Source organism: Myxine glutinosa, chromosome 2 (genome assembly GCF_964187855.1).
Source record: "Myxine glutinosa chromosome 2, kmMyxGlut1.1, whole genome shotgun sequence".
Taxonomy (NCBI): Eukaryota; Metazoa; Chordata; class Myxini; order Myxiniformes; family Myxinidae; genus Myxine; species Myxine glutinosa.
In genome coordinates, this window is record NC_136262.1 from 133,320,410 (window position 1) to 133,371,374 (window position 50,965).

At 42.5% G+C, this 50,965-nt stretch overlaps 1 protein-coding gene across 3 annotated transcripts; it reads left to right on the plus strand.

The window, feature by feature from the left end:
* The first annotated feature begins 1,217 nt into the window (after positions 1 to 1,217).
* Positions 1,218 to 34,627, plus strand: LOC137421235 (uncharacterized). 3 transcript variants are annotated; one of them, XM_068107092.2, is made up of 6 exons: positions 1,229 to 1,466; positions 10,498 to 10,560; positions 10,839 to 10,892; positions 16,414 to 16,557; positions 19,524 to 19,703; positions 33,701 to 34,627. In XM_068107092.2, exons 1-6 carry the CDS (start codon positions 1,316 to 1,318, stop codon positions 33,712 to 33,714), a joined length of 606 nt encoding a protein of 201 aa, XP_067963193.1. In that variant the 5' UTR covers positions 1,229 to 1,315; the 3' UTR covers positions 33,715 to 34,627. The 3 variants fall into 3 exon arrangements, with proteins under 3 accessions (XP_067963192.2, XP_067963193.1, XP_067963195.1); XM_068107091.2 differs by lacking the exon at positions 33,701 to 34,627 and having other exon boundaries at positions 1,218 to 1,466; positions 19,524 to 20,881; XM_068107094.2 differs by lacking the exons at positions 19,524 to 19,703; positions 33,701 to 34,627 and adding an exon at positions 17,951 to 18,065.
* The last annotated feature ends 16,338 nt before the right edge of the window (positions 34,628 to 50,965 follow it).

Consider the following 50,965-nt stretch of genomic DNA (forward strand, 5'->3'; position numbering starts at 1 on the left):
GTCGCCTGGCCGAGCAAAATTTATCGGCCTCCTTGGCCAGGGCGCGAGGGTCCGTGATGGGTGAATTAGCCAAAGCTAACCGTACCTGCCCGGGTAGCCGCTGGAGGAACAGCTCGCGGAAGAGGAAGTCCAGGCTGTGGTCACCGAGAAGAGCAAGCATGTGGTCCATGCTTTCCGACGGACGGGCCTCGCCCAGCTCCGTGCAGGATGCAGTCGCCTTTGACCCAAGGTGTAGTAGTTGTCGTGCGCGTTCAGTCTCCGCGAGTCCAAACGCACCGAGGAGTAGGTCTTTGAGCGCGCTGTATTTGCCGGCGTCCGGCGGGTGCTGTAGGAAGCTCAGAACCCGGGAAGCGGAGGAGGCGTTGAGCGCAGAGACCACGTGGTGGTAGCGCGTCGTGTCCTCCGTAATGTTCCGCAGGGCGAATTGAGAACCCGCTTGAGCAAACCAAACGGCCGCGTGAGATTCCCAAAAGCCCGGGAGCTTCAAAGCTACAGCTGACTCCATCGCCGTGTTCGTAGAAAGGGGTCACCAATTGTGGGAGCTGTGCTCGCACGATAAAATCGGACAAAATGGACGACGCCAGGAATTAGGTTTCTCTGAGCTATTTATTCCCAGCTCACTCAAACGAACTCCAAAGCAGTAAAGCACTGAATCAGCCCATCGAACGGGCGGCAATATATATCAGAAACTCAACACACAAAAGCCACGCGTCTCAGGCAGTCAGGCGGGGCGTGGTATGCAAATAGATAAGCCACGCCTCTCAACGGGGCGTGGTATGCAAGGCAAGCGTTCGCCCAGTAAAGGCAAGTCTCAACACGCCCGGGCGAGTCCGGACACGTGACCGCTCGCCGGTTGCGTCATCGGCCGGTGCAGGGTGAATGTGTCATGCTACCGGTAACCGCTACATGTGTACATTTCCCTCGTTAATCTTTAACACGTGACAACACCACTCACGTGACAACACCACCCACGTGACAACACCACCCACGTGACAACACCACCCACGTGACAACAACACCCCCACACCATATGCAAGAAATGATGTGCAAACAAAATTACTTTTTCATTTTAAACATTTTAAATTCTACCTGTGTCAGCCACAACCCTGCAACGACCTCTAATACACATCATTGGACGTTACCTGAGCTTCATTTCATCGCGCGCATTGGTAGTTGTGGGCTTGTGTGTTGTGGCGAATCTGCTTCTCTGAATGGGAAATCTATGTACAAGGATCGAGGGATAAGGACGAGGCCGATAACTTCACGGGAGTGCTTGGCGCATTCGGCACGAATAGAACGGACAGGATCATGTACGATGGACCGAGACATCTCCGGTAAAGATCTCACAGTGGATACCGCGGGGACCACGTGCGGCTCCACTGGAGGGAACACGCTGGATCCACGAGGTTGTCGTGCGGAGTGTGGGTCTAGGGGTGGTGAACACGAGGACAAGGACAAAGTACCCGGTACGTGCTAAACTGCTATGTAAGTTACAAACCGTGCAGGTCTAGTTCCCGTGCGGGGTTGGTGCTGTATGTACACCATGTAAGTTACAAACCGTGCAGGTCTGGTTCCCGTGCGGGGTTGGTGCTGTACACCATGTAAGTTACAAACCGTGCAGGTCTGGTTCCCGTGCGGGGTTCGTGCTGTACACCGTGCACGTCTGGTTCCCATGCGGGGTTGGTGCTGTATGTACACCATGTAAGTTACAAACCGTGCAGGTCTGGTTCCCGTGCGGGGTTGGTGCTGTACACAATGTAAGTTACAAACCGCGCAGGTCTGGTTCCCGTGCGGGGTTCGTGCTGTACACCATGTAAGTTACACACCGTGCAGGTCTGGTTCCCGTGCGGGGTTCGTGCTGTACACCATGTAAGTTACACACCGTGCAGGTCTGGTTCCCGTGCGGGGTTCGTGGTGTACGCCACCTAAGTTACAAACCGTGCAGGTCTGGTTCCCGTGCGGGGTTCGTGCTGTATGTTCACCATGTAGGTTACAAACCGTGCAGGTCTGGTTCCCGTGCGGGGTTGGTGCTGTATGTACACCATGTAGGTTACAAACCGTGCAGGTCTGGTTCTCGTGCGGGGTTCGTGCTGTATGTACACCATGTAGGTTACAAACCGTGCAGGTCTGGTTCTCGTGCGGGGTTCGTGCTGTATGTACACCATGTAGGTTACAAACCGTGCAGGTCTGGTTCTCGTGCGGGGTTCGTGCTGTATGTACACCATGTAGGTTACAAACCGTGCAGGTCTGGTTCTCGTGCGGGGTTCGTGCTGTATGTACACCATGTAGGTTACAAACCGTGCAGGTCTGGTTCCCGTGCGGGGTTCGTGCTGTATGTACACCATGTAGGTTACAAACCGTGCAGGTCTGGTTCCCGTGCGGGGTTCGTGCTGTATGTACACCATGTAGGTTACAAACCGTGCAGGTCTGGTTCCCGTGCGGGGTTCGTGCTGTATGTACACCATGTAGGTTACAAACCGTGCAGGTCTGGTTCCCGTGCGGGGTTCGTGCTGTATGTACACCATGTAGGTTACAAACCGTGCAGGTCTGGTTCCCGTGCGGGGTTCGTGCTGTATGTACACCATGTAGGTTACAAACCTTGCAGGTCTAGTTCCCGTGTGGGGTTGGTGCTGTACGCCATGTAAGTTACAAACCGCGCAGGTCTGGTTCCCGTACGGGGTTCGTGCTGTATGTACACCATGTAGGTTACAAACCGTGCAGGTCTGGTTCCCGTGCGGGGTTCGTGCTGTATGTACACCATGTAGGTTACAAACCGTGCAGGTCTGGTTCCCGTGCGGGGTTCGTGCTGTATGTACACCATGTAGGTTACAAACCGTGCAGGTCTGGTTCTCGTGCGGGGTTCGTGCTGTATGTACACCATGTAGGTTACAAACCGTGCAGGTCTGGTTCTCGTGCGGGGTTCGTGCTGTACGCCATGTAAGTTACAAACCGTGCAGGTCTGGTTCCCGTGCGGGGTTCGTGCTGTATGTACACCATGTAGGTTACAAACCGTGCAGGTCTGGTTCTCGTGCGGGGTTAGTGCTGTATGTACACCATGTAGGTTACAAACCGTGCAGGTCTGGTTCTCGTGCGGGGTTCGTGCTGTATGTACACCATGTAGGTTACAAACCGTGCAGGTCTGGTTCTCGTGCGGGGTTCGTGCTGTACGCCATGTAAGTTACAAACCGTGCAGGTCTGGTTCTCGTGCGGGGTTCGTGCTGTATGTACACCATGTAGGTTACAAACCGTGCAGGTCTGGTTCCCGTGCGGGGTTCGTGCTGTATGTACACCATGTAGGTTACAAACCGTGCAGGTCTGGTTCCCGTGCGGGGTTCGTGCTGTATGTACACCATGTAGGTTACAAACCGTGCAGGTCTGGTTCCCGTGCGGGGTTCGTGCTGTATGTACACCATGTAGGTTACAAACCGTGCAGGTCTGGTTCCCGTGCGGGGTTCGTGCTGTATGTACACCATGTAGGTTACAAACCGTGCAGGTCTGGTTCCCGTGCGGGGTTCGTGCTGTATGTACACCATGTAGGTTACAAACCTTGCAGGTCTAGTTCCCGTGTGGGGTTGGTGCTGTACGCCATGTAAGTTACAAACCGCGCAGGTCTGGTTCCCGTACGGGGTTCGTGCTGTATGTACACCATGTAGGTTACAAACCGTGCAGGTCTGGTTCCCGTGCGGGGTTCGTGCTGTATGTACACCATGTAGGTTACAAACCGTGCAGGTCTGGTTCCCGTGCGGGGTTCGTGCTGTATGTACACCATGTAGGTTACAAACCGTGCAGGTCTGGTTCTCGTGCGGGGTTCGTGCTGTATGTACACCATGTAGGTTACAAACCGTGCAGGTCTGGTTCTCGTGCGGGGTTCGTGCTGTATGTACACCATGTAGGTTACAAACCGTGCAGGTCTGGTTGTCGTGCGGGGTTCGTGCTGTACGCCATGTAAGTTGCAAACCGTGCAGATCTGGTTCCCGTGCGGGGTTCGTGCTGTATGTACACCATGTAAATTACACACCGTGCAGGTCTGGTTCCCGTGCGGGGTTCGTGCTGTACACCATGTAAATTACACACCGTGCAGGTCTGGTTCCCGTGCGGGGTTCGTGCTGTATGTACACCATGTAGGTTACAAACCGTGCAGGTCTGGTTCTCGTGCGGGGTTCGTGCTGTATGTACACCATGTAGGTTACAAACCGTGCAGGTCTGGTTGTCGTGCGGGGTTCGTGCTGTACGCCATGTAAGTTACAAACCGTGCAGATCTGGTTCCCGTGCGGGGTTCGTGCTGTATGTACACCATGTAAGTTACAAACCGTGCAGGTCTGGTTCCCGTGCGGGGTTCGTGCTGTACACCATGTAAATTACACACCGTGCAGGTCTGGTTCTCGTGCGGGGTTCGTGCTGTACACCATGTAAATTACACACCGTGCAGGTCTGGTTCCCGTGCGGGGTTCGTGCTGTATGTACACCATGTAAGTTACAAACCGTGCAGGTCTGGTTCCCGTGCGGGGTTCGTGCTGTACACCATGTAAATTACACACCGTGCAGGTCTGGTTCTCGTGCGGGGTTCGTGCTGTACACCATGTAAATTACACACCGTGCAGGTCTGGTTCCCGTGCGGGGTTCGTGCTGTATGTACACCATGTAAGTTACACACCGTGCGGTGCGGGGTTCGTGCTGTGCTCTATTGCAGGAACTCGATAACATGGGTAATGTCACAAAGCTTTCTGAGCGAGCAAGGGAAGTGATTCCGTTCGTTTGAATCGCAGGTGTGTTGGTGCTGCCATTTCATGAGAGCAGATTCGTCAAGAGCCTTGTTTTGCCAGAAGACTCATCTCGCATTCACACCTCTTCTTCCGCTTCTTCTTCAAATTTTCTTCCACAATATCTTCTTAGACTCATGATGGTAAAGCAGGTGCAAGACTATATTCAATGTCCCACAAAATCTGCTGCTGCCGAACGTGCTCATTGGTCACATTTAGAACATTCGGGTCTCACCTCCGTAGGTACTCGTGCAGTTGTAAAGGTGTTCCTCGAAAATGTTGTCAGCGATGCAGTCGCCTTTGACCCTTAACAAAGCGGGGCTTCCCAAGTCCAAGACTGAGATTGTCATGTCTCCATTAGCAGGTTTAAATAGTTTGGGACAAGCTGCAGTCTTGAAGGTGCTGTCCTCGGTACCTGGGTTGCATCACATTTTTTTTGCAGCCTCGAGGCCAAACTGATGTCATCACAATCTTCCTGTGATTGGGGTGTACACATCCGTAGGATTGACGGTTTGAGGCCATTTGGCCCATCATGGCTCTGCTTTCTCCACATAGTCCAATGGATAAGCAGATTTCTTGTTCATTTCTTGAAGAAACCACCAAGTTTTGCATCGTGATCAGATTCAGGAAAGTCGAGAGCCATTCATAGATTGAGCAAAAGATTGGCAGATGTTCAAAATGAAGATGTAGTTTAACATGACGATGTAGTTTAACATGAAGATGTAGTTTAACATGACGATGTAGTTTAACATGAAGATGTAGTTTAACATGAAGATGTAGTTTAACATGACGATGTAGTTTAAAATAAAGATGTAGCTTAACATGACGATGTAGTTTGGCATGAAGATGTAGATTAACATGACGATGTATTTAGCATGAAGACGTAGTTTAAAATAAAGATGTAGCTTAACATGACGATGTAGTTTAACATGAAGACGTAGTTTAAAATAAAGATGTAGTTTAACATGACGATGTAGTTTAACATGACGATGTAGCTTAACATGACGATGTAGTTTAACATGAAGATGTAGTTTAACATGAAGATGTAGTTTAACATGAAGATGTAGTTTAACATGAAGACGTAGTTTAAAATAAAGATGTAGCTTAACATGACGATGTAGTTTAACATGAAGATGTAGTTTAACATGAAGATGTAGTTTAACATGACGATGTAGTTTAACATGAAGATGTAGTTTAACATGACGATGTAGTTTAACATGAAGACGTAGTTTAAAATAAAGATGTAGTTTAACATGAAGATGTAGTTGAACATGACGATGTAGTTTAACATGAAGATGTAGTTTAACATGACGATGTAGTTTAAAATAAAGATGTAGCTTAACATGACGATGTAGTTTAACATGACGATGTAGTTTAACATGACGATGTAGTTTAACATGACGATGTAGTTTAACATGACGATGTAGTTTAACATGACGATGTAGTTTAACATGAAGATGTAGTTCAACATGACGATGTAGTTCAACATGAAGACGTAGTTTAAAATAAAGATGTAGTTTAACATGAAGATGTAGTTGAACATGACGATGTAGTTTAACATGAAGACGTAGTTTAAAATAAAGACGTAGTTTAACATGACTATGTAGTTTAACATGACGATGTAGTTTAACATGAAGACGTAGTTTAAAATAAAGACGTAGTTTAACATGACTATGGAGTTTAACATGACGATGTAGTTTAACATGAAGACGTAGTTTAAAATACAGATGTAGTTTAACATGAAGACATAGTTTAACATGACGATGTAGTTTAACATGACGATGTAGTTTAACATGAAGACGTAGTTTAAAATAAAGATGTAGTTTAACATGAAGATGTAGTTTAACATGAAGATGTAGTTTAACATGACGATGTAGTTTAACATGAAGATGTAGTTTAACATGAAGATGTAGTTTAACATGACGATGTAGTTTAAAATTAAGATGTAGTTTAACATGAAGATGTAGTTTAACATGACGATGTAGTTTAACATGAAGATGTAGTTTAACATGACGATGTAGTTTAACATGAAGACGTAGTTTAAAATAAAGATGTAGTTTAACATGACATGACGATGTAGTTTAACATGAAGGCGTAGTTTAAAATAAAGATGTAGTTTAACATGACGATGCAGTTTAACATGAAGACGTAGTTTAACATATAGATGTAGTTTAACATGAAGACGTAGTTTAACATGACGATGTAGTTTAACATGACGATGTAGTTTAACATGAAGACGTAGTTTAAAATAAAGATTTAGTTTAACATAAAGATGTAGTTCAACATGAAGACGTAGTTTACCATGAAGATGTAGTTTAACATGACGATGTAGTTTAACATGACCATGTAGTTTAACATGAAGACGTAGTTTAACATATAGATGTAGTTTAACATGAAGATGTAGTTTAACATGAAGATGTAGTTTAACATGACGATGTAGTTTAACATGAAGACGTAGTTTAAAATAAAGATGTAGATTAACATAAACATGTAGTTTACCATAGAGATGTAGTTTAACATGAAGACGTAGTTTAACATGAAGACGTAGTTTACCATAGAGATGTAGTTTAACATGACGATGTAGTTTAACATAAAGATGTAGTTTAAAATAAAGATGTAGTTTAACATAAAGATGTAGTTTACCATAGAGATGTAGTTTAACATGAAGACGTAGTTTAACATGAAGACGTAGTTTACCATAGAGATGTAGTTTAACATGACGATGTAGTTTAACATGAAGACATCGTTTAACATATAGATGTAGCTTAACATGAAGACGTAGTTTACCATAGAGATGTAGTTTAACATGACGATGTAGTTTAATATGAAGACATAGTTTAACATATAGATGTAGTTTAACATGAAGATGTCGTTTAACATAGAGATGTAGTTTAACATATAGATGTAGTTTAACATGAAGACGTAGTTTACCATAGAGATGTAGTTTAACATGAAGACGTAGTTTAACATGAAGACGTAGTTTACCATAGAGATGTAGTTTAACATGACGATGTAGTTTAACATGAAGACATCGTTTAACATATAGATGTAGCTTAACATGAAGACGTAGTTTACCATAGAGATGTAGTTTAACATGACGATGTAGTTTAACATGAAGACGTAGTTTACCATAGAGATGTAGTTTAACATGACGATGTAGTTTAACATGAAGACATAGTTTAACATATAGATGTAGTTTAACATGAAGATGTCGTTTAACATAGAGATGTAGTTTAACATATAGATGTAGTTTAACATGAAGACGTAGTTTAACATATAGATGTAGTTTAACATGAAGACGTAGTTTACCATCGAGATGTAGTTTAACATGACGATGTAGTTTAACATGAAGACGTAGTTTAACATATAGATGTCGTTTAACATGAAGATGTAGTTTAACATATAGATGTAGTTTAACATGACGACGTAGTTTAACATGAAGACGTAGTTTAACATAGAGATGTAGTTTAACATAGAGATGTAGTTTAACATGAAGATGTAGTTTAACATGACGATGTAGTTTAACATGACGACGTAGTTTAACATATAGATGTAGTTTAACATGAAGACGTAGTTTAACATGAAGACGTAGTTTAACATGAAGACGTAGTTTAACATGAAGACGTAGTTTAACATGAAGACATAGTTTGTCATGAAGACGTAGTTTAACATGAAGATGTAGTTTAACATGAAAACGTAGTTCAACATAAAGAAATGGAAGGTGCTGGATATGGGTTGGAATAATAAAAGTAGAGATTTCATGATGCAAGGGGCAATCTTGAAAGGTGTGACATGGGAGTAGGATCTGGGGGTGGTAATAGATATGGTGAAGGTAAAGGTAAAGGTAAAGCTAACTGGGTTTTAGGTTGTATTCATAGATGGATAAATTAACAATCAAGAGAGGTAATGTCAATACTGAATACAGTCATTATTGGGTCCCGTTGGATGTTATCTGCATATGCTGGTTTTAGGAGGTGGGAGGAAGTTTTTCAGAACTCAAAATCTCCACCTCCTTTTTCAGTAAAGGATCATTATTTATGAACCAGATTGTGAAACTTCATTCTCATATCTTCGTTTCAAGGGCTTTTTAAAGAATCCTCAATGAACCTCTGACAGCCTCGACTTTTATCTCATTTGTAGTGATGTTCCCCGGAATGCTTATTCAGTGCTCATTCAGTGTTTTCCTGATCATCCCTTTTGCTCTGACTATCACTGGTACAGTGGTACAATTTCAGCTTTCTTCCATTTCCAAGACCTCTTGACCTCATTTTTCAGATCCTGGTATTGGAGCATTTTCTTGGTTTCTGAAGCATTTAGTCCAAAGTCATTGGGAACCGAAACCTCAATCACCAATGCCGTCTTTTCCTTTTTGTGTTTGAGCACGATGTCCAGACGCAATGCTCCGCCTGCAATGTCCACACTTGATGGGATCATCTTGTCATGGATTAGCACTAGGTGTTCATTTGCAAGGATTGAATTTGGTTTGCGTTTCCATGATTGTTCTGGGACCGGAATGTTGAAATGCTTACATATGTGCCAGTGGATTATTCTACAGATGCTGTGATGTCTCTCTGTGTTTTAGATGGAGGAGTGGCGACGCCCGTCTATACCACACACTTACCCATTTGTACCAGCCATAGAAAGGCAATGCCATCATTGCCCGAGGAGACTCGACATCATCTTTCTGTGTACAACTGCTCTGACATGAGTTTTTTACATCCCGAAAGGAGGTGGCTGGTACTTTCTGTTTCTACTCGACAAAACCTGCATTTGTCCGATTGGCTAAATCACACCATTTGAATGTAAATATGACTGCCATGACCCACAAGGGTACACAACAAGCTTGGTTGCAGGAGGAGGCCATTTGGCACATCATGCCTGTGCTGTACCACCCCCTTATGCAGTTTTCTCTCCTTTACCTCATGTGGTGTAATATTTGTGGATGCAGTCGATGCGGAAGGATAAGGAATATGTGCGGAAGACCAAATGGATGACAGAATTCCAACAAAGTGGACTCAAAGTACCTGATGACGATTTTTGTTAACGTCATGACATAGGGCACTGTCGATGTCACAGAGTACTGTGCCCGGCACTGAAAAGTACCACAGCCAGATCCGGGCATGATTTTTGTGACCGGGCCAAGTTCCAACCGCAAATTATGGTCAAAGGATATGCAACCCAGGCTGTTCCGAACACCTGGGGACAGTATGCTGATCAACAGACATGAGACCTAACTGTTCATCATTGTGGTAATGCTTTGAAGCATCATGGTCGTTTCCCTCCATCGTGTCAGAGGCGAAACATTTCCATTCACAGCCGTATTGTTTGTACTGAAGCAGCAACACAACAACGATGTGGTTTTGTTTGTCTTTCTCTTTTGGCACGTTGCTGTTTGTGAACGTTACTTCTCTTCTTACGATAACAGGTCATTGTCGACATCTTACATCACAAAACGTCTTTAAAAAATCCTTCGATTCTAATTTTCCTCCTCCCACTTAAACCATCTGGAAGATGAAAGACTTGAACCAGGTAAGGTCTGCTCGACCCCATCAGCCGTCCGTGCTCGTATTTAAAAGATCTCCGTTCCAGGTGTGTTGCACACTGCAACCAGGTAAGGTTGTCCATGACTATTTCAGAGTGAAAATAGTAACATTTTTTTTGGAAATGGATTGTTGTTTTTCCTCGTTAGAAATGCCTCATCGTGGACATCACATTGTATGGACTCATTTGTTTGCAGATTTTATTGTGAAAGTGAAGGTGGAGTCCGAGTTTGTGGATGTTTTTGCTTCACAAGTCGAAGGTCTGAATCACAACCTCATTATGCATATACAGTTGCAGATAATGATAGGTGTATATTGTATTCTGTCAATTTTGTGATGCTTTTCCTGAGGCCTTGCCGTGACTCACCCACGGACCTGAAAACAATTTTGTACATGGACATGTTAGAACTTTCGTTGACGTGTTTGGAGTAAAAAGCGCATTCATTGATGGATGTGCTAGAAACAGTCATTCACCGACATGCAATAATGATAACGGAGATAACTGTGAGAAGTGACAAGGTGTCATTTGTTGTTACAGATCATGATTTGAAGATGAAGGTGGATCCTGAACTTCTGGATTGTACCATAAAACGTAAGTCTTCAAAAAATCGTTAATGCAGTACGTGTACTTCTTGCTCAACAACCTCCGTATTGGAGTCCAGATCATGACGTTATGATAGCGAAATAATCCCCATTTGGGTAAACCATATCTCAAACTAGAACCGCAATCAGTAGTGCACGTATCTCCACCAGGCTGAACAGTTTACGTTTTGTATCCTACTAACGGGCCGGATCTGGATCCGGACCTGAACCAGAATTGGATCGGCTTGTTCTTGTCATCAAAACAACTCACCCACAAAGTTTTGTCATAATCCATCTATAACCTTTTGAAATATCATTCTATAGGCGACCCTTTATCTGGCAACCCAAAAACCGGAAAGACCAGAAAACCAGCATAATTTTGAAACCCCATGTCCTACAACTTTAAACCCTTTACTTCTGCAAAAGTTAATTATTTGCAAGCCTTCTGAAAAGTTAATCGCCCCATGGAAAGGTGAATCGCCCCATGGAAAGGTGAATAGCCCCATGGAAAGGTGAATAGCCCCATGGAAAGATTAATCGCCCCATGGAAAGGTGAATCGCCCCATGGAAAGGTGAATCGCCCCATGGAAAGGTGAATCGCCCCATGGAAAGGTGAATCGCCCCATGGAAAGGTGAATCGCCCCATGGAAAGGTGAATCGCCCCATGGAAAGGTGAATCGTCCCATGGAAAGGTGAATCGCCCCATGGAAAGGCGAATCGCCCCATGTAAAAAGGCGAGTCGCCCCATGTAAAAGGGCGAGTCGCCCCATGTAAAAGGGCGAGTCGCCCCATGTGAAAGGGCGAGTCGCCCCATGTGAAAGGGCGAGTCGCCCCATGTGAAAGGGCGAGTCGCCCCATGTGAAAGGGCGAGTCGCCCCATGTGAAAGGGCGAGTCGCCCCATGTGAAAGGGCGGGTCGCCCCATGTGAAAGGGCGGGTCGCCCCATGTGAAAGGGCGGGTCGCCCCATGTGAAAGGGCGGGTCGCCCCATGTGAAAGGGCGGGTCGCCCCATGTGAAAGGGCGGGTCGCCCCATGTGAAAGGGCGGGTCGCCCCATGTGAAAGGGCGGGTCGCCCCATGGGAAAGTTAGTCGCCCCATGGGAAAGTTAATCATGAGAAATCGTATTGCCATGTCAGTGACATTGTGCAATCACCAGGGGCAAACGTGTGAAGTGGTGTGTATGCCTGAACTCTAATATCCCCTGTATCGCAATAATGTGTAAATATCTGGAATATCTGGAAAGCAAGTGGTGCTTCGAAAAGGAACGTTTAGCGCTCAGTATCGAGAAAATGCTAAAGGCAGTGTTCGTGGCCCAGTCCTATTCCTGATCTTCATCAACGATCTCTCTGATCCTCTGGAAAATACTCAATCTATTTGCTGTTGACTCCACCCTCTGCCGTGACATCCCTCATCCTTCAGACAGACAGGCAGTCAGCAGCCTCTTCACTCTCTTCAGACCTTTTGTTGGTTGCTGAACAAAGTCCTCAGTTGTTACACCTGAACTCCTATCCATCTACAACGCCTTCATCTCCAGCTTGATGGAGTACTGCTCTCACCCCTGGGTTGGCTCCCCTGCCTTACATATTCCTCGGCTTGATGCTGTGGAAACCAAGGCCTTCACAAGATTATTGGAATGTCCTGCGATGAAGCTGAGCCTTATCACTTTGCCATCGTTGATAGGTCGGTGGTCCGGTAGTCTCTCTGTTTTATACCGCCTCCTTTCTGGTGTTGCACACTCTGCTTTTTCCGTACTTTATCCACTCTCCCCCCCCCCACCCCACCTGGTTTCTTGCAGGACTCACATGGTCCACCATCCCTCCAAGTCTTCAGGACAGGTGTTCAGCACCATCTCAGACCGTCCTCAATACAAAACCATAATTTTTTCTACCCTCGTTAACCACACCCAAATCACTCCTTGCAATTTTTCAGTTTTATGTCCTTGGAGTTTCCTTCGGCGTCCAACTTGTCCACCCCATACATGCGTGTTTTTTGTCCTCTTTTTGTCTGCTCCTGATCCGTTTCACTGTATTAACTCTTCCATAAGCCTTGACTATATACTGTATACAAAAAAGTGGAGTTGTTGTGGAAGCATGACATTCATGTTTCAGTGAAACTCCTGAGTGTGGAGCATGGCATTGGTACATCGATGTTATGGTGAGAGTGATGCGCCCCAGCTAATGGAAAAAAGGAAAACGTTACATCAGTCTAAGACCCCTGACGTTTATAATGTCTTGGATCAGTCAGGCACCTTTCCAATCATACCTTGTCCGCAGCCATGCAAACATTGTCCGCAGCCACCTACACCTTGTCTGTGGCCACCCTCACCTTGTCCAAGGCCGCCCCCATCTTATCTGCTGCTGCACAAATGTTGTCCGCTGCCTCCCGTACCTTGTCAGTGGCTGCCCGCACCTTGTCCATAGTCATGCAAATGTTGTCCACAGCCGGAATAAGTTATCCTCGACCACCCACACCTTGTCTGCGACCCCCACCACCTTTTCCACGGCCACTCGCACCTTCCCCATGCCTGTCCACACATTGTCTGCTGCCGACCCCAACTTGTCCTCCTCACAAACGTTGTCCGCAACCATGCAAACCTTTTCCGCATGAGTGGTGAATATACTGTATATATCTTTATTTTTTATTTATCTTCCCCAATATTATTGCAGGTTATTACAAAAATATCTGTATCATAAGTATTGTACATAATCGGTAGGTATAAGGTCTGAAATCTGGAAAATCCAAAAATCCGGCAAGCTTGATTCCCCATGCCGGATAAGGCGTCCCCGACCTGTATATTGTTTTGGGGCCGCATCTCACAATGGTGAAGAATCACTTAAAAACTATCTTATCCACATCTTCACCAAAATCGAATCAATTCGTCAGTCACACACCCAACCTGTACATCAAGGTGGCATGCAAATCTGTCTATAACTTCTTGAGATATCGCACTATATGTAGTTTTTGGCCCTATAATCAATGGGAAGAAGGAAAAAAGGAACCGCCTTTAGGCACATCATCAATGGGGAAGAATCATTAAAAAAAGTTCTGGTATCCGGATCTGGATCTTCACCAAAATCGAATCGATGCGTCCTTGTCACACACCCAACCTGTCCACCAAATTTCGTCCGAATCCGTTCACAACTTTGTCCTTCACCCTCTCCCCCGAACTCCCTCCGTCCTCTCCCTCCCTCCTCTCCTTCCCCCGCCTTCCCCCCCTAATCCACCTACCCCCTCCCTCCTCTCCTTCCTCCCCTCTTCCTCCCTCCTCTCCTCCCTCCTTTGGCCATAAAGCACGATCGATGGATATTTTGTCTGATTTCAGCTTCATGTGGAGGAATTGAATGATCGAATGTCCTCTCAAAGTTGAAGATTACACGAAGATTTATTACTCGGAGAGAAATTACTTGGTTACAGAACAGAAATACCGGTAAGTAAAATAATCCACCAAAGCACAGAGAACACAAGCAAGAAAGATCTCTGAAGTTCTTCTGTCGATGTGGCTCTTAAATAGTCTTCTCTTGGACAGAGGGATAGGGTGGGATTGCTTTGAAAGGGGGCATGGGGCATGGAGTGGGGAGGGGGAAAAGGGGGCCGAGAGAAGCCTTGAAAGAGATGATAAGGTGTGAAACATGTCCGGTCCGGTGCAATTAATTAACATCTGTAATAACAATTGCGAACTTAAACGGCACTCAGTGGAGAGCACACCTCCACCTGGTTGGCCATATCAATCAATGGTGAAGAATCACTTTAAAAATTCTACTAGCCGGATCCGGATCCGGATCTTCACCAAAATTAAATTGATTCTTCCTTGTCATACACACAACCTGTCCAACAAGTTTCGTCCAAATCCATCCATAACTTTTTGAGATATCCTGCTATGTATCGTTTTTGCTCCTCTATCTCCCAATGGTGAAGAATCACTTGATAATTAAATAATTCTCATATACGAATCCATATTCAGATCTTCACCAAAATCGAATGTATTTGTCCTTGTCAGACACCCAACCGGTCCACCAAGTTTCGTCCAAATCCATCCACATCTTTTTGAGATATCCTGCTTCGTATCGTTTTTGGCCCGATCTCCCAATGGTGAAGAATCACTTTAAAAAATTTAGTAGCCGGATCCGGATCTTCACCAAAATCTAATAATTTCCTCCTTGTCACATACGCTACATCACTGCCAAATTTCGTCCGAATCCGTCCACAACTTTTTGAGATCTTTTGTTCAAAGACAAACAGATAGACAAACAGATGAAAAATCGGTCAGAGACCGAGGACTAGCCGGAATTTACTTTTTTTATCGGCCATTTAGGACAAATATGGCGGCCGAACCACGTGACCGATGGCGTCATCATTAACATATTTTATTCCCCATGGAGAGTTCTTTACAATGAGCCATGTCTCAATTTTTTCTATTCACCCCTTTCGGAGATAAAGAGGTGCAAAGTTTTTCGGTTTTTCCAGGATGGCGGCCGAACCACGTGACCGATGACGTCATCAATTGGGCACAGTCTATTCCCGGGCAAGACAAATATGTGTGTAAAGTTTGGCGATTCTACGTGCAACGGTGTAGACGTAGTGCTGCAAACAGACAGACAGACAGATGAAAAATCGGTCAGAGACCGAGGACTTGCCGGAATTTACTTTTTATCGGCCATTTAGGACAAATATGGCGGCTGAACCACGTGACCGATGACGTCATCATTAACATATTTTATTCCCCATGGAGAGTTCTTTACAATGAGCCATGTCTCAATTTTTTCTGTTCAGCACTTTTGGAGATATGGAGGTGCAAATATTTTCGGTTTTTCCAAGATGGCGGCCGAACCACGTGACTGCTGACGTCATCATTAACATATTTTATTCCCCATGGAGAGATCTTTACAATGGCGCGCTCTCGTGCAAGGTACAAATTGACGGAATATCTGTTCGTATCACACGCTGGGCAATCTTCGTGGGTCTTTTGAATTTCTTCACATTTGCTTTAAACAAGTTACCAAATGTACATGTTAAATGGAAAGGAAGAATTCTTTGAAGCAAGGACTGATAATAAAAGAATCAAAATGCTATTGTCGACATGAAACTCGGTTTCCTTAAAAGTCCAATCTTTGGTGTGCTTTGGCAGCCATCACTTGGGAATTCCTGCTACATTTCAATTTGTTATCAATTATTGTTGTACCCAAATCTTATGCTCAGGCACTTGTTCGATACTATGGTCATGAATGATCAAAGGGTCATGGTCACCTGCTAAGCGTTAAAAATCTAGAATCATTTATTTTGTCTTGTTGACATTGAGAACTAAATAATGATGGTCACACCAGTGTACAAACTCCTGAATTTTGTTCACATATTCATGGTCGTCATTGAGTAAGGATCCACTAATTACTGTTTCATCAGCATATTTGATAATGCATACTACAATTGGGACTTGAACTGCAGCAGTCACCTGTATGCAAGGAAAAAAAAAATTGGGGAGACAACTTGTTTATACCTTTCCATTCTGTAGTCCACTGACATGACATTGTTTGCAGGTGAAGATCATCGAGTGAAGACAGAATGTTTTCAAAGTGACGGTTTTGAGACTTCCCAGGAGGTTTCAAGCAATTGCCATGTGAAGGCGGAACCACCTGGTTCACCTAATGAGGAAACAAGTGATGCTGCTCTGATGCGAGAAGGTAAGGCAAAGTCATGCTCAGAACTCACAGCGTTGCATTATATGCTTACAATGAAATACCTCATCCAAAATCCGGTACAGCGACCGTCAGTCTATAATAATAAAAGGCTGTGTTTGTCGTCCATAACTCCAAGACCGTGAAACATAGCGGCCTCAAACTATGCATGCATGCTTATCGACCTTCAGTGCGGTGCATGAATGACGACTGGGTGTTTGGGTGCGTTTAAACCTCCGTTTGAAGATGATTAATGGGGTGCTCATAACAACAACAAAAAAGAAGCTTTACCAAGATGATGGTGTGCCATATTGATCAGCCCTCTGTCACATCGCTGGGTTATTGCGTCGTCATTTTGTTTCGGCCTATTCCAACATGCCTTGGCTTGGAAACTGGATTTACTCTCACGGACTGATTGAAGCATACAATCGAAATCTGAACTGAAACCAATAGGGGAACACTTTTCTAACACCGCCGTGGGTTCCAATCGGTGCAATGCATTTTTCGACTTTCCTTTCTCCCGTGTAGAACTAAGAAGTACTTACGTCAGTGGAACAGCATCCCAGGTTGCTGGTACAGTGTATTTACTGTACTTGTAAGGATGTGAAGTGGCGAGAGGCAGACGAACACATCCCCTACCCACATCATCTCAGTCTTTGCTCAGCATCTACCAGATGAACTTCCGCTGTTTTTTGTGAAGTGAATTTCCGCTAAACGTCACCCTTACAATACTTAAGTACAATGAGCCTGCCACCTAGAAGTAAAGTAAATCAGTGTCTTTGGAGACCAAAATTGACATTGTGAGACGTATTGAGGGTGAAGAGACTGCAGTGGTCATTTCCAGATCTCTTTGCCTGTCGCTAACTATCGTACGGACCATCTTTAAGAGTTCCAACAAGATTAAGGAAAGCATCAATAATGTGATCCAGTTAATGGCTGAGAACTTGAATTTACATATAACTTTGTTGCCCCATGCTTTAAAAAAAACAACGTGGGGATATTGTAATCAACTCCATGTGTTTGGCAATCTCCTCCTAAACGGTTGGGCAGAAATTCACCAAATTCGTCGTTATGATTACCACATGGCATGCATGAAGGTGCAAGAGCAGTATCATTTTTGGGCCTTCCCCCTGGGATGGGGTGAAAAGGTCAAATAGCAATTATCAAAAAATGCAATTATGGGCATATTGTTTTAAACATTTTTTTCAGGAAACTTTGTATATGCAATCAACATTGGGGGGTACATTAAATATGTGACGTTTAAAAAATATATAAAACCCCGCTTTCAAGCCCCAAGGATGAGGATTTAGCGTAACAGGGGTCAAACATTTTTTAACTCCAAATCTGGTATTTGGTTATTCCTGGTGGAACTTTTTGCCATCTTTCAACTTTGCTTTAGGTGGGAAGCATGTGGATTTGAGATGGAATGGCATCGACTTCGCTCTGGTTTGTTATTTATGTTATGATTTTATTTACTTTATTTATTTGTTCGGTATTTTATTTTATGGATAGGATGTTATCTACGATATAAAGCACATTGTGCGTTAGTGTATGTGTGTGTTTGTGTGTGTTTGTGTGATGTATTTCCTTCTTCATAAGGGCATAAGGGTCGGTTTTAAATGCTTTGAGTAGTGCTTTAGGAGGGATTTTTGTGGGGGTTTAATGGGCAATCTTTGAACACGACTGTGTGTCCACCGGTTAAAATAGCTAAAAGACTCCAAGGATCCAAAATACCCGAAGGATCCAAAGGACCCAAACGTCCCTGAGGATCCAAATGACCCAGAGGATCCAAAATACCCCAAGGATATCAAAAAGGCCCAAGTGACCCCGAGGATATAAATGACTCGGAGGACCCAAAAGACCCCAATGACCCAGAAAACCCCAAGTACTCTGTAGACCCCAAATACCCCAAAGAAACAAGACTGAAGAGACCCCGAAGACACAATAGACCCCAAACACCCAAAATACACCAAAGACCCAAAAGACCACAATAACCCAAAAGACCGTGAAAACAGTTAAAGATCAAAAAGACACCGAAGACCCAAAATACACCAATGATCCAAAAGACCGAAAAGACCCTGAAGACTAAAAAGACCCCAAAGACCGAAAACACCGCAAAACCCAAACTACCCCGAAGACATTTAAATACCCTCAGCACCCAGTGGACCCCAAAGACCCAAATTACCCCTAAGACCGAAAATACACCAAATACCCCAAAGACCCAGCAGACCGAAAAGACCCAAGGACCCAAAAGACTCAAATGACCCAAAATACTCCCGGAACCAGTAGACAAAAAAGACACAAAAGACCCAGAGGACACAAAATACCCCGAGGATCCAAAATTACCTGAGGACGTAAAAGACTCTGAGCACCCAAAAGACCCAGAGGACCCAAAAGACCCTGAGGACGCCGAATACCCAAAAGAAGAGTAATTGTGTCTCTTACATTGGAACTGTAGACGGTGGCTTGCAAACCGAGCCTCAAGTTCGGTGTACAGAAACATATTTTTTGGGTGCTGGGAGGTGAAATTCGCTGCACGTGATGTGCAATGAGCGCAGAGTAAACCGAGTGTTCATTTATGTCTGTAGGATGTCTGATAAATGAAGAAGATGTAAGCACACCTGACAATAGGCCCAGGCTTCAGACTTTGGCACGCACACGTGGCTGCACCATCAAATAAACTGTTCCAACCTGTCATTTTTGACGGGCTTCATACTGGTTGAATATAAATAAGCTCATTAATGGGTTTTTAGTGTAAAAAAATATTTAGGACAGATTAAATGTTATTTACATTAATTTAAATGGGGAAATTAGTTTCCAACAATGTAATTTCCTAGAACATCGCACTTTTTAAGAACACATTAAGTGACATTGCAAGAGAACTTATTGTATAATTAAAATCAAATGCTCCTTCAATGTGCTATTTAACATTTTAAAGGTGTTTTGTTTCTGCCTTTGTGGTTGATTTGCAGAAAAGCAAATGAAATGCAGGAATACCTTTTCTTGTTTGAAGTGCTCCCGCTTCTTCGACACACATAATTCCTTCAATCAGCACAAGGCACAGGATTTGTGTGAGAATGTTAACAAGCTCAGCAACTGTGCTTCCAACAGCACTTGTAAACGTTTTGCAAAGAAACACGATATGAAGAAAGGTGAGAGGCCATACAATTGTACTTTGTGTCACCAAGCTTTTGATCGGTCATCAACTTTAAATAGACATCAAATGGTGCACAAGGGTGAAAAATCCTATAGATGTCGTGTTTGTCACAAGGCGTTTGCTCGTTTATCATCTTTGAATAAACATCAAAGAGTGCACACCGGTGAGAAGCCGTACAAGTGCTTTGTGTGTCTTCAGGGTTTTGTTTATTTATCAAATTTACAAAAACATCAAATTGTGCATGAGGAAGAGAAGTTGTACAAGTGTATTGTGTGTCACAAGGCGTTTTCTCGTTTTTCACATTTAAATCAGCATCAAAGAATACACTCTGCAGAGAAATCTTACAAGTGTTCTCAGTGTCAAAAGGCTTTTACTCAGTTGTCAAATTTGAATCAACATCAAATTGTACACACAGGAAATAAGTCGTTCAAGTGCACTCTATGTCATAAGGCCTTTGCCCGTTTATCATATTTAAATCAACATACAAGATTACACATGGGAGAGAAGTCCTATCAGTGTATTGTTTGCCATAAGGCTTTTGCACAATTATCAAATTGCTATCGACATGAGAAAATACATAACCAACGCGAGAGGCCCTACAAATGTTCTGTGTGTCAAAAAGATTTTGCTTGTTTATCATATTTAAATCAACATCAAATAATACACACGGGAGAGAAGCCATACAAGTGCATAGTGTGTAATAAGAGCTTTGCTCGTTTGTCATATTTAAATCAACATGAAACGACACACACGGGACAGAAGTCATTCCAGTGTACTATTTGTCTTAAGACATTTACTCGATTCTCATCTTTAAATCAACATCAAAGGATGCACATGTGTGAGAAGCCTTAAAGAGCTTTTTATGTCGGAAGACTTTCACTGAAAAATAAATCAAATTTAAACAAAGAGCGAATAATACACAGGGTAGATAAGGAAGGAAGGAAAGGAAGCACAGAAGAGCGGGGATGAGGAGGAAAGCGAGGACGATGTTTGGGGAAATTAGTGAGTTTGGTGCATACAGAAGAAAAAAAAAGTCTAAGAAAAAACTAACACAAAAGAGTTCTATTCAGACAATTGAAAATGACAGAAGTCACCAATTTACCTGACCATCCCATCTTGTGTAAACGTGGAAAACAAGTCAAGGAGACCAGGTAAAAGATGGAAACAACTTAGAAAAGACAAAAAAAAAAGGCAGAGCACTGGTACATTTCACTGGAGGACCTGGGTTCAATTTCTTATCTGGCCGTGTAATTTTCTCACATGTATCAATTGGTTATTTATAATCCTGTTTATATATATATATATATATATAAAATATATACAGACTTGGCATTTAATGTGGAATATTTTTTTTGTGGGGGTGAACTTACTTTTCAAGATGACTTAGAACCAAAAGTTCATTGGAATTATGTTGAAATTATTCTAGATTTTGTTAATGTGACCTTTAAAAGAAACAAAAACCACATTTGACATTTCGAAGCAAATAAATTGATCCTTGAAAGTGATGTGAACTGATATCGAACTCAATTCACGGACAGTACTGTGTTAAACTTCTGTACGTTTTCCAGAAGTATCTCTTTATTTTCCACATTAGCCAAAAAAAAATTTTCAACAAAAACAAAAGCTAAATTATGACTGGGATTACGGAGTGTAAAATTACAGTGCAGTACTTCGTGTAACCCCCACGAGCATTCAGGAGAGCACGTACACGTCGAGGCATGCTGTTCACGAGATTTGCCAAGGTTTGGACAGGAATCGCTTGCCATGCAGTGACAATAGCCTGCTGCAATTCACGCACAGAGGTCGGCTGCTGGTCCAAGTTGTCGATTTGACGCGTTAATTCTGCCCACAAGTTCTCTATCGGATTCATATCCGGGGACATGGCAGGCCACTCCATATGCTCCACACCACGGTCAGCAAGAAAGTGTTGGATCATGCAAGCACGATGAGGCCGTGCATTGTCATCTTGGAAGACAGTTTCCTCGAAAGGCTGCACGAGCAAATGGAAGCAATGTTTCTTCCAGAATGACCCTGTACTTGAACTGGTTCAGGTTTCCATTCAGAACAACCAGGTCAGTTTTGCCCCCTGCTTGAAAAGCAACCCAAACGGTCACCCCACCACCTCCAGCTTGGACTCTTGGCACTATACAATCTTCGTTGTGGGCTTCATGCACTTGTCTGCACACTCGGACGCGGCCATCTTGACGATAGATCAGAAATCTAGACTCTTCATTGAAGGTCACATGATTCCAGTGTCCTAGCTGCCATTGACGGTGCTCTCTGGCCCACTGCAATCGGCGCTGGCTGTGTTGTCTGGTCAGGCGTGGCTTTCTCAGGGGACGCCTGGCACGATAGCCTGCTTGAACCAGTCATTGGTTGACTAGCCTTCTGGATACAGGCACATTTGTCAGTTGCTGCCACTCAGCCCTAAGCCGATTAGCTGACTTGGTACGGCCATTGCAGACTAACCGGTGCAGCTGGCGATCATCTCTCCTTGTGGTTCTGCGTGGATGTCCTGGCCTCGGTATTGGAGTAGGGACACCCCTCTGAGCATTTTGTTTCAGGATCTTTGACACCTGACCTTGAGTGATGCCATACTGCCGAGCAATAGCACGCTGTTTCATGCCAGAATTTCGCAAAGCCACCACTCCATGACAAACAGCATTGTCAAGGTGACGGACCATCTCCAGAGGAAGCGGAAATAACTTTTATAGACGTGCAGCAGTTGTTTTCCACTAATACAGAACGCAACAAGCCTTATATACCCGATTGTGAAGCCAATCGTCAAATGTACCTGTCCTTACATTTTGTCACGCCACCTGTGATATAATCCTGTTATTGACTTCTTGCTGCGAAAGACAATCAGTGACATGGTTCTTTCAACAAAGACATCACCGAAGGGTAAAATAAACTCACCAGATTGATATACTGAGTTCAGAAAGTAAACCCAAGTCAAGAAAAAAAAAAATTCCATATTAAATGCCAAGTCTGTATATATATATATATATATAAACACGAACACACACACACTAGTGGGGTATGCTTACACCTTATAAACAATAAGCACGTAGGTAAATAATAAATAGAAGCTCTCTGATTATAGGCAAGCATCAACGACATCCTTCCTGCTAGATGTAGGCTTTTGGGTTGTTTTTTTTATGGATGCATTTACATGTTTTTTTCACGTAAAGTTTAATTGAGGGTTTTATTTCGCAGTTTACAGTTGTAAAAATAGGGGCAATACCCCTGGGTGCTCTCCTGGTAGGAAAAAGCAGTGTACTACACTGACTAAAGCTATTTTAAACAGTATCACAGCATTTTAAACCAATTTCAATGGTTGCTCGAAGACAAGGCAGCATGTAGATTCATACTAAAGTAATCAGAACACTTTAAACAAACAAACAAAAAATGCCTTTTGGGTGTTGTGTGTTTAATGAATGAATGGAATGTTGTGGTCAAATTTCATCGGAATTGGATGTGTAGCTTCTGAGAAGAAAGGAAATACCTATTGGGGGGAGGGGAAAATACCTATTGGGGGGACTGTAGTTCCCGGTAGGGCCCGATTTTTAAATTCTGTGAATAAACTACATCACGGGTGAAAGTTGTGGTCAAGTTTCATCGAAAGCGTGTGTGTAGTTTCAGAGGAAAAAGCAAATGCCTATTTTGGGGGGTTAAAATGGATCCACTTTGACCCCCAGTAGACCTCCTTAGACCCCCGATTTTTTGATTTTTTTTATGCCGCGATCAAACTTGAGATGCAACATAACAAATATAATTTGTGCCAAGTTTGGTCACAATCCCATCAGTCGTTTCGGAGAAGAAGTTTAAAGTGTTTACGGACTGATGGACGGACGACGCGCCATCCTATTAGCTCCCCGTAACTAAGTTCCGGGTGAGCTAAAAATTACAATTTTGAAATGCTAGATATTGATTGAGGTTTTTATAAGACTAATACTTTTACGGTTTTTAAAAATAAATTTTCATTTCTGGACGCTTTTTCTTTTTTTTTCCTTTACAGATAGTATTGTCATGTTTATTTCACAGTTAACAGTTATAGAAATTATAATTTTCAAATGCTAGATATCGATAGAGGTTTTTAATGTAAATTTTCTTTTACGGACGCTTTCCAATGGTTCAGTGATTTTTTCCCGGTGTAATAATAATAATAATTCATTTATTTTGTATAGCGCTTTTCATGAAGCCCAAAGGCGCTTTGACAGAGTGCAAAACATAATGCATAACAAAACATGAAAACAACAATTGCAAAAAGACAAGAATCAATAGGGAAATATTTAAAGCAAAAGGAGGGAGAAGGAGAAGTGATAGTCAGGGGTTAAATGCTGTGGGTTGAATGTTGAATGCAGTGCTGAACAGGTGGGTCTTGAGTGATGTTTTGAATGTGGTGAGTGAGGAGGAGTCTCTGATGGTGTGAGGTAGTGAGTTCCAGAGGGTGGGAGCAGCGATGGAGAAGGCCCTGTCCCCCCAGGATCTGAATTTGGTCCGGATGGGGGGGGGGGGGGGGGGTCAGGAGGTTGGTACCAGCAGAGCGGAGATTGCGGGTGGGAGTGTGTCTGGAGAGGAGGTCAGCCAGGTAGGATGGGGCCAGGTTATGGAGGGCTTTGTAGGTCAAGAGGAGGATTTTGTACTGGATTCTCTGGGAGATGGGGAGCCAGTGAAGCTTGTAAAGGACGGGGGTGATGTGGTCACGGGTCCCGGAATGGGTGAGTAGACGGGCAGCGGAGTTCTGAATGTATTGGAGTTTATTGGTGATTGTTGAGGGTGAACCATAGAGGAGGCTATTGCAGTAGTCCAGACGGGAGGTGATGAAGGCGTGGATGAGGGTTTCTGCAGCCATGGAGGAGAGGGATGAGCGGAGACGGGCGATGTTTTTCAGGTGAAAGAAGGCTGTCTTTGTGATCTGTTTAGTGTATTTGTCGAAGGAGAGGGTTTGGTCAAAGATGACGCCAAGATTCCGGATGAGAGGGGAGGTGGATACTGGGATACCGTCGATGTTGAGGGCAAAGTTATGGGTGGATTTTGTGAGCGTTTTTGGGCCAATGATGATTATTTCAGATTTATCACAGTTAAGTTTGAGGAAGTTGATTTGAAGCCAGGATTTTATTTCAGAGATGCAGTTTGTCAGGATAGAGTGGGTGTCGGTGGAGACAGACTTGGTGGAGATGAAAAGCTGGATGTCATCGGCGAAGCAGTGGAATTGGAGACCATGACGGCGGATTAAGTGACCGAGAGGGGACAGGTAAAGGATGAAGAGGAGGGGACCAAGAACTGAACCTTGGGGGACACCTTGGGGGAGGGGAGCAGTGGGGGATTTGCAGTTATTGATGGAGATGAACTGGCGTCTGTCAGAGAGGTATGATTTAATCCAAGAGAGGGCAGTGCCGGTGACGTTAAAGGTGGATTCAAGTCGGGTGAGGAGGATGGTGTGATCGATGGTGTCAAAGGCAGCGCTGAGGTCGAGGAGGACGAGAATGTTGAGGTTGCCAGCGTCAGAGGAGAGGAGAAGGTCGTTGGTGATTTTGAGGAGAGCAGTTTCAGTACTGTGGTTGGAGCGGAATCCGGATTGGAATGTTTCATACAGGTTATTGGCAGAGAGGTGATGTTTGAGTTGAGTGGCTACAGCGCGTTCCAAAACTTTCGACAGAAAGGGTAGGTTGGAGATGGGTCTGAAGTTGTTTAGGGTGTCAGGGTTTAGACCAGGTTTTTTTAGAATGGGGGTAACAGCAGCAATTTTGAGGGATGGTGGGACGATGCCTGTAGACAGGGAGGAGTTTATTGTTGCAATGATAAGTGGAGAGAGAGCAGGAAGGGAGGCCTTGACAAAGCTGGAGGGGATGGGGTCAAGAGTGCAGGTGGCAGTTTTCATTCCTATGAGGAGTTCAGAGAGGTCAGTAGGGGAGACTGGGGAGAATTGAGACAGGGGAAGGCAGGATAAGGGGGGACAGGTGGTTGGAGGGGGAACGGGTGCGGCGGTGGTCAAGCTGTTGTAGATGTTGTCAATTTTGCGTTGGAAGAAAGAAAGGAAGGAGATGCAGTTGTCTACTGTGAATGACTGGGTGGTGGTGTCCAGGGGGCGGAGGAGTTTGTTTATTGTCGAGAAGAGTGCTTTTGGGTTTCCGGAGCCAGAGTGGATAATTTGAGAGTAGTAGGCGGAGCGGGCGTGGGAGAGGGCATCTTTGTAGTGTTGTAGGTGGTCCTTGTAGGCTTGGGAGTGAACTGTGAGACCTGTTTTATTGCGGAGTCTTTCAAGTTGGCGAGCACGAGTTTTCATCAGGCGGAGTTCAGGGGTAAACCAGGGAGCAGAATGGGTGAAAGAAACTGTTTTGGTTTTGGAAAAGAAACGGTGTACCGTCTTCGCTGTCCGTCGGCACACCAAATTTCAGTTTTCTTTGACACCCGGAAGGTACCGAACATTAATATCAATCAGTTAGTGAGTCAGTGGATAGAAAGAACTTTATAATATACTCGTAGAAAAGCCTGTTAAAATGGCGGGTTGAAACAGTTTATTCAACGGTACAGCCTTGTGAGTGTGCCAAAGTCTGAAATCTTGGCCTAATGCATTTTTTGGTCTTTTGTGTCTTTAAAGGGGACCCTAAAAGCTCAGACCACCTCAACGCTAATCTATCCCTTGATGCCTCAAAAAATAGATATGTGTCTTTTTCCGATTGCCTATTTATAAAGTGGATAATTTGCGATAAAGTGGATAATTAAAAGCTGAAATCTTCTTCCTCACGATTAGCCGACGTCGCACCAGGAAGACGATCACCACTTATGTATTGTTTACGGGTTACATCGTGGTATGATTTAACTCAAGCAGCGAATACTTTTCAAATTTCTACAAATATGCCGGGTCTTTTTTTGTACAAAATTTCTACAAAATGCGTCCTTTGTGGTTGTAGTAATATAAACTGAGATGGTTTCATACTACGTCAATCACAAATGGCCGAAATATCCGAGAGTTGCTATAAATTGGACAAGATTTGTCCGAAATACCTGAGTGTGGATTGGGCCTACAAATATTCGTTTTGTGTTCGCAACATTTAATAGGGCACTGTTATGAAATAACAGATGGCTAGATCTTATGGTTATCCGCCACAATTGAGAGAGGATGCCAACCCCACGACAAAGCGGAAGAAACAACCGTCGCACAAATATGTAACACCATCTCTGCCGAACTACCAGCATTATGCTGTGAGTCACCATCACCCTAGCTAACAATACCCACGCCATTCCCACCTCCACCCCCCCCCCCCCCCCCCGCACCCACTCAGACCGTGATTAATGATTTTCAATTGTTTTCAGAAAAAGAAAAAAATCCTCGGGCTCTTTTGGGTGTCCTTGGGGTATTTTGGATCCATTGGTTCTTTTGGGTTCCACTTTAAGGGTCTTTTGGATCTTTGGGGCCTTTTTGGTCTTTGAGGTCTTTTCAGTTTTCGGGGTCTTTTGGGTGTTCGGGGTCTTTTCGTTCTTCTGGTTTTTTTTGGGTCTTTTGCATCTTTTGGTCTTTGGGGTATTTAAGGTTCTTTTGGGTATTTTGGGTCTTCTGGGTATTTTAGGTCTTTGACGTCTATTGGGGTTTTGGGGGTAGTTGGGGTCTTTTGGTTCTTCGGGGTTTTTAAGAGTATTTGGGGTCTTTTCAGTGTTTGTGGTCTTTTTAGTCTTTTGAGTCTTGTGGTCTTCAGGGTCTTTAATGTCTTTTGTGTCTTGGGGGTCTTTTCAGTCTTGGGCGGGGGGGTCTTTTCAGTCTTGGGGAGGGGGGTCTTTTCAGTTTTTGGGGTATTTTGGGTATTCAGGGTCTTTTGGGTGCTCGGGGTGTTTTGGTTCCTCTGAGTCTTTTCAGTCTTCAGGGTATTTTGGGGTATTTAGGATCCTTGGGGTATTTTGTGTCCTCAGGGTCTTTTAAATCTTTTGGGGTGGGGGGGGGGGGGGGGTGGGGGGGGTAGAGCAGGGGGGTGTGGTGGTCTTTTGGGTTTTCTGGAAACTTTGGGTTAGGTATTTCAGGTTACAATTGTGGGTGGCGTCAGGTTAGTTGTCCAACCAAAGGGTGAAGAACGGGCATACATTCCTGTACATACATAATCAGTATTATTAATCACAAACACTCGCTCCAATATATATATATATATGTATATATATATAACCAACCACAAATCCAGGATCCTTAAATTTGGTTCAGTGGTTCGATCCCTACCCTGGTATGATAGAATGTGGACGAACCCCATATGTTGATGTCCATGGGGAGGAGAGGATTTCTCTTGAATTTATCCACCAAATGTGGAGAGAAAAGCAGCATCAAAACATCTTCTATGATGTCGCTTTTCTCTTAAGTTGGAATTTCTTCTCCACCTGGATGCTGGCCTTTGGGGTTTGTTGTTCATGCACTATTTTTGTTCTGGAACTTTGCTGCAGGTGCAAAAGGGAGAGAGAATATAATTTTGCAAATCTTGAGCATCAAGTGAGGAAGTAGCATGTGCCAATTTGAGTGTTTGGTATGACTGGAGCAGGGTAGGAATTGAACTGCCACCCCCAAAATGAGTGAACGCTCGGACCATGATGCCACCGAGTGTTATTTCCGAACACAGAACCAGGGAGATAGAAAGGAGACCAAATAACTCCGATATTGAAGATAAGCATTAAAACAATGGACAGCAAAGTATCGTTTTATGGGAGTCTTAATGAAGTTTATTATTCACCAAGCTCTGCACATCTGATTGAAGTGAGAACTATTGACATGTCACCACATTGATCATGTCCCGTAAATCATAGCAATACAAACATTGATATGTTTCGATGTTATTGTATGTTGGGGTGAAGCGGCAGCTGAGAGTTGGTTATTCCACGACGCTTTACAAGCGACTGTTGGGCGGTGGGTTCGCGTTACCAGTGACCAGAACACACGTGTGTACCTAGTTAGCGTTTGATATGGAACAAATTGTTTATTATATCTCACTTTACTGTCTGTGGAGGTAAGATGTTCATTACGGAGATTGAGTGGTGTAAAAAGTTGATAAAAGGATTGATCACTCCTGTATTTGTTTGACTTTACTAAAAGATTTGCTTTACAATACACAATGTTTTCCTTGGCGTTTTCAATTTGTGAATTATTTTTTAACGATTGTCCATATTTAGTGTTCTTTTGGAATAAAAAGAGAGGGAAAAGCTCGTGTGATGTTTATTTTCTACATTATTCCTATTACTGGAGATGACTGTTCTTTGCTCACACTGCGAAGTGTGTATTTTCAGGAGTCTCATGAACACTATAAACAACACACAAAAGTTAATTTGAGCAACACACACACACACACACACACACACACACACACACACACACACACACACACACACACACACACACACACACACACACACACACACGGATGGGGCACAACAGCATTAGCCATAGGGGGAAGCGATAGTTTAGAAGGGGGGTGGAGGGGGGGGGGGGGGGGAGAATAACATTAGCGTTGAAGGAGGGGATGGGATTAGTAATTTTAATTTTTACATATTGTACACAACATTACACACATACATGTACTATCTTTGAAACCCGGTACACACACATCTCGTTTTTTTTGTTTATGCTCCTGACACACACACACACACACACACACACACACACACACACACACACACACACACACACACATCTCGTTTTTTAAAATTTCTGCTCCTGACAATCACACACACACACACACACACACACACACACACACACACACACCCACATCTTGTTTTTTTTTTTTCTGCTCCTCACAATTACACACACACACACACATATGTCGTTTTTTAAATTTCTGCTCCTCACAATTACACACACACACACACACACACACACACACATCTCATTTTTTTTTTTTTCTGCTCCTCACAATTACACACACACACACACATCTTGTTTTTTTATTTCTGCTCCTCACAATTACACACACACACACAAACACACACACACATCTCGTTTTTTAAATTTCTGCTCCTCACAATTACACACACACACATCTCGTTTTTTTTTCTTTTTCTGCTCCTCACAATTACACACACACACACACACACACACACACACACACACACACACACACCTTGTTTTTCTATTTTTGTTTCTCACAATTCTATCTCTTATGATTTTCAACTCTTATTTCTCTTTTTCAATTCTTATTTAAAAACGCATTTAATTAATTGTACAGTATCGTTTGTTCCTGAACTTAAATATAAATAATTTGAAGGATTTGCTGTAAATGATGTTAATTTCACAACATCCCATATTCAACTTTATTTAAATTGTAAACCTCAAAACATAGTTCCCTTACCTAAAGTAAGCACCTTAACCTGTAAGCAATTGGCTCGTTTCCCGACTGCATGGATCATCAGCTGGGCACCGTTCTACCGTCGAGGTTTCAATCCTTTCAGCCCAGGACCTCTCCAAACGACGGATCCACAACCTCGATCATGGATCCACATCAATTGATGGTAAATCAGTGGATCCACAACCTCAATCATGGATCCACATCAATAGATGGTACATCAGTAGATCCACAACCTCAATCATGGATCCACATCAATAGATGGTACATCAGTAGATCCACAACCTCAATCATGGATCCACATCAATAGATGGTACATCAGTAGATCCACAACCTCAATCATGGATCCACATCAATAGATGGTACATCAGTAGATCCACAACCTCAGTTGCATCCAGGCAGTCAGTCAACCCATCAATGCAACATCACTTATTCCAACTTTACTCGCAATAGGATTTAATGTGTTATCATACAGGGTGTCTCAAGATAGATGGAACCCATTAACATGATAATAATTTATTACTCAGACAAGAAACTCCAAAAAAGATTACATTTCCTGGAAGCTGATATGATAACAATAAAAAAACTGAAGATTTGAGGTCTCTAGCTCAAAGGATACATTTATTAGAGCACGTTCCAAATGACCGACTTTGCGCCTTAGACACACTTGAAGCCGACGAGCGAAGTTGTCAATCACCCTGACACACTCTTCCTTCCTGATGGCACGAATCTTCTGGGTGATGGCCACTTTCAGTTCAGAAATGGATTGAGGACGATTCTCATACACGTGGTCCTTCAAGAACCCCCAGAGATAAAAATCTGGGGGGTTCAGATCGGGTGAATGCGGAGACCACTCGGCAGGCAGCGCCTGCTGATCAGCCGATCAGGGAATCGGTGGTCCAACCACTCCATCGTGAAGTCACTGTCACAGGAGCGTTACATTGTGGTGCTCAACAAGTTCTGGAGGGGACTTGGGAGACGTCGTGGCGTGAATCGAGATGTGCAATGGTTCCAACAAGATGGGGCAACTCCACATACAGGCAAGGGGGAAGATTTGAAAGGGATGGGTGATGGGGAAGATTTGGAGGGGAGGGGCAAGGGGGAAAATTTGAAAGAGATGGGTGATGGGGAAGATTTGGAGGGGAGGGGCAAAGGGGTAGATTTGGAGGGGAGGGGTGATGGGGAAGTTTTGAAGGGGAGGGGTGATGGGGAAGATTTGGAGTGAAGGGGTGATGGGGAAGTTTTGGAGGGAAGGGGTGATGGGGAAGATTTGGAGGGGAGGGGTGATGGGGAAGATTTGGAGGGGAGGGGTGAGATTGGATTTTGAAAAGTGTACGATTAATGGGAAACGAACATTTATTGCAAAATGAGTTTCTTGAGACATTCGAGTCAAAAATACGTTTGAGGATGCTGAAGGATGGGTGGAGTGCTGGAGAGTTTAGGGAATGAATGAAAGATGCACTATAAGAGATGGAATTTTTTTTTGGAATGAATAGATTTGGTGAGCAAGTCGAAAGCATCCTTTTATAGAAGAAGAAGAAAAAGGTGTTATAGAATATGACGGAATACAGTTCTTCAGGGGACAGATTAGACATTTTTTAACAACATGATCACACACAACGTGGTCGAAGAACGAACGAACGTACAAATAAGAACAACGAATAAACGAATAAGAACAGAGAAGGAAATATTTTTTTGGTTGTTTTTTTTTTGAGGAGATTTTAAAACAAGGAAGTATGGGGTGAAAAGATCGGGAAAAACAGAGACCAGAAAGTAATTGCAGCGCGATCGAAGAACCCCTGAGACAAAAACAAAGCCTCAAGCCAAGGTCGGACACGGTAGCCTAGTACTACACTAGGCCGCAGAATACGCGATACGAAAGACCGACGATTCTGTACACAGGTATGAAAAACCAACACCAAGAATACTATTAAGGACACCCCAATAGGGACATACACCGAGAGAAAGATACAGTTTCGACAAAAACACAATTGTGAAAAGTTACTTAACTTCGAAAGCGTGCGCACATGGACAGCTTTGAAGAGACGAGACCACCAATCAATGTTTGAGCGGTTTCTTGCATGCACAGCTCGTTTGCAATCCCCCCACAACATCTCGATGGGATTTAGATCCGGGCTTTGACTTGGCCATTCCAGAACCCTCCATTTCTTGCTTTTCATCCATTCCTTGGTGGATTTACTGGTATGTTTAGGGTCATTGTCATGTTGCAAGGTCCACCTTCGGTTGAGCTTCAACTTTCCGACAGATGACCTCACATTATCCTCAAGCACCCTCTGGTACAATGAATAATTCATTGTGGATTCTATGATGGTGAGCTGCCCAGGCCCTGATGCAGCAAAGCTGACCCAAACCATAATATTTCCACCACCATGCTTTACAGTTCGTATCAGGTTCTTGTGGTCAAATGCTGTCTTTGGTTTTCGCCAAACATGTCTTCTGGTACCGTGGCCAAATAGCGCTACCTTTGACTCATCTGTCCAGAGCACATTGTTCCAGAAGTGCTGGTCTTTGCCTAGGTGTTCATTGGCAAACTTTAGTCTTGCGCTGATGTTCTTTCTGGACAGCAAAGGTTTCCTCCTGGCACACCTCAGTAGTGTATATATGTTGCTTCTGGGACACTCTCATTTTCCCATTGACTTACATGTTAATTTTTCCCCTCCCTCATTGCCCCTAAACACCTCTATTTCTCTCACCCTGTTCTTTACGAACCTTCTAACCTTTTGACATGTTATCCTTATTCATTAGACCACTTAAACAATGGTCCTTCTGTGTGAACCTGTGATCCTTCTGACCTTATGGACCTTTTAACCTTTTACTCTTAATATCATCTGGTGAATCATCTTTGGCCCACTCAAACAACGACCCTACAAATATTTGTTTATGCGTGGGAAATAATTTAATTCTCTTGCCACTCTCTTCACCATCTAATATATTAACAAAAAATATGTTTGAGTTTGGTTCGTTATTAAGATATTTTAACTGAGCTAAGATAAAATGGTAAACCTCCCTCAATGTTCTTGTTTGAGCGCCTCCAGTGCCACACACTTTTTGGTAGGCTCTGTCCACCTTTTGTTAAGCTCCGTCCACTTTTTGGTAAGCCCGCCCACTTTTTGCGAAGCCCCGCCCACTTTTGCTAAGCCCCACCCACTTTTGCTAAGCCCCACCCACTTTATAAACTCTTTAGCATTGTATCATTTCCAGGTAATACATTACATCATTTTCAGGGAATTCCCATCACATCATTTCCAGTTAAGACACGCCCAGGGAATTTCCACAGGAAATCACACACCCAGTCCTTATAAAAGGCACCGACCACACAGGCTTTTTCAAACGCTTTCTGCTTCACTTGAGAATGGACTACTATGCCGAAATGGAATGGGATAACTTTGCTATTCCTTGGAGTCCTACTACCTGTGTAGAACTCAACCTTCAGATTGATGAACTGGACTCGAACCTCTTATCAATGGAGGTAAGTTTGTTTGTTTATTTATTTATTTATTTAATTAATTATTTATTTAATTTTTTTTTTTTTTTTTTTTTTTTTTAGATGAGACTCGTGTAAGAGTTAACAAAGTTTATTTTAATATTCATAGAGCTTGATTTATACAAATAAAAATATTGTATTAAATTAATACATTGTTATTTTCTTTCACAGGAAATTGTATCTGAGATACGAAATGAAAATTCTGCTTTTAACACAACTTGGGATGAAGTTATTTTTTTGTTTGAAGACTTTTTGAACAACCAAGACCCCCAGAACGAGTTCTACCTTGATGATCCAGTCAAAGAGTTATACCTTGTAGATCCACAAAATCCTGAAAAAGAGTTTTACCATGATGATACTTGTTGTGAGTTATCAAAACAAAACCCACTGAACAAGTTCTACCTTGATGAGTCAGAATACAAGTCATACATTGGAGACCCACAAATTTCTGAAAATTGGGAAACGGGAATTCTCCCTGATGGTCCGCAGTTATACTATGTGAGACACATCATAGAAACCCTAAAAAATTGGGCAAGGAGAGTTCTCCCTGATGGTCCGCAGTTATACTATGTGAGACACATCATAGAAACCCTAAAAAATTGGGCAAGGAGAGTTCTCCCTGATGGTCCGCAGTTATACTATGTGAGACACATCATAGAAACCCTAAAAAATTGGGAAAGGGAAGTTTTCCCTGATGGTCCGCAGTTATACTATGTGAGACTTATCACGGAAACCCCCAATATTTCTGAAAATTGTGGTTCTACCTTGGAGACTTGGAAAGATGGTTATATTTTTGGAGACTCGGAATGGGGGTTTTGTTTTGATGACTCGGAATGTGATACCTATCTTGGAGGCTCAACAGGAATGTGGTTATACCTTGGGAACTTGGAAAGTTGGTTTTATTTTGGAGACTCTACCTGTGGGGTCCATCTTGGAGACTCTTTGCATTCTAAAGCAATGAACAATGTTCTTTGTTTAATGACGCTTGATTTAAGCAATATCAAGAAAGTTCGAGGAAGAAAATGCTGGAAAATTCTTTCTTCCCATTTCTACTTCTTCAAACTTGAAAGCCTTGAAAGACAGAATTGGAGGAAGAGGAAAAAAAAAAAAAGAAATACGTATTTAAAAAAAAGAAGAAAAGAAAGATTATGTTAGGGTTTGGGTGGGATTTTGAATGTGAGGGTTAGGGATGGGGTGGGTTAGGGATGGGGTTGGGTTAGGGTTGGGATTTTGAATGTGAGGGTTAGGGTTGGGGTTGGGTTAGGGATGGGATTGGGTTAGGGTTGGGATTTTGAATGTGAGGGTTAGGGATGGGTTGGGTTAGGGATGGGGTTGGGGGTGGGGTGGTTGGGTTAGGGATGGGGTTGGGTTGGGGATGGGGTTGGGTTAGGGATGGGGTTGGGTTAGGGATGGGTTTGGGTTAGGGATGGGGTTGGGTTAGGGATGGGGTTGGGTTAGGGTTTGTATATTATTATGACTCACTCACACATACACACACACACAAAAGTTAAGCCCCAACTGAAAAGTTGTGGGATTCTGTGTTTGGGGTTCACAGATTTAAAAACGTATCCCCATTATACACACACAAAAGTTAAGCCCCAACTAAAAAGTTGTGGGATTCTGTGTTTGGGGTTCACAGATTTAAAAACGTATCCCCATTACATTTTATTTATTTATTTATTATTTTCAAGGGTATTATCTGCTTACTTGTGTTTTTTGTAATTCTTGCGAGTAAAATGAACCCAAGATTTCTTCTCCATTTAAATCATATAATTTGTAGGTCCAAGGGACTGTATCCATTACATCAATGATTTTAAATAATTCACGAGTCCATTTTTGTGTATAACCTTTCTCAAAATGACTTTTCCATTTGTATATTCTTACAATATCACCAACTTTAAACTTGGGCTTTCTCAAATTAATCTCCTTTTCATATTCTAATTTTGTAAATGTTTCCAATGGTTTTGATTTTGTTGATGAATGAACTGTATTATTGTAATTATCTACAATATCCTGAATTAAATACACCCATTTTTGAGAACCGAGTTGTGTGAATTTTTTATATAATTTCTCTTTTAAAGTACGATTAAAACGCTCAATAACAACTGCCTTTCCTTCATTAAAGGTGCTGTATAATTTAAAACCCTTCCCCTTAAGAAATTTCATGAATATTTTGTTATAGAACTCTGTTCCCTCATCAGTCCATAACTTCTTTGGTTTCCTTTTATCCCGATCAAATATTAGCTTAAAGGCTAACATTAAAGTATCACCCCCTTTTATTTTTTAAAGGGACAACCCAGGCAAATCTACTCCTCAAATCAATAACGGTTAAAGCATACCTGTATCCCCTGTCATTATTCAATTCAATTAAATCAGCGGACCATATGTGGTCGGTGTATTTAGAATAAACCTTCCTTCTTTTAAACTTTGTGATTATAGGTTTGTGTAATTCTTCAGCCAAAAGCTCCTCAGTCTTGATGACATCATTAGAGCCTAATAGTTTTTTGAGGAATAACCAAGACCAAGTTTCAATTTAGCATTTATCAAATTTCTCACAATAAACCTATCAACTTTCTCTCTCAACGTTGGATTTTGTATCAAAGACAAATTATACAACATTTCGCTGTCGGCTTTATGTTTTTCAGTCAACGTAGTGGTTTTCCCATAAGCAATATCATGCTTCATACACACTTCGTCAACCCTATTTGTAGGTTTAGACCAAGGTTTAGGATTGTCAGCCTCATCTAATCTTTTATCCAGGTTTGTTCCTGGACCACAGAAAGAATACCCTGGAAGGTGTAATTCCCCTGGAATTCCAGTTGTTGTAAATTTACTTCCTGACAGAAACTTTTGTATATCTCCTCCTCTTTTAGGTGAGATGAATTGGCACTTTTTAGAGCCACACACTTGACATATTCCTTTTTGATAAACTCTATTATTTTTAGCTTTAACATAAGAGATATTTTTAGATTTAGTTTTCTTTTTACATTTGAGACAATAACTCATATTTATTTATCAGAAAAATTCCGACAGAGTATCAAAACCTTTTTGGTTTTTAACATATACATTTCTATCTTAATTTTTAAAACATAAAGAATCCTAAGGAATGCCTTCACTCTCTCCTCCATTTATTTACAAATAAAAACTAACTAAAGTCAATGACACCAACATCTTCAATCACATAATCTTTTCCTTCTTCTTCTTCTTCTTCTTCTTCTTCACCACTTTCACGTTTAAATCTCCTCCCTGAAATTGAAGACATTGACGTTATTTTTGAAACCATTATCTTCATAAGAGTTGTTAATTCTTTAATTTCCTCTTCGGTGCGTTGAGATCGATTTATTTGCTGTAATACACTCAATCTTTTACGAATCTCACTGATTTCCATCTTTTTATATTTTTCCTCCCTCTCTCTTTGCTCCCTTTCCTCCCTCTCCTCCTTCTCCTTTTTCTCCCTCTCCTCCTTCTTCTTTTTCTCTCTTTCCTCCTTCTCCCTTTTCTCTCCTTCCTCCTTCTCCTTTTTCTCCCTCTCCTCCTCCTTTTTCTCCCTCTCCTCCTTCTCCTCCCTCTCCCTTTCCTCCTTCTCCTTTTTCTCTCTTTCCTCCTTCTCTTCTTCAACTCCTTCCTCATCCCTTGCTACCCTTGAGTTTGAACCCCAAAGAATATTATACATATACTCATCTGGATTTTGAGATATTCTTGTATCTATAATTATTTTTCTCATAATAGGATACCAATAAGATTTGTTGACGATTTCTAAAAGAGTTTTATATTTCATAACTTTGAGAAGTTCATTTTTATTTAATATTTTAAACAAGTCTCTATTTGTGGGTTTAACAATATCAGTATAAGGCCAGTTTTTAATGACAAAATTCCCATGTATATGCTCCAAATCATAAGGTGTGTAATACCGAGCACCCTTTTCTTGTAGGTATCCTTGAATACAAAAATTATAATTCTCTTGTAGTCTTCTTCCTGCCATTTATGTATCAGAAATATATGTGAGATTAATATTATGACAGGTAATACCACCCCATCTTCCCACTACCAAATTGGTTTGTATTCCTTGGCTTTCTATCCTTATCTCATGACCTTCCTTCTTTGTCATGCTAACCATCGCTATACTATCATATATTTTTCTTTTCTTAAAACCATGTATTTGTTGTTTATTAATTGTACTTCCACATAAATCCTTATCCTCACCAAGTGGATAATATTCTTCTTTACGAGACTGATTAAAATCATGTAGGTCTTCTATGTTTATTGAAAAAGACCAATTATACCCTAAATCAGGCATATCATACCCCCATTTATTAATTCGCATATTAACTATATGTCCTTCTTTATAAAATTCAATTGTAAGCAGGTAGTTAAATTCAATGAGGAAAGGTGTATGGTCAGTATAACCAGGTGTTGTGGTTGTAAATTTTACTTGTTTAACAAAACGTGCTGTTTTCTTTAAAAATATATATTGTGATAAATCACTTAATCTAATTAAGTCATTCACATCTGTAGGGTTTGGATAATTGATTAATTTATAAGTATTCTTCATATTAATATTTTTACTTACACTATATTTTTGTCGTTCAGCCTGTGCCTTTGTATAATAATTTGATAAATCAATATCCTGAGAGGATTTTCCAAAGATAGAACCATCTTTTCCAACATAAGTCATTTATATTAGATTAAAAATGATATCATAAAAATTTTCATTATTGTTGAGTTGAAATAATACATATAAACATAATTGACAACAACATTTAGAATTAATTTCTTGAACTTGAAATGTTTGATAAACACCATTCTGTAAGAATTGTATTACTTCAACAGGTGGTGGCATACCATAACTATCAAAATAATATTTATCCTGACTATTATGAATACAAACCCAATGAGAACCATTCTGTGTGTCTAAATTCATAATAATATTCTTTGTATTCTTATTTATATGTATTAATTCATCTCTCATACAAATAACCACATTATCAATTTTTAGTGTTTTACAATACTTAGCTAGTTCTATATTTGACGTTGTATTCTTTCCAAATTGTTTAAACCATTTATCCATTTATTTATGAGAAAGATACAATCCATTACCCCGTTTAGTTAGTTTAACACCCGCTTGAGCGATAGAGGAAAGCATATCTCCAACCAACAATCTAGCTTTATCAGGTAGACTTTCAAGTTTTTGAGCAAAATCTACAATTACACCACTTCCACTAATTTGTTTCTCCAACTCCTTGTTATGTCTTTCCAATTCTTTTTGAGCTTTTAGTTGTGCCTTCCTTTCGTTAGCAGTTTTTACCGCTGCTGAAATACCACCAGTCAATGCTCCCGCCGCACTTAAACCAGCAAATAAAGGAATTAGAAACGGGAGAAATCCTCCTCTTGACTCGTCTATTGAATATTTCTTTAACATAGGTTTTGTCATTTTAATTTTAAGTGATCCAACATCATTTAGTGTTTTTACTTGTGTGTGTGTGAGTAAAACATCAATTCTTACAGCTCCTTTTCTTTGAATTGTATTAACATTAATAATACAAGGCTTTTGATTTTGAATACAAGATGTTAATTTATTAAGATTGATTTGATTAACATATACCCCAACCATTTATTTATGAGAAAAAACCTATGTGATATTAATCATAACACCATTATCTGTATTAATCTGTAATTCTGTTTCCTCCAAAAGCAAACAATATGCATTAACCTCTTCACTCTCCCCTCTTTCAATGTATAGAGAAGTATCCACTCGATTAGACTTTATAGTTTCCTTTTGAGAACTCAGGTCAATTGCGTAGATTGTATAAAGTTTTTGAAACGCAACCATATCCAAAATAGGATCATTATTACCATTACTTTCACACACCTTTTGGTAGGACTTGTAGGCTTCCGCATAATCATTTTTTTCCCAATCAATTTCCAATCTATCTCGCGGATAAAATGTGCCATCAAGAGAAACCCGAAGTTGTTTCACCTTAGCATTATCACTCAGGGCATTATTCTTATTAGTACCGTCCTCTCCATCTGGTTTTTAAAAAATGAGCCAGAGGTATCGTGGCTTTCCTTGAAGAACACCCAAATTCCAAGTGTAGGTAGTGTGTTCCAGTTTAACGTGTTGACATCTTCTTTTAAGGTATGATACATTTAGCGGTTTCTTTGAGTTAAGTCTTCTATTTAACATCTCTTCCGTTTTAAGATTAGGAGTATATTCACTGATATACCAACACAAATCATTAATAACAAATTTATTATTTTCTCCAAAAGCATTTTCAACCCCAAAAAGCAATCTATTTACATTATCATTCCTTTGTAGTTGAAATCTAATTTTAAGCCCATACAAAACTTTATCATAATCACAAAATCCAAATATACCTTTCAGAGGTACTGCTACGGTAAAACTATTCTCAGCTTTTGCGTCATCATTATACATTGACTTCCTTTGACTATAACCAGGGTCTGCATTTGTACCCGTTGACATATCAGGAATAAAACCTTCAACAGCTCCCTTACCCATTCTATCACTAAACGAATATAGTGTAAATTTCATCATTTCAGATGTAGCAGAGACATAATCAACCGCTTCAACCTCTTGTGTTCCAATATACAGGCGGACACTGTCAAACATTTTCCAGAAGAAATCATTTACGAGTGTAGCATTAGTATTATTCGCAGCCTTAGTGAATTTAAATTTACACAGCAAGAAACTATCAGCTATATTCAAGTAAGTTTGTTGATTATTTATTTCAAAACTTTTTGTTCCGTTTGAATTCCAGTCTGTTCCTGTTATAGCATTTACCTTAAAATAGTCTTCCTTTTTAGTGGAGTTTGAAATGATAATCGTATCATCCAAATCATAGATACTATCAATCGCTTCCATACTTGTATTTATATAGCATTAAAATTGTTGAAACCCTGACCCAAGTATTTTAATGATTTTTTGTCGTTCTTGTGAAGATAGTTGAGTTTTACCTTTTTTTATTTCTTTGATTGCTTGTAATTTATGAGACTCCTTTTGAGCATCTTTTATACTTTTTATAGCACCCGCAACTGAACCCACGGCAGAAGCAGTTGAACCAATTAGGTCTTTATGTTTAAGGATGGTTGAACCAATACCCATTAGAGTATCAATTATCCCATCTCCTTTATTTCGAAATTGATGACCTACACCTCGTTGTCCCTTAGGTTTATAGTATCCTCTACTCACATACCTTGTATAGTATGGTGAAAGGTACATGCCCTCCCCTGTAATTATTTTATATTTTCCCAACTCGTGTTTTCTCACAATAACCATTATTTATTTATTGAAAAACTTCACGTAGGTGAATTCTGATGGATATAATTTCATCATTAAAGGATATCATACGATTATCTTGGTCGGTTATCCTAAAATTTACTCTGTATATGGTTTTTCCTGACACAGGTAAATAGACAAGATTTTTTGGTTCCATATTAAATTTATAACCAATCGGGGTTGAGTATGCACTGAATGAAAATATTGTATTTGTTCTTATTCCATCGTTATAAGCACCATCAATCAAATCACAATGAATTAATACTGAATTTATACCGGAGGATATTTGGATAACATTATCACTGTAAAACGTCCGGTTATTTTCAATCTTTTTTGAAGAGAAACCCAATAGCTCTCTAAACTAATTTTCAATCGTAAAATCAACTTTATAATTATTTTTAAGTTTAATAGTTGATTTTGAAGTGTGTTTTTGAATATCTATTACAATATTTTTTGGTTCATCACCTTTTTCTTTCATAAGGCGAGAGACTAGGAATAAATGAGTTTGGAAAAAATATAATGATGACGTCATTGGTCACGTGGTTCGGCCGCCATATTTGTTTTAATACAAAAGCCTTAAAAACCACTGAAAATACGTCCTGGCGAGGGTTTGCAACTCTGCTCTTTTTCTTGTTATTTGTATTTTATGTAATTTGATTTTCTTCCCCATTATTTGTATTTCATGTAATTTGATTTTCCCATTATTTGTATTTGGTGTAATTTGATTATTTATTTCCCCATTATTTGTATTTGGTGTAATTTGATTTTTTTCTCCCCCATTATTTGTATTCGATGTAAATTGATTTTTTCCCCCATTGTGATTTGTATTTCATTTAATTTGATTTTTTCCCCCATTGTTATTTGTATTTCATGTAATTTGATTTTTTTTTCCATTGTTATTTGTATTTTATGTAATTTGATTTTTTTCCCCCATTGTATTTGTATTGTATGGCCTGGTGTTGGCTTAGCGGTTAGGGTGCTGGTTTGGGATCCTAGGATCCTGAGTTCGAATCCTGGTCGATCGTTGAATTAATGCCAGGGGGTTTGACTCAGCCCGTCATCCTTCCGAGGTCGGCAAAATTGAATAGCAGCTTGCTGGGATTAATGTGCCAGTGCAAAATTGAGTACCAGCTTGCCTGAGACTAATGTGCCAGTGCAAAATTGAGTACCAGCTTGCCTGAGATTAATGTGCCAGTGCAAAATTGAATACCAGCTCACTGGGATTAATATGCCAGTGCAAAATTGAATACTAGATGGTATTCATGGAATACTTACCCTGCGCAGTCAACTTGGTGTGAGCCAACTCTTCTATTTTTGAACGTTTCTTTTTCTTTGATCCAATATGGCTGCCAGACCACGTGAGCGATGACATCATAAATTTATATTCTCTAAATAATTGTTGCATAGATCATGCTCAATAAATTTCAAACTGGTCAGACTAAGCTTTGTCCCTGTCCAATCATGACGTCATAATTATGGCACCATTGACGTCATCGTTAACAACACCTATTCCCCATGTGGAGTTATTTACAATGAGGCACGTTTCAATTTTTAAAATGCTGACATGGCACACACTTTACTTTGCTGAAATGCAGACACAAATGTTATATTTTCGTCAAAAATCGTGGGAATTTCGCGAAATCTGTTTTGGCTGTGTGTTACCTCAGCGATTGACAAATCTGAAATCAGAATTTTTTTGAGGTCAAAATGACTTCGTGAGGTCGCTTCGTACTTTGCCTGCTCGTCATGTGTCGTGTGATAATTAATTCCATGCCCACTCTAGAAGATTTCTTCTTCACACAATAACAACTTCTAGCTTCCAGACCGTACATCCAATCATCTTGAAATTTTGCACACTTGTTACACTTCATGACCTCAACTATAATATAAAGTTGCACGTCAATCAATGAAGCGGTTGAAGATTAATAAAATTTTTAATATTTTCGTTTCATTATTTATATCTGCCAAACCACGTCACCTATCGCAAATTCCAAAAGGTTATTTTGGTAGACTGATATGCTGAACACACCTGTGAAGTTTTCCCTTGATGGGATTAAAAATGAGGGAGGAGCTAGGTTTTAAATGTTCATGCTTAAAAACGTCATAACTCTGAAACCAAGTGAGGCTTGACGTCATGCTCGCTGACTGTTTTTGTTCGTCATGGGTATGCGACTTTGCCTGCAAAGTTTGGCCTCGATCTATTCAGTCGTTTTGGAGAAAATTGGATTTTAGTGGTTTTTCACGCTTTCCACTCAAAACAATATGGCGGCCGAAACACGTGATCTACGACGTCATTATAATTTTATTTCTGCATCAATTTATACCGAGAAGATTCTCAAGAAATTTCATCCTGATCAGATGAAGTTTTTTACTTGTCGAATTATAATGTCATAACGGCGGCACCTATGACGTCATCATTCACATATGTTATTCCACATGGAGAGTTCTTTGCAATGAGACCTGTCAATTATTTATGTGCAGCGGTTTTTGAGATATAGAAGTGCAAAGTTTTTTGGTTTTCCCAAGATGGCGCCCGTACCACGTAACCTGTGACGTCATAATATTCACTGAAATATTCTACAGGAGGAGGCCCTCCTATGGTGAAAATTTCATGTCAATCGGACCAATGGTTGCCGAGAAAATGAATTTTTAAAATGTTGACATGGCACACACTTTACTTTACTGAAATGCAGACACGCATGTACGTACGTACGTAACCGAATGCTTAACGCCGCATTTCGCTTCGCGAGCGCAGGGTAACCAGCTTGGTTGTTGGCGTCAGGAAGGGCATCCGGTCATAAAAACATTGCCTCAAAAAGAGAACCATGATGATTGTCATGGGGCCCGCAAGGCTAACCCCAGCTCTAGCAGGGAAAATGTATGTAATTTGTTCTTTTCATTGATATTTGTTTTTTTCATGTAATTTAATTCGACTCCACTTAGATTGTTGTCACATTTCTTATTTTTACTTTTTTACTTGATCAACTGATTTTCCCTTGTTCAGCACTTTGAGATTATTTTTTTTTTGAGATTTTTTAATTTGAGAATTGAAAATTGCTATATAATTTTTTTAAAATCATTATTTATCCATACTCAAGCTACCTAAAAGTCCTGCCAAAATCCATATACCCCCCTATCTCCAATACTTCCGGTACCTATCCAATGCCAATTTCAAATTATCGACTGTTTCTGCTGATACTACCTTTCCAGGGAGACCATTCCATGCATTAACTACTCTCTGAGTGAAAGACCCCTGCTGTACTACCATCTTGTATGTGGGTGTCTTTTGATACCTCAGGGAGATGGATGCCCCTGCCTTGCATAATCCCAGGTCACCTGTGGGCAAGGTGTAGTACCTGTTAGCCCCCATTACCAGGGTAACGGTCCACAGCCATGAGGTTGAAATGGCAGATGGCTCTGCACATCTGGTGCAGGAGAGTCCAGTTGACTCCAACAGCACAGGCGGAAGAGGATGAAATCCTAAATGGCCAGCAGAGACGGAGAGGAGTGGCGACCACCCCCTCCCCCCCGCACCCCCCCCCCCGGTCTATACCATACACTTACACGTGAGTACCAACCATAGAAAGACAATATGATGGCATCATGCCATCATAGCCCAAGAAAACTCGACATCACTACCATCTTAAAACTCCGTTACTCTCAGGTTATGTCCCTTAGAGCACGACACAGGGGAGGATGATCGTCAGCGCTGGTGTCTTCACCGTCCCTCGAACGTCCACACAGCAGAACAGGTCCAACACGAAGGGACAGCCAAGGGAAGGCAAGAGGCAAAGCGAAGAGCTTCGGGCAGGAAGGAACCAGGAACGACAGGGCCAAGGGAAGAAGAAGAGCAGAGTGCCGGCGAGCGAGCGGTTTTCCTCGCGGTGTTCTGACGTCACTGGCACTTTTTCTCCAACCAGTGCCTCGCTTCTCACCTTCCCAAATCTTCTCACCACGTTGGTGTCTTCTCATTGGCCGAGCACTTGGCGCCTTTCATGTCATGCCATCCGTCGGTGGCCAGTCAGTCCTGGTGCTTCCTTCCACCAATCAGTGGCCAGCTTTTTACCCCAACCTATTACACATTCTCCTGGGCGTGGCTATTGCTTGCCTTGCACGATGTTTGATGCCCATGCCGGTGTTGTACGCAGCCGCTTCCGTCTGCTCTTCCAAAGTCATTGTGGCGGCAGGGGAATTATTTAATGTGTGGTGCACTTATGGGCCTAGCTAATGTCTATGGGATGTATTGCCATAAGGGACACCGGGTAGATCACAGAGGGAACGACACCAATGGAGTTTGCATATTCCCTAATTGTAGTTACCAAGCCCCGCCCCCTCGTGGCGGGGACACAGATACGCAGCTTACTCCGTCATATGGGCTACAGGTCCCTGACTTACTGACATCGAGGTGGTTCTAGCTACCCACGACAAACGAAGCATGATACCTACACAGATCTCCCTAGATCTAGATATTCCCCTACCCCAAATTCATAACAATATTCTTCATAATCTTAAACAGCCCTACATCTGGCAAATAAAATACATTTACTTCTTCATGCAGTGTATGAATCAAATTGGTGCCCTTTATGTGAACTTTTCTAGAGCATTACTTGGTTACTCCTAAGAACACAAGGGTAGTCCAGCATTCAGATGAGATTTTTTAAAATGTCACTTCTTGTCTATCATTCGACATCTATCTATAATTCCAGTAATCTCTGTGTGTATGTTTGTATGTTTGTATGTTTGTATGTTTGTATGTCTGTATGTCTGTGACCGCTGTTTCTCGACAACCACGGGTCCGATATACTTTAAACTTGCCAGGTATATTGCTGGGGACCCGAGGATGTGCCTTTTCAAGGTTTCATATTAATCGGAGAAGTAGTTACCGAGCTATGTCCAAAAAACGATTCAACCAATCAGAGAGCAGCGAGCTATCACGTGTGCCGAACGTGGTGAACAGACTCTGCCTCGGACGGCACATTTGAGAGCGTATTCATTTATTTCACGTTGGAAAACTATGTTGCCGTTAAACTATGTTTTAAAACTAATTAAAACTAATTTGCGATTCATCGTAACTGCGATTTGCGACCTTCCGGACAGTGAAGACTGCACTTCCGGCAGCCAATCACAGAACGCGTTGTTGCGTAGGCGTGGCCGATGTGAGAGCGAGCCGAGCCGAGCGCGTGCGTCATTACGGTTCGTAATTCGATTTCTTCCGGAGAAAATAATAATTTCTCGATTTCTTATGCGCATTATTTCTCCCAATTCAGTCAGAGCGAAGGGCGGAAGCGAAGAGCGTTGTTTTTTTTGTTTACGGGCGTACGGGCGTACGGGCGGGGTAGAGCGTACGGGTAGCGTTTTTTTTTTTTTTTGGCAAGGAACGGGCACCCACGTACGGGCATGCCCTAGTCTCTATAATGCAAGCAATCTCTGTGTGTCTGTGTCATGTATGAAGTGCAAATATTCACCGTTGTATCCCTACACCGTGACCGCATTGTATCCCTACGCCCCAGCTCGGATGGCACTGCATTTAATCGGGCCTGTGTCGGCAGAGTGAATAAACGGGTACTACAATCGATCATAGTTTGTCGAGATACTTTACATGGCGACGAGGATAAATATCTAGACCATGACTTCTTTCGGCCATATCGATGAATTCGACCCTCATGAGGGGGATTTTGACACGTATTCCGAGCGGTTGTCTTTCTACTTCTAGGCGAACAGCATCGCGACCAAAGCCCGGATGAAGGCCGTCTTCCTGTCCGTTTGCGGAGGTGAGACGTTCACACTTGTTAAAAACCTGATTCGGCCTCAGACAATCCAAGAGCTCACGTATGCAGAGCTCAAGGCCGCTTTGAAGGAACATTGTAATCCATCTCCTTCAGTCATCCTGTGTCGGTTTAATTTTTACATGTGCAGACAGCAGCAAGGTCAGTCGATTGCAGACTTCATTGCACACCTAAAAAAACTGTCACATCTGTGTGAGTTTGGGGACACGATTGACGACATGCTCCGTGATTTGCTGGTGGTTGGCATGTCCGATGACCGCACTCGTAGACGCCTGCTTGCTGAGAGAAGACTGACATTCCAAAATGCCAGAGACACCGCCATTTCCATGGAAAGTGCTGAACGCAACGCTACAAGCATCGGTGCCACTCGCCCGACTGGTACCAGCCCTGCTGTGAATCGGTTGGATCATGTTCAGCCAAAACGTTGGAACAAGGCTCCTCGTCAGAAGCCAGTGCAGTCTCAAACCCACAACAAATGTTTTCGGTGCAACGGAAAGCACCCTCCGGAGACGTGTCGGTTCAAAGATGCTACCTGCCATTTTTGTTCGAAAACTGGCCATATTGCTCCAGCTTGCATCACTCGCAAATCGGGAAAAGGAAAAGCTGCTGACAAGATTCATCAGTTTATCGGTTCGGAGGAACCTGAGTTTGACCAGGTGAGCTCTGTTTCCGACAACTCAGAATCGTATGACCTGCTTCATATTGATTCTCACCATAGGCGGGACCCTCTTCTTGCCACTGTTGTCGTCAACAATCGACCATTGCAAATGGAGGTCGACACTGGTGCGGCCGTCTCGCTCATCAGCCATGCTGTTTTCACAAACCTGTGGAGTGATGCTGACCGACCCCATCTGAAACCTACTACCTATGGTCTCTCCACCTATACAGGTGAGAAGATTTTTCCCTGCGGTACATGCGACGTCACGGTGGGCTACGATAACCGTGAGTTTCACCTACCCCTGATCATCATTCCTGGAAAGGGCCCTTCCTTACTCGGCAGGAACTGGTTGAGCATAATTCGACTGAAGTGGAAAAGCATTCATCAACTCCGGGCAGTCAACGTTTCGCCTACTGCAGCATACACACTCAAAAATGTGCTGGATACGTACCCGGATGTCTTCAAGGATGAGCTTGGAACCTTGAAAGGACAAACGGCTAAACTCAGTGTTGAGCGGGATGCCAATCCTATATTTTGCAGAGCTTGCCCAGTCCCTTTGGCCCTGCGGGAGCGGATTGACAAGGAACTGGATCATCTTGAAAATCTGGGCATCATCGAGCAAATCCAGTATGCCGAATGGGCGTTCGGACCAGTGTGCCCAGCTTGCCCATCGTTCCGGTCATAAAATCGGACCAGTCCATCCGCATATGTGGAGATTATAAAATGACCGTGAACAAGTGTTCTTCATTGGATAAATATCCAATCCCGAGGATCGAAGACCTCTATGCTCGTCTCACGGGAGGCAAGACTTTTACGAAACTCAATCTCAAATCCGCCTATCTACAGCTCCGCTTGGACGATAATTCGAAACAGTATCTTACCATCAACATGCATCGTGGGTTGTACAGGTACCATCGACTCAGTTTTGGAGTGAAATCTGCACCTGGAATTTATCAGCGTGTCATGGACAGTTTGTTTGCCACCGAACGCAACGTCGTTTGTTACCAGGATGATATTCTGGTTACTGCTCGTATGGACGCGGAACATCTACAAAACCTGGATAGAGTTCTGAAGAAGATTTCGGACTCCGGCCTACATTTGCGTCAAGACAAGTGCAAGTTTATGGTGCCATCAGTCACGTACCTGGGTCATACGATTGATGCCGAGGGTCTACACCCGACAGATGAGAAAGTCCGAGCTATCAGGGATGCTCCTGCTCCACGAGACGTGACCGAATTGAAGTCACATCTCAGTTTGCTTCAGTTCTATGGTCGTTACATCCTGAAGTTTTGGGCCCCCTTTATCGGCTTTTGAGGAAAGGAGTCTCCTGGAGCTGGGGGTCTACTGAACAATCAGCATTCCAGACCTCTAAGGATCTGCTCAAATTGTCCAGTGTTCTCGTTCATTTTGACCAGAGAAGGATCTTGTGCTGACATGCGATGCCTGTCGGTATGGAGTGGGGAGTGTATTATCACACGTGATGCCTGATGGTACGGAAAGACCGGTTGCATTTGCATCCAGAACGTTGTCCCCGGCAGAGAAGAACTATTCCCAACTTGACAAGGAAGGATTGGGAATCGTTTTCGGCGTCAGCAAATTTCGAGAGTACCTTCTTGGACATCATTTCACGATTCACACTGATCACAAGCCGCTGATCAGTCTGTTTGGTCCAACTAAGGCGACATCTGACACACTACCGCCCAGGATCATCCGCTGGTCCCTGTTTCTCGCTGCTTATGACTACACCATATGTTATAAGCCTGGTTCGTCTATCACAAATGCAGATGCCATGAGTCGGTTACCCCTTCCAGAATCCGTTGATGATTCGCCTACACCAGGATCCATTATCATACTGATGGATCATCTGGAAGATTGTGCTGTCGATTCCGGCCAGATCCGCACTCATACTCGACGAGACCCCGTTCTGTCCAGAACTGTCCAGGCTGTACAGCTTGGATGGCATTTGCTACCTGAGGGTGACCCAGATTTTGCGGCTTTTAAAGCACGTAAAAACGAACTCAGCGTGGAAAATGGTTGCCTACTCTGGGGATGTCGTGTCGTGATCCCGAAAAATCTGCGTTCCAGGGTCATGGATAAAATCCATGACTGTCACCCCGGGATTGTGAAGATGAAGTCACTCGCTAGAAACTATGTGTGGTGGCCGAATCTTGATGCTGATATCGAACATCATGTTCGACATTGTTACCCCTGCCAGAGCACCCAGAGTACATCTGCGAAAGCGCCACTGCATCCCTGGGAATGGCCCAGCGAACCGTGGCATCGCCTACATCTCGATTATGCCGGGCCTATTAACGGCAGCATGATTCTAATAATTACGGACGCGCACACAAAATGGATCGATGCCTATGTGACGCGTGGTACTACGTCAGCCATTGTGATCGAAAGACTCAGACGCTGTTTCGCCACTCATGGTCTGCCCAGGATGATCGTGAGTGATAACGGTTCGTGTTTTTCCAGTTCCGAGTTTGCCGAGTTCACACGTTTGTTTGTCAGCCCACATCACCAGGCTTCAAATGGCTTGGCTGAACGATCCGTGGGAATCATCAAATCCAGATTGCAGAAACTTCAGGAGGGAACCCTGGAAACAAAGCTGTCTCGTCTCCTGTTCAAATACCGCATCACGCCACAATCAACAACCGGTGCAGCTCCGTCTGAGTTATGATGAAACGACACGTGAGATCGACACTTGACAATCTCAAACCAGACATATCATCAAATGTTTATCAGAGCCAGCTTAATCAAAAGTTGGTGCACGATAAGACGTCCAACAGTCGATGTATCAACATTGGAGATCCAGTGTTTGCCCGAAATTTTGCTGCAGGTGCGACGTGGCTACCGGGGGACATCATCGAGAAGCCAGGTCCACTGTCCTGCGTGATTCGCCTGCAGGACGGCCGCGAAATTCGTCGACATCAGGACCACCATAACCTACCGTCACTGTGAGTCGATAGAGTCGATAGAGCATCGTCACAGTCAGGACAACAGTTCGACCCGCCACTGCCGGAGATCGTCGTGGCCGCTCCAGCCGGCTCGGATGCCCCGAAAACCTCTGCGAACACTACACCCTTCGTGGAGACCAAAGGAATCACCTCGGACTCCGCATCCACTGGTACACCGCGATGCTCAATGCGTGAGAGAAAAGCACCCGACCGGTTGAATCTTTGAAGATGTTTTTTTTCACGGTGACACATGTTCTATTTTCACGGTGTCACATGTTCTATTTTCACATATTTTCATTATTCTCATAACCGTTTGCACACATATTTTCACATGTTTTGGAAATATTGCTTTTGAAATGTCAATTCTTGAAATCTAGCACGTATTGCTCTTGGTAATTTTGGACTTAAAGGGGAGGATGTCATGTATGAAGTGCAAATATTCACTGTTGTATCCCTACACCGTGACCGCATTGTATCCCTATGCCCCAGCTCGGATGGCACTGCATTTAATCGGGCCTGTGTCGGCAGAGTGAATAAACGTGTACTACAATCGATCGTAGTTTGTCGAGATACCTTACAGTCTGTGTGTGTCTGTGTGTATGTCTGTGACCGCTGTTTCTCGACAACCACTGGTCCGATCTAAGTGAAACTTGCCAGGTATATTGCTGGGGACCTGAGGATGTGCCTTTTCAAGTTTTGCTATTAATCGGACAAGTGGTTACCAAGTTATGGCCATTT

What these genes read in the sequence shown, in the direction of transcription:
- LOC137421235 (XM_068107091.2), top strand. Translation starts at nt 1,223, where the DNA reads ATGTACAAGGATCGAGGGATAAGGACGAGGCCGATAACTTCACGGGAG. An exon ending in TTTTGCTTCACAAGTCGAAG is followed by an intron (nt 10,561 to 10,838) that starts GTCTGAATCACA and finishes TTGTTGTTACAG; the next exon opens with ATCATGATTTGAAGATGAAG. An exon ending in TCTGGATTGTACCATAAAAC is followed by an intron (nt 10,893 to 16,413) that starts GTAAGTCTTCAA and finishes CATTGTTTGCAG; the next exon opens with GTGAAGATCATCGAGTGAAG.